The sequence below is a fragment of the Castanea sativa genome, chromosome 4 (assembly GCF_040712315.1).
Source record: "Castanea sativa cultivar Marrone di Chiusa Pesio chromosome 4, ASM4071231v1".
Classification (NCBI taxonomy): Eukaryota; Viridiplantae; Streptophyta; class Magnoliopsida; order Fagales; family Fagaceae; genus Castanea; species Castanea sativa.
Genome location: NC_134016.1, coordinates 50,200,307 through 50,272,395, shown reverse-complemented (window position 1 = coordinate 50,272,395; position 72,089 = coordinate 50,200,307). Strand labels below are relative to the sequence as shown.

At 35.1% G+C, this 72,089-nt stretch overlaps 3 protein-coding genes across 3 annotated transcripts; all 3 read left to right on the top strand.

Annotated features, from left to right (window-relative positions):
* Positions 1–22,657: 22,657 nt before the first annotated feature.
* On the top strand, positions 22,658–33,743 carry LOC142630562 (uncharacterized). The gene is made up of 3 exons (XM_075804568.1): positions 22,658–22,991; positions 25,801–26,011; positions 28,860–33,743. Exons 1-3 carry the CDS (start codon positions 22,749–22,751, stop codon positions 33,710–33,712), a joined length of 5,307 nt encoding a protein of 1,768 aa, XP_075660683.1. The 5' UTR covers positions 22,658–22,748; the 3' UTR covers positions 33,713–33,743.
* A 2,093-nt stretch (positions 33,744–35,836) lies between these two features.
* On the top strand, positions 35,837–48,249 carry LOC142632094 (uncharacterized). Its single transcript, XM_075806514.1, has 3 exons — positions 35,837–36,121; positions 37,858–38,068; positions 43,202–48,249. The coding sequence occupies exons 1-3, from the start codon at positions 35,960–35,962 to the stop codon at positions 47,953–47,955; spliced, it is 5,127 nt and encodes a 1,708-aa protein (XP_075662629.1). The 5' UTR covers positions 35,837–35,959; the 3' UTR covers positions 47,956–48,249.
* A 955-nt stretch (positions 48,250–49,204) lies between these two features.
* Positions 49,205–69,080, top strand: LOC142633079 (uncharacterized). The gene is made up of 5 exons (XM_075807353.1): positions 49,205–49,361; positions 49,413–49,480; positions 59,167–59,343; positions 62,404–62,614; positions 66,754–69,080. Exons 1-5 carry the CDS (start codon positions 49,205–49,207, stop codon positions 69,078–69,080), a joined length of 2,940 nt encoding a protein of 979 aa, XP_075663468.1.
* The last annotated feature ends 3,009 nt before the right edge of the window (positions 69,081–72,089 follow it).

Here is a 72,089-nt window from a genome sequence, read left to right as displayed (position 1 = left end):
TTATCCTGAAGCAGTTGGTATCCTGATATGTAGCATATACTTTAACATACTTTAAAAGGAATAAAAAGTAAATAAATTATATTATATACTTTAACATAAAAAATAAAATAAAAACTAATGTGTCTTAAATCATGTCAAACCCACTTAGAAAATTAGTTTTAATTTTTGTTTTTAGAAATAGTTTCAACTTATAACGCCCACTTTTGATAATAATTTTTTATCATCAAACTAAAATACTAATTAGTTTTTTTTTTTTTTTTGTATAGGCTAGAATCGAACCTCAAATCTCTTATTTGATGAGAAAAAAACTTTACTAGAATCTAGATTCATAAGAAAATAGATACTTAATGGACCTATCACGTAATAAAATTTTTGTTTTAAAAAATAAGTCCAAATTCGAACTAAGAAATTAGAGGATAATTAAAATCAAATTGATCCCAAAAAAATTTAATTACACTAGGTTTGTTTCAACGTTAAAGTTTTCTAAAAAATTGATTGTTTCAACATTAAAGTTTTCTATAAATAAGTTATTTTTCAAATAATATTTTTTATAAAACTATTTCATTTTTTTATATTTGATAGTCATCTTAAATGTATTAAAAAAGATTTCTTAACTTTCCTTATTTAACTTGCCATGAAATAATGTTGTTTTCTTAAAAGTAAGCCATATATTTATATTAATTTTTTTTTCTATATTAACAAATACTAAAAAACATTAAAAAAATATATGAAATAATAATATTCCATCGAAACAAATGGAGTATAAAAGAAATTTCTTATCTCAGCCAAAAAAAAAAAAAATAGTGAGAAGGGAATTTTATTTATATTAAAAAGCTAGTATATCAGATTTGTCCAAGAGACACCTGTGAAAGGTGTCCGGTTACAAGAGCTAAAGAGCACTCACGTGAAGTCCCTATACACAAAAAGTCTCATACGTATTTACAAAACACAAAAGATGAACAAGTAGTAAATGTTTCCAAAAAGCTAGCTTGCATCCTCCCCCTCTTCGTAATACCATCTGCTACAAAGTTTGCCTCACAGTATATGTGATGTAGATGGACCACCCATTCCCTATTGAAGAGCATTTTGCAATCAGAAATTATGGGAAACAATTCTGAAACCAAGTTCATAGAAGAAGTTAGACATGTAAGAACAAAAGTGGAATCAACATTAATATTTAAAAACTTAATACCCATGTTCCAAGCAGTAATTAAACCCTGTCTAACAGCCCACAATTCAACCTTATTATTAGAAGCAATCCCGATGTGACAAGAAAAACCTACCACCCATTTTCCCAAGTGATTACGGATAACACCCCCCTTCTTGCAATACTGGGGTTACCTAATGAGCTGCCATCCGTGTTTAGCGATGAAAAAGGAAAAAGAGGGGGTTGCCATGCAATATATTTCACCCATGTAAATGTTTTAGTTTTTCCTGGAGATATGATGTGGAAGAATTCCAAAGCAAGATTTAAAGTTTTGTGGAGAAGATGATTAAGAGAATTCGAAGGAGGAGAGAAAATTCTCTTATTTTGAGCAAGCCATAATTGACAAAGGCCTTGTGCAAAAATAAAATGCCATGGGATTGAAGAGGGGCTATAGAGTTGGTGTTTAGTGATGTTAACCCTTAGCCATGCTTGAAGATCCAAAGAGAAAAAATCGAGAGATCTAGTTTTAGGAAGAGAACCAAAAATCTTTAGCTCATGGGCAGTCGCGAATGACATGTAAAGTTGTTTTAGGGGAGACACCGTGGACAAAAGTTAGGAAAGCCCGGAATGATGCAAGATAAAAAAAGATCTTGTAGGGAGACAGTTGAGAAAGCATTTCCATATGAAAATTCTTTGGAGGACGTGCAGTTTTCCAAATCCAATTCCAGTGAGCTGCATTAGATTCTACTCCCCCATAGAAATGAAATTTTTGTAGCCTGCTTAACAGTGCAATGTCCTGTGGGACAAGGCCAAAAAAGTTGATAAAGATTTATTGGAAAATAAGGAACTGGAGGCCCATACAAGAATTTGGGCATAGTTATAATTTGGAAAATAAGGAATTGGATGCCCTACAATAATTGGATGCCCTACAAGATTTATGCGTTCTTCTAAGTCCAAAGGTAAGTGCATAGGTATCATTTGGAAGTGCCATCTGCCAGAAAAAAAAAAAAAGAAAAAAAAAAAAGAGTGATAATAATAAATAAATGACAATATTCTGGGAAAAGTAAAAAAGGAGACCAATCAAATCAAAGTCCAAAAGTCTCTCTTTGCAAAAGAGAAAAAAAAAAAAAAAAATCCAGAAGTCTCTCAGCCGTCCACTATGATTCCAAGCTCTCTAGACTACCTTTGGAAATATGAAAAACAAAAAACAAAAAAGGACGAGACCCAGGTGGTCGAATCAGGGTGAAAAGCTCCCCTGTCCGTACATTATTAGGACCTTTTTTATTTATTTATGGGATAGGACCCTTTTCTTTTATCGCTTAAGACTTTGTTTGGAACATCTTATAGTATAGCCTATAAATAATACTTAAAAAGTGTAATAAGTAACAAAAATAAATTAAATAAAAAAAACCCGCATTTTTTTAAACTTTTCTCAAAAGCAACCTCAGCCTCTTTGTTCTACTTCGTTGAGAAGTAAGCTTCGTCAGCACCTTCCACGTAGTGTTCTATATATGTGTGTACATTTCACACACTCTGCTCTCTCTCTGTCTCTCTGTGTAAGCAAAAGCAGAAATCTCTGGTTTTTCAGTTTTGTGTGTACAGATATGGCGGATGCAGCGAGAGAACACATTGAAGAGATACGTAGAAAAAGTTCTCCATTGGAGGGGAACAGAACCCATTAACTGAGGATCTTCATCAAGCTGTCAAGAACCTCTCTGCTGAGCTTTATGCCAAGGATGTACATTTTCTCATGGAACTCATTCAGGTTACTTTCTCAAACTCATTCTTTATTTCTTAATATTATATGTTTGCTTGTGTGTTATTGTTATGGATTCTAAATGATATTGATATATACGTTGGATTTTGCTAGTGTGTGTCTTAAGGGCACACAATAATAAATCACTTTTGAAAATATTCTCTTGAGAATTGAAAAAGTATTAACAATTTTTTCAATTCTCTATAAAATATTTTCAAAAATAGAAAGCTTAATGTGTGCCCTAAGGACACACGTTAACCGGACTCATATATGTTTGTGAATTAGAATGCCCATGTCATTAATCTTTAAATATTTGAGTAATGATTATTACAATTTTAACTGAGTGTGTACGTGATTTCACAGTTTTAACTGGCTAGAAGATTTTAGCTTCGTCTTGTTCTTTTTTCTTACTTTTTTAGAGCATTCACAGCAGTGGAGCTAAATAGCTATATTGCTATTTTAGCTCCACTCAAACCCCAAAACCCTTCCTGCAGCAGTGGAGGCAAAGCTAAAAAAATTTAGCTTTGCGCTACAGTGCTCATGTATCAATACATGAGCACTGTAGCTGAGAGTTATAAAAAAAAAAGAATTTTTTATTCGGCCCCGATTAAAATAATACATGCCTCTCTCTCTCTCTCTCTCTCTCAGTCACTCTCATCTCTCAACTATCTGAAGCTTTCAACTCTCATCTCTTCTCTTTCAACTCTCTCAACTCACTCAAGCTCACCGCCGCCGGCCCGTCACCGACCCACGCCGTCCGAAGCTCTCAACTATCTCAAGCTCGCCGTCGTCGAGACCCACGCCGTCCTCTCTCAAGCTCACCGTCGCCGAGACCCACGCCGTTCTCTCTCAAGCTCACCGTCGCCGAGACCCACGCCGTCCTCTCTCAAGCTCACCGTCACCGAGACCCACGCCGTCCTCTCTCAAGCTCACCGTCGCCGAGACCCACGCCGTCCGAAGCTCTCAACTCTCTCAAGCTTACCGTCGCCGAGACCCACCAGCTGAGACCCACCGTCACCGACCCACCGCCGATCAACCCTCTCAACCTCAGACCCACTCCGTCCCAAGCTCTCAAGCCCACACCGTCACCGACCCTCCAAGCCGCCGATTAGCTCAGACCCACGCCGCCGATCCTTATGAGTTTGATCTGGGTTTTTGGTTGAGTTTGACCGCCGATCCTTCTGAGCTCACCGTCGATCCTTCTGGGTTTTGCTCCATTTTTTTTCCTTTCTTTTATCACCGTGCCTCTCTCTGTCTCTCATTCACTTTCAGAAAGAAAAGTTCAGAGGATTGAAGAAATGAAACAAACAAAGAGGAAAAAAAAATACGGGTATTTGGGTGAAACCAACAAATAAGATAAATAAGAAAAATAAAATAAAGAATAATAAGAAATTAAAATTAAGTAATGTTTTATAATATTTTTGTAATAAATTTTAAGCGGTAGATAATTACTATTTAATATTGGTGAGAAAAAAATAATTTTTTTGATGGTGGCGGTTGCAGTGGTGGTGGCAGTTGCAATGGCGGTGATGGTAGTGACAGTGGTGATGACAGTGGCTGTGATTGTTGTTTATTGTAGATAATATATTATTCTATTACGTGGCGGCGGTGGCGGCGGTGACGGTGGGCGGCGGTAGTGATTGCGGTGGCGGTGGAAGAGTCGGTGGCGGTGGTGGTGGTGGTAGTGATAGCGGTTGGTTGTGATTGTTATTTATTGTAATGAATATATTATTTTATTGTAGTAGATATATTATTTTATTGTGAAGTTTATATTATTTTATTGTGAAGTTTATATTATTTTATTGTGTTGAAAGTTAAAATAGATCCACTGCTGCAGCATGTTTTGTAAAATGTATAGGTAAAATAGATAAAGTAACTTTTTGTGAAGCTAAAAAGCTAAATTTTTAGCTCCACTGCTGTGGATGCTCTTACGGTAGAAGTAACAAGATTAGTTTTTATATATATATATATATATATATATATATATATATATATATATATATATTTAATTAACTTTTAATTTTTGGACAAAACTTAACTACAAAATCTTTTAACAGATAAACTACTAGAAATTGTGAGATGCCAAACTCACTCAGTTGACAAATTATTAACTTTACATGGGCCCACTAGGGACACCACTTTGTTGTTTATGTTCACAAATTCTCTTACAATTATGTTTGCATGGAAGAGGAGGAGAGGGATGTAAAGGGAAGGGAATGGAGACCGTTGGATTAATTTTTACTTCAAAATTAGAAAAAGTTTATTATAAGTGCACAATTGCACCTGGCCCCAAGAACAGTTATGGGCTCAGGCCCAATGAGCCTTAAACAATATGAATTTGTAGAGTATGGGTTTGAAACCCAGGTTAGAAGCGTGTGAGGATTAAATGACAAACTAAAGATTGCAAATAATTGGAAACAATAAGGAATATCGTAAATCAGCCTCCTCGAATGTAAACCGAGAGTTGTTCTTATATTATCTCTTTCTCTTTGTTCCTTTTTCTTATTAGGTTACAAAAAGTCCGTCTCCCTTTTCTGTCTTAGATTGCCCTTTAAATACTACTCTTTTGAACCCTTTGTACACGTGTTGCCCCACCTCCCCCTTAGCCTAGATATTTCCCTTCTCAGTGCCTTTGAATAGTAACCAGAAGTTTCTCTTCCACTGTTCAGGTGTCACTTCCCCATAAATGCGGCCAGGGTGGTAGGTGCAGGGTCTTTAATGTGGAGGTAGCAGCCTTTATCTTTGACATTTCTTCAACATCGGTGCTTCTGGGGCGTTCTAGGGTTCCCCCCTTTTAACCATTGGCCTTAACCGTGTCATCCCCTAATCTTTACTATGAAATCCCGAGTTCTTCGGTGTTCATCCGAGGGTAAGGTCACCCTCGGCTGGATCCTCGGATCCTCGGCGTATGGGCCGACCCATAGTACTAACAAATTCTAAACCCAGGATCAGGTCGGCCTTCTTTAACACGGCCCAAAAGGCCCACGTTCCCATCAGGATCTTTTTGCCCCCAACAATAGCCCCTCAAAACTCTAATTTTCAACGTCCGAGGAGAAAAATAGGGTTTTGATCCGACGAGAACCTACTCCACTCACTTTGTGAGTAATGGCACGTGTGGAAATCGTTTCGCGTCCCAGAAGATGCCATTTGGCGGTTTTAATTTCAACAACGCGCGTATTTATTACTGCCAGTTACACTTTGTCCCTCACGTTCAACGGTGAGATGGGCATCCAACGGCCCTCATTACTCCACGAAATTTTAGGCGGGACAAATATAATTTCGAGGCCGCCTTTTCGCACGTCGTGACGCTTCGGGAACCTGCGCCTTCATTTAATTCCTCAGGGGGTAATCCCATCAAGACATCAGCCATCATACCTTACTTGCAGAAAACCGTGGAAATTTGCACACCTTCAACCTTGTAAGTTCTTGCTCCTTCTATTCTTAACCTTTTCTCCTCGATATTTGTCCTCGGCTATCACTACAAACACTCTCCCTCTTAGAGTTTAGTCTATCGTTCCTCTGTAATGGGAAAATTCAAGTGTCTAGTTGATACCGCCGCTGGGATGGAAGGCTTTAGGGCCAAGTACCGTATTCCCAGCGACGTAGGGTTAAAATATTGCCCGGCAGAAGCCGTGGCCGGTTCTAGGAAAGAGGGAGAGGTTATCATCCCAATGATAGCCTTTATAGAAGGTGGGATAACCCTCCCAATGAGACCTGTAACGAGGGAGTACCTTCGCAACCACAGGTTGTGTCCCGATCAGTGCCTCCCCAACGTTTTTAGAGTTTTGGGTAGTGTAGATGCTCTGAACGAGCAGATGGGTTTAAACCTCACATGGCACGATGTCGTGTTTCTATATGAGTCCCATAAACTTTCCAAAGTGGGTTACTACATTAAGTCCCGTTCTAATGTTGTTAGGTTAATCTCCTGCCTGCCCAAATCCAACAAAGGCATGAAGGACGACCACCTAATCGTCTCTGGGAACTGGCACGACGGCTTCCACTGCCCAGTTGAGTGGGGGGATCCAGGTGCGATGCCGTAGGATTAATCTCCCCACAACACAACTTCCTCTAACACACATAGAAATACAGATTCATAATTACTTAAACTTGTTAAATATCTGTGTGAATCTGACCAAATTTATTTGTTTTGATGTCTTTTTTGCAGATAAACAACACGTGCGTCCTCGTCTGAGTCATTGTAACGTCGCCGATCTAAACCGAGTACTTCGCTCCGAGGTGTTCGTTAGCGAAGACTTACAACTCCGGGCTGCTCATCTCATTCTGGGGTACACTCCCATTTCCTCGGACTTCCAGGAGATAGAAAACGCCATAGTTGCGGGTGACCGGAGACGAAGGAGGATAAACGTAGCTCGGCCCCACTTTCTGGACGACCGTGACCTCCCGGACGCTCCTAACACCATTTTGTACAACCGGCCAATAGCAGCAGTCCCCCTCGCCGTGCACTCACAAGCAACCGTCGTTCCAGAAGAGCAGGTGTCTTCTTCGCATACACTTGACGACAAGATAGACCAATTTCATCTCGAAGACACCGAGGGACCTCGCGGGAATCAGTTTGTTGTACTTTTCGACGAGGAGGAAGAAGCCACCGAGGCCTCTGGAATTGTAGGTTTTGTGGTTGCGCTACCCGAGGACGAATCCGAAGAAGATATGGGAAGACTGGAGGGTCTCCTCACCAATAGAGCCGCTAAGGTTGTAGAGAAAAAGACGGGGACGTCCCAAGTTCCCCCATTTTTACCACCTCCCCCTCCTCCAGCCGAACCAAAAGTTCCAGCCGAGGACCCCAAGAAGAAGAGAAAGGGGGATACTGAAGGGACGATCAGTAAGGACCCTAAGAAACCAAGGCAACAACTCCCACCGGCTCAGCAGAAGAAGCTGGACAAAGGCAAGGATAGGGCCCGCTCGGTTGAAATCGGGAAAATCAGGGACGAGGCTGAAGTGCGCCGAGCACCGACCACCTGGTCCCCCGACCTAAGACTAGACGGCGCACCCATCTCCTGCCAGTCTAGTATAAGGGCGGTTCAACAAGGCCATGCCCACGACTTGGCCGAAGTGTTGGAACGCCCTCTCCTGCTGCCCAAGGACATGGAGACCTTGGAAAAAATGGGTCAGCCGCAATTATTCCTATCACTAAAAAGAGACTTAGCGCTGGTAAGTTTTATAAGTTCGTTTAACAATATTTATAAGTTCGTTTACTATTCCTAATTCTATCAAACTTTATTGCAGGCCATTCAGGAGGTCTTTGTAGCCGAGAAATTTATAGAAGACACTCGGAAGATAGCCAGAACTGAGCTCGAAATCAGGATGGAGACTGAGAAGTCCTTGGGCACAGCCCTTGCTGAGAATGAGAAGTTGACCTCAGAGGTGGCTGATCTGAGGAGAGAGAAAAATGGGGTCGAGTCAAACTTGAAGACCATGAAGACCCAGATAGAAGGACAGCGCAAGCTCCTTCGCGAAAGAGATGAAGAGCTCTCCCAAGCTCAAAGGGAGTGCTCGGATCTGAAGAAGGAACTTGCGTTGATGAAGGCAGAAGCCAGCTCCTTCCAACTCTCTCTTCAAGCTGCCAAGCAGGCGAGTTTCGAAGAAGGGGTAGCAACCACAGAGGAGCAGCTGACAGAGGAGTTCGCGGCTTTATGTCGCGAGTACTGTCAAAAAGTATGGGGGGAAGCTTTAAACATAGCGGGAGTTCCTCTATCTTCGGATCTGAGGAAGTCCAAAAACGTTTGGCTTCCCCTGGAAATACAGGAGATTGAAGAGGCTCCTGCTGCCACTCCTACCCCTGAGACAACTCTTCCTGCTCTACCTCAGGTGGTCCCACAGCAATTTCCTGATCCTACAGAACCTTCTGGTTCCAACAAAGAGAAGGAAGGAGGAGGGGATGCAGAGAAGGACCTGAACCAGACAGTGGAACCCAACGTCCTTCCAACGAAGACATCAGATAAGGGAAAGCCAGTTTTGACCCCCTTTGAGCTGGAGTTGAGGGGGACCGAGGGCACTAGTACCTCTCAGCAAGACCCCTCTACAAAAGCTTAGGACTTAGCTTAGGGCTTCTCTTTTTCCATTTTTGAATTATATATGTAATGTATATTTAACTGACTAATGAAGAACAATTTCGTTTGCTTTTCACTTGGGTTGTATCTGTTTTTACTTTATTTTATTTTTTTGTTTGTATTTGTTATAAAGATTGCAATTAGCACATAACTAGAATTTCTCAGAGTAAACAAATCTAACTCCAAGGATTACACAATCATAACTTCCACATAATCACATACACATTATTAAAGGTTTAACAAAAGGTGGTATGGCATGGTTGAGATATTTAAACAGTGCCTTCGATTAAAAAAGGAGAGAAGATCCTGTATAACGATTAAACCCTTGTAATGTACAGCATCCTTTCTAGTAGGATGTAAGATCTGAGGGCCATTCCTTACATAAATTTGCTTGACATTTAAGGATATAAGACTTAAGATCCAAGTTAATAAACAGCAACGCATTAACACCCAGGCATAATCAGAAGTTAACTTTAATCAAAGTCGTGGTCCGAAGATAAGTCTTAAGCAATCTTTCGTTTAATTCTTAAAAAATTGTAACTGTAAATGTTAATTTTCCCAAAGTAGGAGGTTCGAAGACCCGGCATAACTAAGGTTCTATTTAACAAATGACAAGACATCAATTTCCACAAGGTTTGTGGTCCGAGGACTGCACTTAACCAAGTTTCTGTTTGATTCTTTAGAACAGTAACCTCAAAATGTTAATTTTCCCAAAGTAGGAGGTCCGAAGACCCGGCATAACTAAGGTTCTGTTTAACAAATGATAAGACATCAATTTCCACAAGGTTTGTGGTCCGAGGACTGCACTTAACCAAGTTTCTGTTTGATTCTTTAGAACAGTAACTTCAAATGTTAATTTTTCCAAAGTAGGAGGTCCGAAGACCCGGCATAACTAAGGTTCTGTTTAACAAATGATAAGACATCAATTTCCACAAGGTTTGTGGTCCGAGGACTGCACTTAACCATGTTTCTGTTTGATTCTTTAGAACAGTAACTTCAAATGTTAATTTTCCCAAAGTAGGAGGTCCGAAGACCCGGCATAACTAAGGTTCTGTTTAACAAATGATAAGACATCAATTTCCACAAGGTTTGTGGTCCGAGGACTGCACTTAACCAAGTTTATGTTTGATTCTTTAGAACAGTAACTTCAAATGTTAATTTTCCCAAAGTAGGAGGTCCGAAGACCCGGCATAACTAAGGTTCTGTTTAACAAATGATAAGACATCAATTTCCACAAGGTTTGTGGTCCGAGGACTGCACTTAACCAAGTTTCTGTTTGATTCTTTAGAACAGTAACTTCAAATGTTAATTTTCCCAAAGTAGGAGATCCGAAGACCCGGCATAACTAAGGTTCTGTTTAACAAATGATAAGACATCAATTTCCACAAGGTTTGTGGTCCGAGGACTGCACTTAACCAAGTTTCTGTTTGATTCTTTAGAACAGTAACTTCAAATGTTAATTTTTCCAAAGTAGGAGGTCCGAAGACCCGGCATAACTAAGGTTCTGTTTAACAAATGATAAGACATCAATTTCCACAAGGTTTGTGGTCCGAGGACTGCACTTAACCAAGTTTCTATTTGATTCTTTAAAAATGATAACTGCGAGCATCAGAGCTACTCATAACTTTGAAATATTAATTGACAAAAGCTCATTTCATTAATAATAATACCTTCTAAGATTATTTACATTCCATGGACGAGGTACAATTCTTTCGTCTAGGTCAACTAACCTATACGACCCTATGCCTGCTATTGAAACAATGCGATAGGGGCCTTCCCAGTTGGGTCCCAACTTACCCCAAGCTGGGTTCTTAGAAGTGCCTACAACTTTCCTTAGTACAAGATCCCCTGGCGCGAGTGGTCTTAGTTTCACGTGGGCATCATACCCTCGTTTTAGCTTCTGTTGATAATAAGCCATTCGGACCATAGCTACTTCACGTCGTTCCTCAAGTAACTCAAGATCCTTTTCTAGGAGTCCTTTATTATTCTCCGGGCTAAAAGAACTTGTCTTTAAAGTAGGAAAACCAGATTCTAGTGGTATCACTGCCTCGGCACCATACGTCATAGAGAATGGCGTTTCTCCAGTGGACCTGCGCGGTGTGGTCTGATACGTCCACAGGACATGAGGGAGCTCTTCTACCCATCTGCCTTTCGCATCGTCCAACCTCTTCTTGAGCCCGTTAACTATGACCTTGTTAACGGCCTCGGCTTGTCCATTTCCTTGAGGATAAACTGGGGTGGAATATCTATTTATGATACCCATGTCACCATAATACTTCCTAAAAGCCTTACTATCGAACTGGACACCATTGTCAGAGATGAGTGTGTGTGGTATTCCGAATCTAGTGACGATGTTTTTCCAGACGAACTTCTTGGAGTCAACATCTCTAATATTTGCCAAGGGCTCGGCCTCAACCCACTTAGTGAAATAGTCTGTTCCCACGAGAAGCCATCTTTTGTTTCCAGCAGCCCTCGGAAATGGCCCTACAATGTCCAAGCCCCATTGTGCGAAAGGCCAAGGACTGGAGAGAGGGTTGAGAACCCCTCCAGGTTGGTGAATATTAGGGGCAAACCTCTGACATTGATCACATTTTCTGGCATAGTCCTGAGCCTCCCTCTGCATATTGGGCCACCAATAACCCTGAGTCAGGGCTCTATGGGCTAAGGACCTTCCCCCAGTGTGGCTCCCACAAATTCCCTCATGCAGTTCTTCCAGCAATGAGTCTGTCGATTCAGGATGCACACACAACAAATACGGTCCTGAAAAGGATCGTTTGTATAGCTTTTGGTCCTCGGACAACCAGAAACGCGGCGCCTTTCGACGTATTTTTTCTGCTTCAACCCTGTCCTCGGGAAAGATGTCATTCTTAAGAAAGGATATGATCGAGTCCATCCAGCTAGGTCCAGGCCTTATTAGATGGATGCGAGGTGCGTCGGCAACGACAACAGAGGGTTTTAATAAATCCTGAACGAGGATAACCCTAGGTAAACCTTGAGCCGAGGTAGTTGCCAGCGTGGCTAAGGAGTCTGCATGGGTGTTTCCGCTCCGAGAGATATGGGTTAAGGCGAAGGAACCAAATTCAATTTGCTGACGTTTGATCTGGGCCAAATATTCTTGCATTCTGGGGTCTCTAGCCTCTATGGTCCCCGTGACCTGGCCGACCACCAGTTGAGAGTCTGAGAACACGTGGATTTCCTTGCCACCCATCTTATGTACCATCTGCATACCTACTAAGACTGCTTCATACTCGGCCTCATTGTTAGTAGCCGAGAAGGCCAATCTCAAAGATTTTTCAAAGACAATTCCTTCAGGGGACATTAGAACGAGTCCAATACCAAATCCCCTCTGATTAGCAGCCCCATCGACATACACTTCCCAAACCGGAGACACCGCAGCTACAATCGCCCCAACTGATTTTTCACCCATGTGGGCCTCTTTCAGAGTTTCTTCCAGCAATGGCTCGACAAATTCCGCTACCAGGTCAGCGAGGACCTGGCCCTTCACTGAGATGCGAGGCTTGTATTTGACATCAAAAGCCCCCAGGATAGTCCCCCACTTCGCTATCCTCCCCGAGTAGTCGGTGCTACGCAGCACTGCCTTGAGGGGCAACTGAGTCAGAACAACCACTGTGTGAGACTGAAAATAGTGGGGAAGCTTTCGCGTGGCATGAACCACGGCCAATAGCGCTTTTTCTAAAGGTTGATAACGCACTTCGGCATCACCTAAAGACTTGCTAACATAATATACCGGTCTTTGCACCCCGTCATCATCTCTTATCAGGACCAGGCTGACCGCGTGGACGGCCACGGCCAGATAAGCAAACAAAATCTCATGTGCCTCCGGATGAGACAGAATAAGTGGCCGAGAAAGATATTGCTTTAGCCGTTGAAAAGCTAACTCACAGTCCTCGGTCCATTGAAACCCTTTCCACTTATTCAACAGTTGGAAGAAAGGGCGACAACGGTCAGCCGACCGAGATATGAATCTATTCAAGGCAGCAATCATTCCCGTTAACCTCTGGATTTCTTTTGGGTTCTGAGGAGACTGCAAGCCCTGAATAGCCTTGACCTGCACCGGATTTACCTCTATGCCTCTATGAGTAATCATATATCCCAAGAACTTTCCAGATCCCACGCCGAAAGAGCACTTTGAGGCATTGAGGCGTAACTTGTACTTTCTCAGTATCTGAAAGGTGTCGGCCAGATCTTTCACGTGTGAGGGTATTGCTTTGCTTTTCACCACCATATCGTCAACATATACCTCAATGGTTTTCCCCATTTGTTGTTCGAACATTCTGGTCATCATTCTTTGATAGGTAGCCCCGGCATTCTTTAAGCCGAATGGCATGACTTTGTAATGATAATTCCCCGTTGGTGTAATAAAGGCAGTTTTCTCCTGGTCCTCCAATGCTAAGGGAATCTGGTGGTAACCCTGGAAGGCGTCCAAAAAACTCATCCGAGGATGTCCGAAAGTGGCATCCACCAGTTGATCAATACGTGGCATTGGGAACGAATCTTTAGGACAGGCCTTGTTCAGATCAGTGAAGTCCACACATACCCTCCACGTTCCATTCTTCTTTTTCACAACAACCGTATGAGCCAACCACTCGGGGTAGAAAACCTCCTTGATAGCACCAGCCCTTTTAAGCTTGAGAACCTCTTGCTTCACAGCCTCGGAATGTTCCATGGAGGAACGCCGAGGTGGCTGCCTTCTTGGAACGACAGTTGGATTGACATTTAAGTGATGACAAATGAAGCTCAGATCAACGCCTGGAGCTTCATAAGGATCCCACGCAAAAACATCAACATTGTCCTTCAAAAATTCTAACAATTCCCGCTTCTCCTGAGGTGGCAAGAGTACACCGACTTGGAAGAACCTCTCTGGGTCATCGGCTACTGGAAACTTCTCCAACCCCTCACAATATGTATCCTCCCCTGTCACCGTCCCAGATGAACCAGGAGCAGTTAATTGCTATAATTCCTTAGTGACCAGGGCCGAAGATTCGGCCTCCGTCTGATGCAAGACAACAGCCGATATGCACTGCCTGGCCACCAATTGGCTGCTGAGGACCTCTTCAACACATTCCCCTGAGGGAAATTTAACCTTAACATGCAAGGTAGAGGAGACAGCTCCAAGAGCGTGCAGCCATGGCCTGGCGAGAATGGCTGTATACGGAGAGTACGCATCAACCACAATAAAATCCACCTCAACCGTTTCTGAGCCGGATTGGACGGGCAAACGTATCTGTCCCTTCGGCACAACGGCTTTCCCCTCAAAACTTATGAGCGGCGAATCATAAGGAGTAAGATCTTCCAACTTCAATCTCAACCCCTTGAATAGATCAGGGTACATGATATCTGCACCGCTGCCCTGGTCAATCATCACCCTTCTCACATCATAGTTCCCTATCCTGAGGGTGACCACAAGAGCATCGTCATGGGGCTGAATAGTCCCTATCTTATCCTCCTCGGAGAAACCTAGGACGGGCAAGGTGCCCCTCAACCTCTTCGGCCTGCTACCCACATCCTCGACCTGAGGATGGGAAACCGCCATCACTCTAGTGGGACCTGAGCCGGTCCTACCAGGTGCAGCAAAAATAACATTAATCGTTCCCAACGCGGGCCGAGATGAATGGTTCCTTTGGTTGTTTGAACCAGCTTGACTGACCTGCCCAGTGGGCTGACACAAGTGCTGCTTCAACTTTCCCTCACCGACGAGCTGCTCTAGATGGTTCCACAGGGTCCGACAGTTCTCGGTAGTGTGGCCTACATCCTGATGGTACTAACAAAAGAGATTTTGGTTTCTTTTCGCAGGATCCCCTGCCATCTTACCTGGCCATCTGAAGAAAGGCTCTTTACGAACTTTCTCTAGTAACAGATGCACTGGTTCTCGGAACACAGTATTTACAGCCTGAGGTGTTGCCGAGCCGGATTGCCCGAAGTAATCCCTTCTCGGCTTGTTGTTGTGATATCTGTCCGACCTGAAATCCCTTCTCTCCTGCGGGATAACCTTCTCCTTTCCTTTCCCCTGCTGCTGGTCTTCCTCTACCCTTTTGTACTCATCAATACGATCCATAAGGCGGCGTACACTGCTGACGGGCTTTTTCGTCAAAGACTTTCTTAGGTCGTGATCAATAGGGAGACCCACCTTAAAGGTATTAAGCGCCACCTCGTCAAAGTCGCCATCTATTTCGTTAAACATCTCCCAGTATCGGTCGGAGTATGCTTTCAGTGTCTCCCCTTCCTTCATGGCCATGGATAGCAACGAGTCCAATGGCCGAGGGACTCTGCTACACGTAATGAACCGCGAAGCAAATCCCCGAGCTAGCTCCCCAAATGAGCCTACAGACCCCGATTTGAGACCGTTAAACCATCTCATAGCCACAGGCCCCAAGCTGGAGGGGAAAACCTTACACATCAGAGTCTCATTGTGAGAGTGCACTGCCATCCTTTGGTTGAAGTGACTCACGTGCTCCACCGGATCAGTCCGGCCATTATAGATGGTAAAGGTGGGCTGGGTGAACCTCCTGGGAAGCCTCCCCCTCTCAATCCTCCGTGAAAACGGAGATTTAGAGAGTTGGTGTAACGCCCTACTCATGGTATCGTTGCCTGAGCCCCTAGAACGAAGCTTCTTACGTCTACGGGTTGGCTGGTCGTCCTCCTCACCGGAGGATGTTGCACTGGTGGGGGAACACGACCTTGAACTGTAGCCAACTCCCCTATCCTTCTCCGAAGAAGAACTAGACGAGGACGGGGAAACCTTACGTTTAGCACGGCGCAACTTTCTCTTTAAACGATTGATTTCCCTCTGCATGGATTTAGAACCCTCATCGTGGGTAGTGCTACCCCCACCATGAGTATGGCTAGCCCCTGGGTATTCTGTATGGACGCTTCCCTCATGGTCCCTACGATGTTCAAGACGTTCGAAATGATCTTCCGGTTGTGATCCTTGTGACTCTGCATGGTGAGAGCCTAAGCCTGCCATAATATTCCTACCTCTTCCAGACTAGATTTCCCACAGACGGCGCCAATTGTAAGTGCAAAATTGCACCTGGCCCCAAGAACAGTTATGGGCTCAGGCCCAATGAGCCTTAAACAATATGAATTTGTAGAGTATGGGTTTGAAACCCAGGTTAGAAGCGTGTGAGGATTAAATGACAAACTAAAGATTGCAAATAATTGGAAACAATAAGGAATATCGTAAATCAGCCTCCTCGGATGTAAACCGAGAGTTGTTCTTATATTATCTCTTTCTCTTTGTTCCTTTTTCTTATTAGGTTACAAAAAGTCCGTCCCCCTTTTCTGTCTTAGATTGCCCTTTAAATACTACTCTTTTGAACCCTTTGTACACGTGTTGCCCCACCTCCCCCTTAGCCTAGATATTTCCCTTCTCAGTGCCTTTGAATAGTAACCAGAAGTTTCTCTTCCACTGTTCAGGTGTCACTTCCCCATAAATGCGGCCAGGGTGGTAGGTGCAGGGTCTTTAATGTGGAGGTAGCAGCCTTTATCTTTGACATTTCTTCAACACCGGTGCTTCTGGGGCGTTCTAGGGTTCCCCCCTTTTAACCATTGGCCTTAACCGTGTCATCCCCTAATCTTTACTATGAAATCCCGAGTTCTTCGGTGTTCATCCGAGGGTAAGGTCACCCTCGGCTGGATCCTCGGATCCTCGGCGTATGGGCCGACCCATAGTACTAACAAATTCTAAACCCAGGATCAGGTCGGCCTTCTTTAACACGGCCCAAAAGGCCCACGTTCCCATCAGGATCTTTTTGCCCCCCACATTTATGCTTACAACATTTTCACAATAATTTTGATTTGATTTGAGCGGTTTGGATGTAATTTTATTTTATTTTGACTTATGATAGACTGATACTTCCGCTTGTGAAATTTTGTTATGGCCACAAAAGAACTCTTAAAATTAGTGAAATATGGTTATAATTATTAATTTATATGATATTATCACTTTCTCTCCTTCCAAATTAATATCCAAACAAAGTGGAGTACTCTTTTTCTGAATAAAATGCAATCATGCTCCTGGCCTTAATTTTCTCTCCTTCCCCTTTATTCTCTCCCCCTCCAAACATCCAAAGATAGTTTCTGTGAAAAAAAGTTTTGTATATAGACTTAGTGTTAGATGTATTTATGGAGTAAAAAAATATGGTTGACTTTTGTTTACTTATGTATAATGTTGAATTTTTTTTATTCGCCAGAATGTTGAAGATAATGATTACTTGGAGGGAAATGATCCATCTCTTGAGTTTGCTTGAATTAGGAATGAAATATTGTTGCCTTGGAAAGAGTGTTCAAAGCATAAAATCAATAACTAAATCTACTTGCATGATGAAATTTTGCAAAGTCAAAATACACTTTATAGAAAACATGAACAAACAAGTGAAGGTATGAGGGAATGTTAATATTTGACAATTAATTTTAATTGAAATAATGTGTATTAGTATTTGGTATTTAACTCAATGTATATACTTAGTCTCCAATAAGCTCTAGTTCAAATGACACTTTCTTTTGTAAAAAGGGGTGAAAGATAGTATCTAGGTTTAAGCTAGGAAGCACGGGTGCACTGATTTGGCTGGTGCACCCGAGTCCGATTCGCATGGACGCGCTGTGGACGCGGCTGCACGTGTGTCCATGGAGAATTTTTTTTTTTTTTTTTTATTCGACCCAATTCGGTCCGAAATAGTTTGATATGGGCCAATATTCTTGTTAGAAAAAAAAACCGTAAAATATTAGATCAAAACACACCGTTTTGTTGGCAAACTTTAAAGGAAAAACCCTAAAGTCATCTCAATTCTCTTTATTATCTACTAATACACTTAAATTTGTATATGTTTACCATTATATATAAAATGCTTGGCAATATATAGAAAATATGAACAAAAATATATTTAATAATTAATTAATAAATGTATCCCGCCGCACTAGTGTCCTACTTTTTCAAAAATTGTCGTATTGCCGCATCGCACCCGCACCTGCACCCGTGCTTCCTAGGGTTTAAGCAACCCCCCCCCCCCCTCCCCCCCAAAAAAAAACTATTCCTAAGTTAGGCTTAGGCTTTATTCGTTTTAGCACAAAATGTTTTATCTAAAAATATTTTGGCTAAATTACAAATTACATCCTTTAACTATCTAAAATTCAATTCAGTAATTTAACTTTTAACTTTGTTCAATTTAGTTATTCTGTTAGTCATTGTTAGAATTTAGCTGTTAAGGACCCCAAAACGACGTAGTTTTGTATTAAACAAAGTAAAATTTTTACAATGCAATTTTGACAGAGATTAATAGGAGGACTGAATTAAACAAAATTGAAAGTTAGAGTATTGAATTGAACAAAAGTGAAGTTAGGGGACTGGATTAAAAAAAATTCGGTGTTTGGTTGAGTTGTTAAAAACTCTTTTCTATAGTTTTATATAGATATTAAATAACTTTAAATCAACACTTTAAAATATTAATCACAACAACTAAAATCAAACTAAAAAATAAGTATGAACAAAATAAAATTACTGAAAATTACACTAATAAGCACAACCAAAATAAGTGAATATATATATATATATACACACACATATAATAACAAAACTATTATCTAAACTTATACATTTAGATCATAATTAAATAAATTTGAAACCTCCAAACTGACACTTTAAAGTTGTTTTTGTACGACTTTTAAAATTTTGGAGTGATTCACAAAATTTTGAGCCCTATCATGGTCATATTGAGGATTCATGAAATATTTTCATCATTTCAATGGTTTTGGGGTTTTTTTTTTTTTTTTTTTTTAAATTGTCATTTTGGTGGTTTTAGGGGGTAATTTGGTCGCCAAGAGCATTGTTTTGCTTAATTGGCACCTCGTGGTATTTACAATAGAGACGTCCAGGTTCAAATTCCCCCCACCTATATATATATATATAAGAGATGGTATTTTAGTCATAGTGGAGGTTTTAAAGGTATTTTTGTTATTTTGTAGGTTTATGGTTATTTTGGTTATTATGTCGGTTTTGAGGGTAATTTAGTCGTTTTGGAAATTTTAAGGTTTCTTCTATCATTTTAAAGGTTTTCCAGAGTGTATTTTTTTCATTCTATAGGTTTCCAGGTTTATTTATTTATTTTGTCTTTTTGTAGTTTCAAGGGCATATTAAAAATTTTGAGGTTGCTTTGGCCATTTTGGAGTTTATGGTTGTTTTTGTCGTTGTAGAGTCAATGACTCTAGGATATCTAGATCAATTTGGTCAATTTATAGATTTTGGGATAATTTTATCATTTTGGGGGTTTTTGTTCTTGAGACTTAAAAGCGTAGAACATTTTTAGCCCCAAAGAATGTGTTTTTCTTGATTAACAAAAAAAAGATTTTAATTTGACCAAGTTTTTCAGTTGTTCCAAACCCTCCAAAATGGGATTTTTTTTTTTTTTGAGAAATGTTTTATCTATTACGTCAGAACAAGCAAGGTGTTAGTCAAGGACATAAAGACAAAGTCGAATGATTATAGCCAAAAAAATTTATAATTAAATGCAAATTCTTAAAACTACAAATGATTCTTCGAATCTAAAACAAAACTCTAGGTCGGTTTGGTCCACCATTTATAAAATATGTTTTCAAAATGGGTAAAAATAGGTTTTGAAAATATTTTCCAAACATGTTTTAAATGTGAAAGAAGAAAAAAAAATCTTTTTGCCTTCTTTATTTCAAATTTTTTTCCTCATTGTTATATTCTTTTGTTTGAGATATACTCAATTAATGGTTTAAGTATAAGATATGCATTCCAAAACTTAGCTGTACTTAGAAAACTTGTGAAGTTCTTGTAGAGATTACAATGAAAAATTGTCGTTAAAAGTTGGAACCTTTTTTAAAAAGAAATTATAATTAAACAATGGAAATGACAGTCTCTAATCTCTCTCTTTATCATATATATATATATATATATATATATATATATATATATATATATATATATATATAGAGGTAAAGCTTAAAGAAAGTTCAATTAGAATTTAAATTTAGAATCCAATTTTGCATCATATGTCTAAATTTATGTGAAGATCACACTATAATTGTCCAATTAAGTTTGTGTCATGTGTCTATTTAAATTTTTAATCTTGTGCCAAGTGAGTTAATGAATGCAAAATACTAAGAATCTAATATTAATTAACTATAAAATAAAAAATAAAAAATAAACCAATCACATATACTCAATAAAAATCACCACACAACAAAGACAACAATACGTTCTATCTTATTAAAAATTAGAAAAAAAAATATCATAAGTAATATTAAATTTAGGTAAAAAATTTTATATGTGACTAATTACGTTTACTTAAAAAAAAAATTTTGACTAATTATTTATATTTTTATGATAGAAATTGTGTTTAATTTTAAATGTATCTATATGTATGCACGTGTTACATGTTTTTCTAAAAAAAAAAAATTGTCTAATTATTTATAATTTTAAAATAAAAATTGTGTTTAATTTTAAATGTATCCATGCGTTTGCATTGGTTACGTGCTTATATATCATAATTCTTGTGATTGACTTTTGTGCTAATCTTAAGATATCAATGCAAGTATTATGTGTTATATACTCAATTATAGTGAAAGAAAAGATTAAAACCATAATGATGTTGATAATTACCGAACAGGATAATTTAGCTGTTCTCATATTGCTCTAATTAGTCTTTCTATGGTTAATATGCAGGAATTGGATTTAAGAGTGTCTTTCTAGTTAGTTCTCAACCATACATATTCAGCAATGGATATCAGATACGATTCAATGAAGAGCCTTGCCCACATTGCAATCTTGGGTACATAGTACTTGAATGGGTCGAGGAGAAGAACCCAACTCTTTCTGACATCAAAAAAATATATGGTTCTGGGACTACTCTTCCAACAACAACAATAGTCTTACCTTTGAAGTTCAATAAGATCAAACCTGTGAAGCAGCAGCTCTCAAATGTTCATCCTGAAGTTCTATTGTTTCTATCAAAGATTAGGCGGCTTTCAGTCACCGTTGAACGTGGGAAACAAGGTATAACTTGCGGTCATAAATGCGCGAGTTTTGAAATTCGAAGCGCTAGACGGCATTTTCTGGGAAATGAAACGATTTCCACACACGTGGTGAGGTACGAAACATGTGGGGGAAGTTTTGGTCGGATCAAAACTCCAATTTTCTCCTCGGATTGGGAAAAATAAAGTTTTGAGGGACTATTGTGGGGAGTGAAAGAACTTAAGTGGGTATTTGGGCCTTGGGCTTTATCAATGGGCGCTAGTTCGTTCTTGACTAAAGGCTGTTAGGGCTGCAAGTTGGCTCACAAATCGAGGGCCCGAGGATTCATCCGAGGTAGATTCTCTCCTCGGACAGACTCGTGATTACTTGAAAATTCACTAGAAAGATCAAGACAGAGTTCTAGAAAGACTGTAGGTTAAAGAGGGGATCCAAATACTCTCTAGACATAGCGGTGTAAGAGAAATATCTCAGAAAAAGGCTGCTGCCTCCACATTAAAGGCTCTGCATCTACCTCCTTGGTCGTATTAATGGGGAAGTGACCCCTGAACAGTAGAATTCAGCCTTCTAGCTAGTATTTAAAGATTTCAAGAAGGTGGTGGAAGGGGATTTTGGGTGACACGTGGATAAAAGGAGAGGAAATGAAGTATTTAAGGAGAGAAGGGGGTAGCAGAGAGAGGATGCCTTTTTTGAGAAGAACTTGAAAAAGACTAGGAGCTGTAACCTTTATAAGGAAAAAGAGAAATAATATACAAAGGGTCCTCGGCCTACGTCCGAGGAGGTTCATTTTACCCTATTTGTCCATTGTTTATAAATACTGTAATATTCTGGCCCGTTCATCAAGTTTCGAGCACTATCGAATTAGATTGCGAACCCACACTTTACAAATTTAATTGTTTAAGGCTCATTGAGCCTGAGCCCATATATGTTTTTGGGTCCAGGTGCAGTTGTGCACTTACATGGTTAATATGTATTAAAATTGACAAGGGTCCATATTATGGCATTAAGCCATTTATTTTTTAATATATTTTTTTAAGAATTGAAAAAAATTATTAAAATTTTCTTAATTTTTAAAATAATATTTTTAAAAATAATTCATTTTTTTTGTGTGCTCTTAGCCACGAGCTGGTATATCCTGCACCCGGCATATATGCCGGGTGTCTCACACAGAGGCGGGCCCCACAGTGTGTGGGACCCGCCCCTGTGTCTCACACCCGGCATATATGCCGGGTGCAAGATATAATTTTCGCTTACCACACCTCAATAAAATCTAATTAACAAATACCCAAAAAAAGTGAAAAATTATATGTGAGACATTCCATCTAAACAGACGGAGTCACGTCAATAATTGCATCGTACGTTAGGAAACCCCAAAGAACCACAAGAGTGATAATCGTGAATAAATGACAATATTCTAGGAAAAGTAAAAAAGAGACCAATCAAATCAAAGTCCAAAAGTTTCTCTTTACAAAAGAAAAAAAAATTCCATAAGTCTCTCAGTCGTCCACTATGATTCCACACTCTCTAGTCAGTCACCTTTGGAAATATGAGAAACAAAAAACAAAAAAATGATGAGGTGGTCGAATCAGTGTGTAAAGCTCCAATGTCTGTACATTCCTAGAACCCTTTACTTTTCTTTAAATACTTTTTAGTCTCTCTCTCTCAGCTTTGTTCTACTTCGTTGAGAAGTAAAGCTTCATCAGCAACTTCTACATAAAGTTCTTTATATATGTGTGTGTACATTTCACACACTCTCACAGTCTCACCATGCTCTCTCTGTGTAAGCAAAAGCGCGAGTCTCTGGTTTCTCAGTTTTGTGAGTGTGTGCGTGTGTTGTTAGGTACAGATATGGTGGCTGCAGCTAGAGAACACGTTGAAGAGATTCGTAGAAAAAAGTTCTCCATTGGAGGGGAACAGAACCCATTAACTGAGGATCTTCATCAAGCTGTCAAGAACCTCTCTGCTGAGCTTTATGCCAAGGATGTACATTTTCTCATGGAACTCATTCAGGTTACTTTCTCAAACTCATTCTTTCTTTCTTAATAGTATATGTTTGTGTGTTTTTGTTATGAGTTCTCAATGATATATCTGTTTGCGAATTAGAATGCCCATGATATATATGTTTATGTTATGGGTTCTCAATGATATATATTTTTGAGCAATGATTATTACAATTTTAATTGAGTTTGTACACGATTTCACAATTTTAACTGGCCAGAAGATTTTAGCTTCATCTTGTGCTTTTTTCTTATTTTTTACCGTAGAAGTAAAAACTTTATTATTATTATTTTTTACCAATCTCCTTCTCCTTTCCAAAAAAAAAAAACCGATCAACTCTTTCTCTTCCTTTCATCTCCATCTCCCTCTATATCATGAGCCCATAAATCACCAAAACAAAAAATAATTTCGTCTCTGTCTTTGTCATCTTCCTCTTCATCCCATAAATTTCTCCAAACATAGTACACAACCAACACAAACCAAACCCGTAAATCACAAACACAAGCCAAATCCACAAATCACAACCACTACCATTACAACACCCTCCTTTGCCGTGAGAGGATGAAGAGAGAGATAGATGAGGTGGGAAGTCATTTTTTTTTTTACTGACTCCACCCATGATTTTTAAAAATATAGAAGAAGAAGTAGAGGAAGAAGAATGCTTGAAATAACCAGATCAAAAGTCACAGCTCCACCATAGACTTCGTTCTTCACTGTTTCAGCTTCACCGTGGACTAGGTGATACTTTACCTTGTGATTTTGGTCAGAGACAGTGAGTACTGCAGAACATGGGTCGTTTGTTTATGAGAAAGAGGTGAGGGTATGAATTTTTGGTTATATCCCAACATGGTTAGTGTACTGGCCATTGGTCTTAAAAGCCACGGTCAAAATGGTTTACTGCTAAGCTATTTAGATTTTTTTATTTTTTATTTATTTATTTGTAGTCGTACTTGTCACTTGCCAGTAATAAAGAGTTCAAATATTTTAATGGCATAAAGTCATGATCATATTCGATTTTAAAGATATTTTTATATTAACTATTGCACTGAAACATATTTCAAATGATGAATATTTATTTCGGATTTATTTAAATATTGCTTATTGTTGAGAATTTTAAAAATTTATTACTAAAAATATTATAGTAAAATAATTTTTAAATGTGTGAATAGTGCCGTAAGACTCAATTTTAAAATTACATTTGCCAGATTCCGTATTTGCGGGTCTTATAAACAATGTACAAGACCCAGGGAAACGCAAACGCAGATGCAAAAAAAGCAGTACGCAAACTTAAAGTCTATAATAAATTGCTAGAAATGTCATTTTGTTTTTAAGCCTCCTTTATACTTGAATATCTTTGGATATTTTAAATATTAAATCAAGATCATTAATTTGTATATATTTATTTTATTTATTTCATATTAATTAATTACTAAATTAATTATATATGACATTATTGCGGTTCAACCTCGGTCAAACCTAGGTCTAATTTTAAAAATCTTGAACCTCTCTTTACCAAATCTTGAACCTCCATTCCACCATGTAATATGTACATCATGTTTCTCCTTTTTTTGTCAACCTATTCTTCTTCTTTCTCATTTTTTTTTTCATTATTTTTAGGTTCATATTATATTTGTAATATTCTAGAAAATGTAGTTGTTATTATTATTATTGGGTAAAGATTTGGGTCTGGTATTGATATATTATTTAAAACATCTTAAAAAATTGTATGAATTTTGACCAATAATATATAAAGAAATATGTCTCTACATTAAATTGGACTATTTTAATTAATTTTTCTATTTTTACTAATTTAATGTATTTATTTATATTTTGAATTGGACTATTATTATTTTGAAACCTTTTAAATTGGACTATTTTGGTTAATTTTTTTTATTTATACTAATTTAATATATATTTTTTCATGTAAGGCTTTCTTTCTTTGTGAACAAATTTCAAATCCATTCCATGGGTTTGTCTTAGATTTTTAAGGTTGTTTATTGTCAACAACATTGCATATGTGATAACTTAAATTCTTCATTCATTGTTAGATTTTTTTTCATAGTCAATAATTTTCCCGTGCATCGCACAGGTTAGTGACTAGTTATTATTATTTTACTTCTAAATTAACTTATATTTTTTTGACAAAACTTAGGCACATAACCTTTTAACCAATAAACTACTAGAAATTGTAGGATGCCAAACTCACTCAGTTGACAAATTATTAGTTTTACATAGGTCCACCAGGGATACCACTTTGTTGTATAATGTTCACAAATTCACTCTTACAATTATGTTTGGATGGAAGAGGAGGAGAGGGATGTAAAGGGAAGGGAATGGAGATTGTTGAATTAATCTTTGCTTTAAAATTAGAGAAAGTCTACCATACAACATTTTCACAATAATTTTGATTTAATTAAGCAGGTTTGGATGTAATTTTATTTTATTTTGACTTATGGTAGATGGACACTTCGGCTTATGGAATTTTGTTGTGGCCATAGAAGAACTCTTAAAATTAGCAAAAGATGGTTATAATTGTTAGTTTATATGATATTATAATTTTCTCTCCTTCCAAATTTACATCCAAACAAAGTGGAATACTCTTTTACTTAATTTTTGAAACATTTAAATGAGGGAAATGTAATCATTCTCTTGGTATTTTCTCTCCTTCCCCTCTATTTACTCTCTCTCTCCAAACTTCTATACATAGTTTCTGTGGAAAAAAAACATTGTATGTAGACTTAGTGTTAGATGGTTTTATGGAGTAAAAGAATAGGGTTGAGTTTTATTGTCTTATGTATAATGTTGAATTTATATTGGTTAGAATGCTGAAGATAATGATTACTTGGAGGGAGTGGATCCATCTCTTGAGTTTGTCATAACTTCTGAGGACATTACAAACACAGGGGCCCTAGCAACATTGCTGATTTTCAACAATGAGAAAGGTTTCTCATCGAAAAACATTGACTCAATTTGCAGTGTTGGTCGGTCCACCAAGAAAGGCAATAGGAAACGTGGTTATATTGGAGAGAAAGGTACTTTACCTAGTTTCCTAGAATTACAACTTATACTAGCCATTCTAGTGTAAGTATTGTTATAAGAACTAGTAACACCAAAATTTGTTATATATGGTTTACTCAAAATGCTATTTTGTCAAGAAGACTATTAATGATTGTAGTTGGGTCGACATATTTGTTTAAGTCAAACATCAAAATTCCTTGATCCACAAAAGGAGAAACTTTCACATATATACTCTAAAGTGATAAATGCTAAGTTAAGAGTTTTGGAAGTTAGTAAGGCTCACTTAAAAGTCATGTAATTTGCTTGAATTAGGAAAGAAATATTGTTGCCTTGGAAGGAGAGTTCAAAGCATAAAATCAATAAATAAATCTTCTTGCATGATGAAATTTTGAAAAGTCAAAATACACCTGATAGAAAACATAAACAAACAAGTTAAGGTATGAGGAAATACTAATATTTGACAATTAATTTTAATAGAAATAATGTGTATTAGTCTTTGGTATTTAACCCAATGTATATGCTTAGTCACCAATAAGCTTTGGTTCAAATTGACCCCGTCCTCTAGTAAAAAGGGGTGAAAGATAGTATCTAGGTTTAAGCAACAACCCCCGTCCCCCCCCCCCCAAAAAAATGTTCTTAAGTTAGCCCTCTATTCGGTTTAGCACAAAATGTTTTATCTAAAAATATTTTAGCTAAATTACATATTAAACAATGTAATTTAGCCACCAAAACGACTTAATTTTTATTAAACAAAGTAAATAGTTAAAAATGCAACTTAACTGAGATTAACGGGAAGACTAAATTGAAAAAATTTGAAAGTTAGAGTATTAAATTGAACAAAAGTGAATTTAGAGGAATGCATTGAATTTTGTAATTTAGCCAAATTTTTTAAAGGAATATTGATTTTTTTTTTTTTTTTTTGGTGTTTTGTTTTGTTGTTGAAAACTCTTTTCTATATTAGATATTAAACAACAACTTTAAATCAACACTTTAAAATATTAATCACAACAACTAAAGTCAATCTTAAATCAAGCTAAAAAATAAGCATGAACAAAATAAAATTATTGAAAATTACACTAAGGGTCCATTTGGATACAGCTGAAAACTGAAAACTGAAAACACTGTAGCAAAATAATTTTTAAATGGGTGAATAGTGATGCGGGTCCCATTTTTAATTAAAAAATTTTAAAAAGTACATGAACAGTGCACCACTATGCGGTTACTGTTCACGCACCGTGGTGAACAGTGCACCTGTCCCCCGTTGAAACGTGTGCGCAGGGAAGAAAAAAAAAAAGAAAAAAGTCTCAAACGCAGGACGCTCGACGCAGCCTCCCAATCCAAACACACGCTAATAAGAACAATCAAAATAATTGAAATATATATATATATATATATATATATTTATATATATATAATAACAAAACTATTATCTAAACTTACACATTTAGATCATAATTAAAAAAAAATTGAAACCTCCAAAATGACACTTTAAAGTTTTTTTTTTTTGTACAACTTTTAAAATTCATTTCAATGGTTTTGGAATTTTTTGTCATTTTGGTCAATTGTTGCTCAATTGGCACCTCTTGGTATTTCCAACAGCGACATCCTAGTTTAAGTCCCCCCTCCCCCATTGTAACCATCTAATTATAGTCACAGTGGAGGTTTTAATGGGATTTTTATTATTTTGTAGGTTTAAGGGTATATTGGTTATTATGTCGGTTTTGAGGGTAATTTGGTCTTTTTGGAAATTTTAAGGTTTCTTCTATCATTTTAGAGGTTCTTGAGGGTGTATTTTTATCATTTTATAGGTTTCCAAGTTTTTTTTTTCTTTGGGTAGTTTATGGGTGTTTTTGTTGTTGTAGATGATTCTAGGATATCTAGGGCATATTATAGGTTTTCAGTGGATATTTTTATCATTTTAAAGGTTTAAAGGGTGTTATGGTCATTTTGAATGTTTTGATAGCATTTTGGAGGTTTTGAGGGCAATTTGGTCATTTCATAGATTTTGGGATGATTTTGTCATTTTGGAGGTTTTAGTTCTCGAGCTTGAAAAGGATAAAACTTTTGTAGCCCCAAAGAATGTGTTTTTCTTGATTGATAATAAAAGATTTCAATTTGACCAAGGTTTTCAGTTGTCCCAAAGTCTCCAAAACAAGGAAAACATTTTTTGAGAAATGTTTTATCTATTATCGGAACAAGCAAGGTGATAGTCAAGGACGTAAAGACAAAGTCAAATGATTATAGCCAAAATTTGTTATAATTAAATGCAAATTCTAAAACTATAAATGGTTCTTCAAATCTAAAACGAAGCTCTAGGGCTGTTTGGTCCACCATTTTTAAAATATGTTTTCAAAATGGGTAAGAGTAGGTTTTGAAAATATTTTCCAAACATGTTTTAAATGTGGAAGAAGAAAAATAAAATAAAATTTGTTTGCCAGCTTTATTTCAATTTTTTCTACTCATTATTTTATTCTTTTGTTTGAGAATTCCTCAATTAATGGCTTGAGTACAAGATATGCATTCCAAAACTTAGCTGTACTTAGAAAATCTGTGAAGTTCTTGTAGACACTACAATGAAAAATTGTGGTTAAAATTTGGAACCTTTTAAAAAAAAAATTACAAATAAACAATGGAAATGACAGTCCCTAATCTCTCTCTCTCTCTCTCTCTCTCATATATCTTAATGCTTGTGAATCGACTTCTGTGCTAATCTTAAGATATCAATGCAGAGTATTATGTGTCATATACTCAATTATAGTGAAAGAAAAGATTAAAACCATAATGATGTTGATAATTACTAGACAGGATAATTTAGTTGTTCTCTTATTGCTCTAATTGGCTTATTCTCTGGTTAATATGCAGGAATTGGATTTAAGAGTGTCTTTCTGGTTAGTTCTCAGCCATACATATTCAGCAATGGATATCAGATACGATTCAATGAAGAGCCTTGCCCACATTGCAATCTCGGGTACATAGTTCCTGAATGGGTCGAGGAGAACCCAACACTTTCTGACGTCAAAAAAATATATGGTTCTGGGACTACTCTACCAACAACAACAATAGTCTTACCTCTGAAGTTCGATAAGGTTAAACCTGTGAAGCAGCAGCTCTCAAATGTTCATCCTGAAGTTCTATTGTTCCTATCAAAGATTAAGCGGCTTTCAGTCAGGGAACATAACAACGATCCCAGACTCAATACTGTAAGTGCAATAGCAATTACAAGTGAGACTGAATTGGTGGTGAGGAAGAACATTGATGCTGAGTCCTACACAATCCATCTCTCTGCTGATGAAAAGGGTAAGGAGTTTGAGGGAGAATGCAGGTACTTTATGTGGAGGCAAAAGTTTCCTGTTAGGCAGGAAAACAAAGTGGAAAGGAGAATGGAAGTTGAAGAGTTGGTGATCACATTGGCTTTTCCTTTTGAAGAGCGCCTCCATAGGGAATCGAGCTCACCTGGTATCTATGCATTTCTTCCCACAGAGATGTTTACCAACTTTCCCTTCATAATTCAGGCAGATTTTCTTCTTGCCTCATCAAGGGAAACAATTCTCTTGGACAACAAGTGGAACCAAGGGATTCTTGATTGCGTGCCCTCAGCTTTTATCAATGCGTTTGTTTCACTAGTTAAAAATTCTGAAAATGCTCCAGTGTCTAGTTTGGCTTCCATGTTCAGGTTCATTCCCATCGACAGCTCTTCTTATCAAATGTTGAATGTTGTCAAGGAATCCATCAAATCAAAGCTTCTTGAAGAAAATATTCTTCCAAGCGAGTCTTACACACAGCAGAGGATCTTTCATAAACCTCATGAAGTTGGTAGGCTTATGCCTGCTTTCTGGACCATTCTGGAGAAGGCAAGGGAGCAAAAGGTGAATTTGTTTCATCTTTCATCACATGGAAAGTACATTTTGAGCTCCTCATTTGATAGAGCAGAATATGATTACATATTAAATTTTTTGGGTGTGGAACTAGTCAACAACGAATGGTATGCAAAGTGCATCCAAAGTTCTAAACTTGTTGAAGGAGTGTCAGAGGACGTGTACTTGGAGCTTTTGCTATTTGTTGCAGATAACTGGAAGTCCAAATTTGACTCTACCGACATGAAGTACATACAACTAATAAAATATGTTGATCTTTATGGCGATGTGTCTTTGTGTAGCATATATGAATCCGTGCATTTCAATCGTGACAGAGTGGTGTTCTTATCCCGTCATCCTAATCATATCTCATGGCTGATTGATTGGAACAAGGAATTCAAATGTTCAGCCAATTACTTTTTTTGGCCGAAAAGCACACAAGAAGCTATCCAGTTCTTCTCTAAGAGGGAGACGGTGTTGGAGTGGCTACGAGATCATGTGAACGTTGGTGCTATGAGCGTCTATGAATATGCAGTTCACCTTAACAATTATCTCAATAGTTGCCAGAAGCTTGCTATTGCCTTTGTTCACTTCTTGTACCACTCGCTTCAAAAGTCTTTTCTTTCCCATCAGGAGGTTGGTGATTTATGTGATTCTATGCCACTTGTGGATAACTATGGTAATTTACAGAGACACAGGACAAGGGTTCTTGTCCCAGCCAACGGAAGCAAATGGGTGGGATTGATTGGTTCAAATCCATGGACAAATGAAGGCTACGTTGAGTTAGCAGAAGACTACTTGTTACCAGGCTATTTTGCCGGTGAATATGCCTCTGGAGAAAGACTCTTGGAGTTCCTTAAAACTCATGTTGTAGCGTCTGATATCCCTTACATATCTCCTCCTAATGCTGCAATTCCTACGGTATCATCACCACTCACCAAGCAAAATGCATTCTTGCTGTTGGATTGGATTCGGAATCTGAAACGTAGAGAAATTTACATTCCTGAGAAGTTCTTGAAATGCATAAAGGAAGGTAGCTGGCTGAAAATTACTACTAGTGGCCGTCCTGGTTACCGGCCACCTTCACATTCATTCATGCTTTCCTCTTCGTTGGGAAAAATTTTGCAGAATGGATCCGTGCTTGTTGATATTCCATTGCTTGATCTAAGTTTTTATGGTGATGAATTAAATGAGTATAAGGAGGAGTTGAAGAAACTTGGAGTCATGTCTGAGTATGGAGAAGCATGTGAATTTATTGGAAAGCATCTTATGTCTTTCACAGAATACTCCACTTTAAGTAGTGATCAAGTGCTGTCTGTACTAAATTTCATCAGATTTTTGAGGGAAAAGTTTCTCCCTCAGGATGAGTTCATCAACAGTATCAAGGATAAGAGATGGATAAGGACATGCTGTGGTGACAGGTCTCCAGTTGAAGCTGTTTTGTTTGATGAGGAATGGAAAACTGCATCACAAATCAGTAGCATCCCCTTTATTGATCTAGATTACTTTGGGGAGGAAATCCTTTCTTTTAGAGAGGAACTCAAGTCGCTTGGTGTTGTAATTGGCTTCAGTGATTGTTATAAGCTTGTTGTAGACCACTTAAAATCTCCGTTAAGCTCAACTCTGACAGCTGAGGCGATTCTTTTGATACTGGAATGTATGCGACGTCTAGGATCATCCAACAAACTTGTTCAGGCGTTGAGAGGTGTGAAATGCTTTAAGACGAATCTTGGGTACAAACCTCCGGGAGAATGTTTCTTGTTTGACCCTCAATGGGTTTGCATTCTTCAGGTTTTTGAAGGTTTTGCATTGATTGATCATGATTTCCATGGAAGCTGTATCTTCTCTTACAGAAACGAGTTGAAGCAAACTGGGGTGAAGGTGGATTTTGAGGAGGCGGTAAAAGAATTTTCTGACAAATTCAAGCTGGAGGCATCCTTCATGACTAAAGAAATTGTTCTCTCTTTTCTTTCATGTCACAGACAGCTAAAAGATAGTCCTTTTATGTTTCCTCCAGATCTTGAGAAAAACATCCGTGACCTTAAGTGGTTGCAGACTAGGTGTGGTGATAAAAGATCTCCAAGAGACTGCATTCTTTTTGGGCCAGATTGGCATTCAGTTTTACCAATTACTATTGACCTCCCTTTCTTAGATGATAGTGACAACTACTATGGCAAGGACATTCATTTATACAAGGAAGAGCTGAAGAGCATGGGAGTTGTTGTTGAATTTAAAGATGGTGTGAAGTTTGTTGCAGCTGGTCTTCACTTTCCCTTGGATACTGCTCAGATAACTGATGAAAATGTGTTTTCATTGCTGCAATGCATACGTGTTTTAATCCAAGGAGTGAATTACTCCTTTCCAGATCCTTTCTTAAAACAAAATTCTCGGAAATGGTTGAAGACCACTAAAGGTTATAGACCTCCAGAAAAGTGCTTATTGTTCGATCCTAGGTGGGGCTCTTATTTGGAGCGGACAGATGGACCTTTTATTGATGTAGATTTTTATGGTTCTAATATTACACTGTACAAAGATGAACTCAAGGCAATAGGAGTCACCCTTGATGTTGAAGACGGATGTTCATTGATTGCCAGGCACCTCGAATTCCATGTCCAATTCCCTACTATAGTTCGTATATATACTTACTTGAGTCTATGTAATTGGGAGAATGATAGTGATCTTACAAAAGGGATATGGATCCCATATGGAAATAAGAAAGGAGAGTGGGTCAGCCCCTGTGAATGTGTTCTGCATGACAAGCATGGTCTCTTCAGTTCGCAGCTGAAAGTTCTTGACAAATATTATGAGCAAAATTTACTCAACTTCTTCTCACGTGCTTTCCATGTTAAACGCAATCCTTCAGTTTCCGATTATTGTAAGCTTTGGGAGGTTTGGGAAAGTTCAGGACGTCGATTGTCACATGATGACTGTCTTAAGTTCTGGGGGTATATTTTGAAGCACTGGGGTGAAAAAACGGAGAAAACTATCACTGAGAAGCTGGTGAAATTGCCGGTTGCTTCTGGCTCAGATGCAGTTTTTCTGTTCAACAAGCATGATGTTTTTATTGCTGATGATCTTCAGCTGAAAGATCTTTTCGAACGGTTTTCTGCTCAATCTCTATTTGTATGGTACCCTCAGCCAAGCAAGCCATCTTTACCTCAGATGAAGTTGTTTGATATTTACCGGAAGATTGGTGTTTGCACTATATCCGAGTCTGTAGAGAAGGAAGAATCACAAACAGTGGATGTTGCTCAACTCAATCAGGTGAATCCAAAGGAGAATTTGATTACAAAATATCTGGTTACACTCATCCTTGGTTTTCTAGCAAATCCTGTGATGAAAATGGAAGCTGAAAGGAGGCATGAAATTATCCGAGGGCTTCTGAATACTACTTTCCTTGAGATAGTTGAACCAATAACTGTAAACTACAGTTTATCACTTTCTTCAGGGGAGATCGTGAATGCGAGAGCAAGCCGAATGATATGCTGGGAAAGAGAGTCTTCAAAGTTTTTCACACAGAAGTTCAACAGGTCTAGTGGATATGAGAATCAAATTGAATATGCTACATATTTTTCTGAAGCAATATCTGAGGGTGTGTTATGGGAGAACTGTGATCATATTGGTGCTCTCTCTGAACTGATCAAGCTGGCCTTCGTTCTGGAATTTAATGAGAAAGCAGTTAGGTTTTTAATGAAGTCCAAGAATTTGCAAATATACTTGGAGGATGAGGAGTTCATTGCATCTGTCTTTCCTTCTTACTGGTTAGATATATACCATGGACTGTTAAATGTAAGTGTTTCTTTCATATTTCTTGTATGTTTCTTGGTGTTTTTGAGCTACAAGGCTCTTGCCAACGACTAGAGTATTGATTATGAAGTTTCAATTTACTGAATCATAAGCCTTCACCTTGGTTGAGTCAATAATTCATCATTTCTTGAGCCAATACATTCTCAACTATATCTCTATGACAGCAGATCTGAATGTGAGAACAGATTTGTTTGAATAAACGTTATTCTATTGAAAATTGTTTGAGAGCTTTTGTTTTTTATATATAGAGATATTACATCAATTTGATAATAGTATGTATAAGAGAAGGATGGCAATAATGGCATCAAGGAATTCGAATACATCAAGAGAAGGATAGCAGTTGTTATCCTGATTTGTAGCAGAGTTGGCCTTGGAATATGATTCTGCATTGGTATCCTTAACAGTGAAGAACTAATCAACTTTCTCACCCCCTAAAATCTGGTAATGAGGAAGACTGTGAGGTTGGAGGAGAGAAATGGACAGTGGAAAAAGAGAAGAAAAAAAAAAAGGAAAGAAAAACTTAAATAAATTATATTATAAACTTTCACATAAAAAAAAAAAAAAAAAAAAAAACAAATGTGAATTAAATCGTGTCACACCCAATTAGAAAATTAATTTCGAATTTTTTTAAAGATATAGTTTCAACCTATAGGTTCCATTTTTAATGATTGCTCTTTATTATTAGACCAATACACTAATTAATTTTTTTTTTGTAGGCGAAAATCGAATCTTAAATCTCTTATTTGACAATAGGATACTTTACTAAAATTCAGATCCATAAAAAAATAGATACTTAATGGATTTATCACTTAGTAAAATTTTTGTTTAAAAACTAGAGTCCAAATCCAAACTAAGAAATTAGAGGATAAAATCAAATTGATCCCAAAAGAAACTACACTCAGTTTGTTTCAATGTTAAAGTTTTCTAGAAAATGATTATTTTAGTATCAAAGTTTTCTAGAAAAATAAGGCATTTTTTAAATAAAATTATCTCATTTTCTAATATTTTTTTTATACAAGACAGAATTTTTACTCTAACTTAATCTAAGGGTGCATTTGGATATTGATTATTTTGTTGAAACTGAAAATTAAAAACATTGTAGCAAAATAATTTTAAAATGTGTGAATAGTATTGTGAGACCTATTTTAATAAAAAAATTGTTGAAAAAAAGAGGTTTGTGGGTCTCGTAAACAATGCACGGGACCAACTGATAAACACATTCCTGTTAAATATTTACTGGTCAAAGAGGTAGTGGGTCTCGTGCATTGTGCACGGGACCCACTAACAATACCATGTCTCACGTGAAACACGGGTCTCAATAAAATAAAATAAAAAAAGAAAAGAAAAAGCAAACGCAATATGGAGAAATGCAATCCAAATGCATATTAAGTGTATATGTGTGTGAAATTCCGTCTTGAAGACTGGAACTCTGACCTTTATCCACCACACTTTACAAATATTTATACTTGTGAAATGACTACCATACTAAAAGTGTACGGTGATTCATTTTCTAATATTTGATAACTATCTTAAATGTGTTGAAAAAAAAATTTCAACTTCTTTTACTTGCCATAAAATAAAATTGTTTTCAAGCCATATTTTTATATTAACTTTCTGTTTAGCTTATTTTTCCCGATATTAACAAATACTGAAAAAAAAAAAAAAAAAGTGAAAAATTATATGAAAGACATTTCATCTAAACAGACGGAGTCACATCAATAATTGCATCGTACGTTGGGAAACCCCAAAGAACCACAAGAGTGATAATCATAAATAAATGACAATATTCTATGAAAAATAAAAAAGAGACCAATCAAATCAAAGTCCAAAAGATTCTCAAAAAAAAAATCGAAGTCCAAAAGTTTCTCTTTGCAAAAGAAAAAAAAAAAAAATTCCGAAAGTCTCGGTCCACAATAAGTTGAATCTAAACGCATTCTATGATTCCTCGCTCTCTAGTCAGTCACCTTTGGAAATATGAAAAAGAAAAAAACAAAAAAGAGATGAGGTGGTCGAATCAGTGTGTAAAGCTCCACTGTCTGTACATTCCTAGCCTAGGACCCTTTACTTTTCTTTCATCACTTTTAGTCTCTCTCTCAGCTTTTGTTCTACTTCGTTGAGAAGTAAAGCTTGGTCAGCAACTTCTACATTAAGTTCTTTATACATGTGTGTGTACATTTCACACACTCTCACAGTCTCACTTTGCTCTCTCTCTCTCTCTGCTCTCTGACTCTCTCTGTGTAAGCAAAAGCATAAAAATCTCTGGTTTTTCAGTTTTGTGTGTGTGCGTTGTTAGGTACAGATATGGAGGCTGCAGCGAGAGAACACGTTGAAGAAATACGTAGAAAAAAGTTCTCCATTGGAGGGGAACAGAACCCATTAACTGAGGATCTTCATCAAGCTGTCAAGAACCTCTCTGCTGAGCTTTATGCCAAGGATGTACATTTTCTAATGGAACTCATTCAGGTTACTTTCTCAAACTCATTCTTTCTTTCTTAATAGTATATGTTTGTGTGTTTTTGTTATGGGTTCTCAATGATATATATGTTTGAGTAACGATTATTACAATTTTAACTGGGTTTGTACACGATTTCACCATTTTAATTGGCTAGAAGATTTTAGCTTCAACTTGTGCTTTTTTCTTACTTTTTCACCATATAAGTAAAAAAAAAAAATTATTATTAACTTATATCTTTTTGACAAAACTTACTAGAAATTGTACGATGCCAAACTCACTCACATGGCAAATTATTAATTTTACATGAGCCCAACAGGGACACCCAGGACAGACCCAGGTGGGGGCCAAGGGGGGGTCGGCCCCCTGTCCAAATTTTTTTATTTATTTAACAGATATTTTTTATATATATATATATATATATATATTTATTTTTTTTTTATAGCTGGCCCTCCTTTCAAAACTTTGCCCCCTTCTCTCCCATCAGCTAAGATAGCTTTATCCAAAAAAAAAAGAAAAAAAAGAGCTAAGCTAACTTCACTCGAATAATAACTATCTAATCCAAAAGCTTAGTAAAAATAATACAAACATTAACAATAGTGATTGTATTTTAGGAAAAAAAAAATTATTTTACCACCAAAAAACCAAAAAATAGTATGTTATTGGAGAAATTAAAGCTAAATTTTTTACAACTACTATAACTGGTATAAATATGAGTTGACTGTAGCAAGTTATTAAAAATAAAATATTTTATTAAAATTATATCTCTCATTTCAATTAAAAAACTCAAATTTTCACTTTTCCCTTATTATTTTAATAAATTGTTTATATTATTTTAAATGAAGTGATAAAAAATTATAACATTTAATATTGAGTGTATTATAGAGTAAAATAGATAAAGTAGCTTTTTGAAGTGCTAAAAGCTAAAATTTTTTGCATCACCACTGTAAATGCTCTAACTTCAAAAAAAAAAAAATCATAGGCAGCCTAGTATTAGAAAAAACTTTTTTTTTTTTTTTTTGCCTTTGTTGGTAGATGATTGTATCTTAATATATTTAGAAACAATGATTTTGTATATTTATAATTTTCTAATACTATATGGTGTCTATTTGGAGTTTTTTCTTTTCTTTTTATTCCAGCCCCTGCTAATTTAAAATTTTAGGTCCATCCCTGCTTTGTTGTATTATGTTCACAAATTCTCTCTTGCAATTATGTTTGGATGGAAGAGGAGAAGAGGGATGTAAAGGGAAGGGAATAGAGATTGTTGAATTAATCTTTGCTTCAAAATTGGAGAAAGTCTACCGCTCACAACAATTTCACAATAATTTTGACTTAAGCGAGTCTAGATGTAATTTTATTTTATTTTATTTTTACTTATGGTAGACGGACACTTCGGCTTAAGGAATTTTGTTGTGGCCATAGAAGAACTCTTAAAATTAGCAAAAGATGGTTATGGTTGTTAATTTATATGATATTATAATTTTCCCTCCTTCCAAATTTACATCCAAACAAAGTGGAATACTCTTTTACTTAATTTTTAAAACATTTAAATGAGGGAAAATGTAATCATTCTCTTGGTCTTTTCTCTCCTTCCCCTCTATTTTTGCTCTCTCTCCAAGCTTCTAAACATATTTTCTGTGAAAAAAAAAAAAAAGTTTTGTATATAGACTTAGTGTTAGATGTCTATATAGAGTAAAAGAATAGGGTTGAGTTTTATTGCCTTATGTGTTGAATTTATTTTGGTCAGAATGCTGAAGATAATGATTACTTGGAGGGAGTAGATCCATCTCTTGAGTTTGTCATAACTTCTGAGGACATTACTAACACATGGGCCCCCGCAACATTGCTGATTTTCAACAATGAGAAAGGTTTCTCATCGAAAAACATTGACTCTATTTGCAGTGTTGGTCGGTCCACCAAGAAAGGCAACAGGAAACGTGGTTATATTGGAGAGAAAGGTACTTTACCTAGTTTCCTAGAATTACAGCTTATACTAGCCACTCTATTGTAAGTATTGTTATAAGAACTAGTAACACCAAAATTTGTTATATATGGTTTACTCAAAATGCTATTTTGTCAAGAATACCATTAATAATTGTAATTGGGTTGACTTGGAAAGAAGTCAAAATAAGCATAACATTATTGACTTATTTGTTTAAGTCAAACATCAAAATTCCTTGATCCACAAAAGGAGAAACTTTCACATATATACTCTAAAGTGATAAATGCTAAGTTAAGAGTTTTGGAAGTTAGTAATGCTCACTAAAAGTCATATGTAAGTTATTTGAATTAGGAATGAATATTGTTGCCTTGGAAAGAGAGTTCAAAGCACAAATTCAATAAATAAATCTTCTTGCATGATGAAATTTGGCAAAGTCAAAATACACCTTATAGAAAGCATAAACAAACAAGTTAAGGTATGAGGGAATGTTGATATTTGACAATTAATTTTAATAGAAATAATGTGTATTAGTCTTTGGTATTTAACCCAATGCATAGTCTTAGTCACCAATAAATTCTGGTTCAAACTGACCCTTACTCTAGTAAAAAGGGCTGAAAGATAGTATCTAGGTTTAACCAACACCCCCCCCCCCCCCCCCCCTTTAAAAAAAAAGTTCTTAAGTTAGCCCTCTATTCATTTTAGCACAAAATGTTTTATCTAAAAATATTTTGGCTAAATTACATATTGCACCCTCTAACCATCTAAAATTCAATTTAGTAATATAACTTTTAACTTTGTTCAATTCAGTCCTTCCGTTAGTCATTGTTAGAATTTAGCTGCCAAAAAATAGTTTGTTTTAAACAAAGTAAATAGTTAAAAATGCAATTTAATTGAGATTAATAGGAAGACTAAAGGTCTGTTTAGATACAACTTATTTTGCTGAAAACTGAAAACAATAAAATAATAATAAAAAAATTAGGGTATGTTTGGTAACTGTTTTTTCCCCTTATTTTCTGTTTTCAAAAATAATTTTCTATTTTGAGACTAAAAAACTTGTTTGGCAACTCAAAATGGGCAAAAAACAAAAACTGTTTTCAAAACTCAATTTGTGAAAGAAATTGAAAACATGCAAAATGCTATTTTCAGCTTTTAATTTTTAAAAGTCAATGAAAATATGTATTTAATTTAATGAATTTATCTCATTTAATGAGATAACATTAAAGTTCAAATCCTAATAACAACATATTTTAGTATTTTCTATTTTTTTCTTCAAAAAACTATCTTTTTAATTTCAACTAACCAAACATGTTTTTGATTTCAAAAATACAAGAAAATTGTTTTTTCTTTATATTCCTAAAAACAAATTTTCGAAAATAAAAAACAAAAACTGTTACCAAGCATAACCTTACTGTTCATAAAATTTTTATTGTTTATAAGCTTAAATGCACTATTCATGGACAATGAACAGTGTAAGAGGCGCTGGATTAAAAAAAAACAAAAAAGGCAAACGCAGGAGACTTCATCCGTATCCAAACCAACACTAAATTGAACAAATTTGAAAGTTAGAGTATTAAATTGAACAAAAGTGAATTTAGAGGACTACCTTTAATTTTGTAATTTAGCCAAATATTTTCAAGGGAAATTGATTTTTTTTTTTTTTGGTGTTTGGTTGTGTTGTTGAAAACTCTTTTCTATATTAGATATTAAAAACTTTAAATCAACGCATTAAAATATTAATCACAACAACTAAAGTCAATCTAAAATCAAACTAAAAAATAAGCATGAACAAAATAAAATTATTGAAAATTACACTAATAAGCACAATCGAAGTAAGTGAATATATATATATATATATATATATAAAATAACAAAACTATTATCTAAACTTACACATTCAGATCATAATTAAAAAAAAAAATTTTGAAACCTCCAAAATGAAACTTTAAAGATATTTTTGTACAACTTTAAAAATTTTGGAGCAATTCCCAAAATTTTGAGCCCTATTGTGGTCATTTTGAGGATTCATGAGAGATATATATTTCCCATTTTAATGGTTTTGGGATTTTTTTGTCATTTTGGTGGTTTTAGGGGGTAGAATGGTTGCTAAGAGCATTGTTGCTCAATTGGCACCTCCTAGTATTTCCAACAGAAGCATCTAGGATTAAATCCCTCCTTCCCCATTGTAATTATCTAATTATAGTCATAGTGGAGGCTTTAAAAATGTTTTTGCTATTTTGTAGGTTTAGGGGTATTTTGGTTATTATGTCGGTTTTGAGGGTAATTTGGTCTTTTTGGAAATATAAGGTTTCTTCTATCATTTTAGAGGTTCTTGTGGGTGAATTTTTATCATTTTATAGGTTTCCAAGTTTTTTTTTTGGGGGGGGGAGGGGGGGGGGGTAGTTACAAGGGCATTTTAAAATTTTTGAGGTTGCTTTGGCCATTTTGGAGTTTATGGGTGTTTTAGTTGTAGATTCTAGGATATCTAGGGCATATTATAGGTTTTCGGAGGATATTTTTATCATTTTAAAGGTTTAAAAGGTGTTATGGTCATTTTGAATGTTTTGATAGAATTTTGGAGGTTTTGAGAGCGATTTGGTCATTTTATAGATTTTGGGATAATTTTGTCATTTTGGAGGTTTTGGTTCTTGAGCCAAAAAAAGGTAAAACTTTTTTAGCCCCAAAGAATGTGTTTTTCTTGATTAATAAAAGAAGATTTCAGTTTGACCAAGTTTTTCAATTGTCCCAAACTCTCCAAATCAAGGAAAACATTATTTGAGAAATGTTTTATCTATTATCGGAAAAAGTAAGGTGACAGTCAAGGACATAAAGACAAAGTCAAATGATTATAGCCAAAATTTGTTATAATTAAATGCAAATTCTAAAACTATAAATGGTTCCTCAAATCTAAAACGAAACTCTAGGGCTGTTTGGTCCACCATTTTTAAAATATGTTTTCAAAATGGGTGAGAGTAGGTTTTGAAAGTATTTTCCAAAAATGTTTTAAATGTGGAAGAAGAAAAATAAAATCAAATCTGTTTGCCAGCTTTATTTCAATTTTTTTACTCATTATTTTATTCTTTTGTTTGAGAATTCCTCAATTAATGGCTTAAGTACAAGATATGCATTCCAAAACTTAGCTGTACTTAGAGCATCCACAGCAGTGGAGCTAAATAGGTATATTGGTATTTTTTTGCTCCTCCAACACCAAAAAGCATGCTCCAGCAGTGGAGCTAAAGCTTTTTTTTTAGCTGATTGCTACAGTGCACATGTATCCATACATGTACACTGTTCATAAGAGCTAAACAAAAAAAACAATATTTTATTCTCGGCCGGAGTAAAATAATAAAAATGGTGCCTCTCTCTCTCTCTCTCTCTCTCTTAGTCCCTCCCACCCCTCTGTCTCAAAGTCTCCGACCCACACTTCCACCGGCCTCAACGTCACCGGCCAAAGCCGACCCAAGCCCCAAGCCCCAAGCCGTCGGCCTCAACGTCACTGACCCAAGCCCCAAGCTGCCTCCGCCTAGACGCCGATCAGACCCATCCGCCTCAGACCCATGCCGACAGTCTCTTCCACCACCTCACCACCACACACACCTCAAAAAAAAAAAAAAAAAAAAACAGCAACCTCTCCAACACCATACACACACCTCCACCACCTCCAACACACAAAAACCCATAAATCCACCACCACTAAACCCATAAAATCCACCATGAACCACCACCAACAACAACCAAAATAACCCCAAAACCCATTAAATCCACACCACTATCAACACAACCAAAACCAAAACCAACACCATCAACCTACTACCACCAATCACCAAACCCATCTCAAAAATAGAAGGAAAAAAAAAAAAAAAAAAAAAAAAAAAAACCATTGATGAGCAAACTCACCACCACTACCGATCTACACGGACCTAGACCCATTCCATGGACCCAAACACACGAACCCAAACCACAAAAAGAGCTAGAGAATTTATGGAATCAAGTAGAAAATGAAAAAAAAAAAAAAAAAAAAAAAAAAGAGAGGAGAAAACGAGAGCTGGAGGCAGAAAGAAAGATTGAGGGAGGAATGGGAGAAAGGGGAAAGTAAAGAGAAAAAAAAAAAAGAAGGGATGGAATCCTATGCTACGTGTGTGGTGGACAAATGCAAGAGGAAAAAAAAAGAAAAAAAAGAAGAAAGAAACGTGTGGATGAAAAAAAGGCAAAGAATAAGAAATGACAATTTAAAAATATTTTCACAATATTTTTACAATAAATTTTAAGTAATTAGCTAATATTGGTGAATAAAAATATAATTTCAGTGGCGGGATCAAATTAGAATTAGTAACAATTTTTCATATAAGATTTTGTTATGATTCTCGTGAAAGTATTGCAAAAAATATTGTGGATGTAACATTGTTTTTTTAAATATAATTCTTGAGAATGAATAGAATTTGAAGAAAAAATAAAGATTGTTGTGGCAGTGGCGGCAGCGGCAGTGGTAGTGGCGGTAGCAGCAACTGCGGTGGCGGCAGCGGTAGTGGCAGCGGTTGCGGTTGCGGGTGGTTGTGATTGTTGTTTATTGTAGTAAATATATTATTTTATTGTATTTGATATATTATTTTATTGTAGTAGATATATTATTTTATTGTGATGTTTATATTATTTTATTGTGTTGAAAGCTAAAATAGATCCACTGCTGCAGCATGTTTTGTAAAGTGAGTAGGTAAAATAGATAAAGTAACTTTTTGTAGAGCTAAAAAGCTAAATTTTTAGCTCCACGGCTGTGGATGCTCTTACTGGTAAAAAAAACAAAAAAAAACTTAATTGTACTTAGAAAATATGTGAAGTTATTGTAGACACTACAATGAAAAATTGTCGTTAAAAGTTGGAACCTTTTGGAAAAAAACATTACAAATAAACAATGGAAATGACCGTCCCTAATCTCTCTCTCTCTCTCTCTCTCTCTCTCTCTCTCTCATATCTTAATGCTTGTGAATCGACTTCTATGCTAATCTTAAGATATCAATGCAGAGTATTATGTATTATATACTCAATTATAGTGAAAGAAAAGATTAAAACCATAATGATGTTGATAATTACCGGAGAGGATAATTTAACCGTTCTCTTATTGCTCTAATTAGCTTATTCTCTGGTTAATATGCAGGAATTGGATTTAAGAGTGTCTTTCTGGTTAGTTCTCAGCCATACATATTCAGCAATGGATATCAGATACGATTCAATGAAGAGCCTTGCCCACATTGCAATCTTGGGTACATAGTTCCTGAATGGGTCGAGGAGAACCCAACACTTTCTGACATCAAAAAAATATATGGTTCTGGGACTACTCTTCCAACAACAACAATAGTCTTACCTCTGAAGTACGATAAGGTCAAACCTGTGAAGCAACAGCTCTCAAATGTTCATCCTGAAGTTCTATTGTTCCTATCAAAGATTAGGCGGCTTTCAGTAAGGGAACATAACAACGATCCCAGGCTCAATACTGTAAGTGCAATCGCAATTACCAGTGAAACTGAATTGGAGGTGAGGAAGAACATTGATGCTGTGTCCTACACAATCCATCTCTCTGCTGATGAAAAGGGTAAGGAGTCTGAGGGAGAATGCAGGTACTTTATGTGGAGGCAAAAGTTTCCTGTCAGGCAGGAAAACAAAGTGGAAAGGAGAATGGAAGTTGAAGAGTTGGTGATCACATTGGCTTTTCCTTTTGAAGAGCGCCTCCATAGGGGAATGAGCTCACCTGGGATCTATGCATTTCTTCCCACAGAGATGTTTACCAACTTTCCTTTCATAATTCAGGCAGATTTTCTTCTTGCCTCATCAAGGGAAACAATTCTCTTAGACAACAAGTGGAACCAAGGGATTCTTGACTGCGTGCCCTCTGCTTTTATCAATGCGTTTGTTTCACTGGTTAAAAATTCTGAAAATGCTCCAATGTCTAGTTTAGCTTCCATGTTCAGGTTCATTCCCATCGACAACTCTTCTTATCAAACGTTGAATGTTGTCAGAGAGTCCATCAAATCAAAGCTTCTTGAAGAAAGTATTCTTCCAAGTGAGTCTTACACACCGCAAAAGATCTTTCATAAACCTCAAGAAGTTGGTAGGCTTATGCCTGCTTTCTGGACCATTTTGGAGAAGGCAAGGGAGCAAAAGGTGAGTTTGTTTCATCTTTCATCACATGGAAAGTACATTTTGAGCTCCTCATTTGATAGAGCAGAATATGATTACATATTGAATTTCTTGGGTGTGGAACTAGTCAACAACGAATGGTACGCAAAGTGCATCCAAAGTTCTAAACTTGTTGAAGGAGTGTCAGAGGACGTGTACTTGGAGCTTTTGCTATTTGTTGCGGATAACTGGAGTTCCAAATTTGACTCTACCGACATGAAGTACATACAACTAATAAAATATGTGGGTCTTTATGGCGATGTGTCTTTGTGTAGCATAAATGAATCCATGCATTTCAATCGTGACAGAGTGGTGTCCTTATCCCGTCATCCTGATCATATCTCATGGCTGATTGATTGGAACAAGGAATTCAAATGTCCAGCCAATTACTTTTTTTGGCCGAAAAGCACACAAGAAGCTATCCAATTCTTCTCTAAGAGGGAGACGGTGTTGGAGTGGCTACGAGATCATGTGAAGGTTGGTGCTATGAGCGTCTATGAATATGCAGTTCACCTTAACAATTATCTCAATAGTTGCCAGAAGCGTGCTATTACCTTTGTTCACTTCTTGTACCACTCGCTTCAAAAGTCTTTTCTTTCCCATCATGAGGTTGGTATTTTATGTAATTCTATGCCACTTGTGGATAATTATGGAAATTTACAGAGACACAGGACAGGGGTTCTTGTCCCTGCCAATGGAAGCAAATGGGTGGGATTGATTGGTTCAAATCCATGGACAAATGAAGGCTATGTTGAGTTAGCAGAAGACTACTTGCGACCAGGCCATTTTGCAGGTGAATATGCCTCTGGAGAAAGACTCTTGGAGTTCCTTAAAACTCATATTGTAGCAGCTGATATCCCTTACATATCTCCTCCTAACGCTGCAATTCCTACGGTATCATCGCCACTCACCAAGCAAAATGCATTCTTGCTGTTGGATTGGATTCGGAATCTGAAACTTAGAGAAATTTACATTCCCGAGAATTTCTTGAAATGCATAAAGGAAGGTAGCTGGCTGAAAATTACTACCAGTGGCTGTCCTGGTTACCGGCCACCTTCAGAGTCATTCATGCTTTCCTCTTCATTGGGAAATATTTTGCAGAACGGATCTGTGCTTGTTGATATTCCCTTGATTGATCTAAGTTTTTATGGTGATGAAATAAGTGAGTATAAGGAGGAGCTGAAGAAAATTGGTGTCATGTCTGAGTATGGAGAAGCATGTGAATTTATTGGAAAGCGTCTTATGTCTTTCACAGAATACTCCACTTTAAGTAGAGACCAAGTGCTGTCTATACTAAATTTCATCAGATTTTTGAGGGAAAAGTTTCTTCCTCAGGATAAGTTCATCAACAGTATCAAGAATAAGAGATGGCTAAGGACATGCTGTGGTGACAGGTCTCCAGTTGAAGCTGTTTTGTTTGATGAGGAATGGAAAACTGCATCACAAATCAGTAGCATCCCCTTCATCGATCGAGATTACTTTGGAGAGGAAATTCTTTCTTTTAGAGAGGAACTCAAGTCACTTGGTGTGGTAATTGGCTTCAGTGATCGTTATAATCTTGTTGTAGACAACTTAAAGTCACCTCCATGCTCATCTCTGACGGCTGAGGCTGTTCTTTTGATACTGGAATGTATGCGATGTCTAGGATCATCTAACAAACTTGTTCAGGCATTGAGTGGTGTGAAATGCTTCATGACGAATCTTGGGTACAAGCGTCCGGGTGAATGTTTCTTGTTTGACCCTCAATGGGTTTGTATTCTAGAGGTTTTTGAAGGCTTTGCATTGATTGATCATGATTTCCATGGAACCAAAATCTTCTCTTACAGAAACGAGTTGAAGCAAACTGGGGTGAAGGTGGATTTTGAGGAGGCGGTAAAAGAATTTGCTGACAGATTCAAGCAGGAGGCGTCTTCCATGACTAACGAATTTGTTCTCTCTTTTCTTTCGTGTCATAGGGAGCTAAAAGATAATGCATGTGTGTTTCCTCCAGATCTTAGGAAAAATATCCGTGACCTTAAGTGGTTGCAGACTAGGCGTGGTGATAAGAGTTCTCCAAGAGATTGCATTCTGTTTGGAGCAGATTGGCAGTCAATTTTACCAATTACTGTCGACCTCCCTTTCTTAGATGATAGGGACAACTATTATGGCAAGGACATTCATAATTACAAGGAAGAGCTGAAGAGCATGGGAGTTGTTGTTGAATTTAAAGATGGTGCGAAGTTTGTTGCAGCTGGTCTTCACTTTCCCATTAATCCTGCTCTGATAACTGCTGAAAATGTGTTTTCATTGCTGGAATGCATACGGATTTTAATCCAAGGAGTAAATTACTCCTTTCCAGATTCTTTCCTAAAACAAAATTCTCGGAAATGGTTGAAGACCACTAGAGGTTATAGACCTCCAGAAAAGTGCTTATTGTTCGATCCTAGGTGGGGGTCTTATTTGGAGCGGACAGATGGACCCTTTATTGATGAAGATTTCTATGGTTCTAATATTACACTGTACAAAGAAGAGCTCAAGGCAATAGGAGTCACCCTTGATGTTAAAGACGGATGTTCATTGATTGCCAGGCACCTCGAATTCCATGTCCATTTCCCTACAATAGCTCGAATATATAATTACTTGAGTCTATCTGATTGGGAGAATGACAGTGAACTTACAAAAGGGATATGGATCCCATATGGAAATAAGAAAGGAGAGTGGGTCAGCCCCTGTGAATGTGTTCTGCATGACAAGGATGGTCTCTTCAGTTCGCAGCTAAAAGTTCTTGACAAATATTATGACCAAAAGTTACTTAACTTCTTCTCACATGCTTTCCACGTTAAATTCAATCCTTCGGTTGCTGATTACTGTAAGCTTTGGGAGGTTTGGGAAAGTTCAGGACGTCGATTGTCACATGATGACTGTCTTAAGTTCTGGGGGTATCTTTTGACGCACTGGGGTGAAAAGACTGAGAAAACTATCACTGAGAAGCTGGTGAAATTGCCGGTTGCTTCTGGCTCAGATGAAATTTTGCTGTTCAACAAGCATGATGTCTTTATTGCCGATGATCTTCAGCTGAAAGATCTTTTCAAACAGTTTTCTGCTCAATCTCTATTTGTCTGGTACCCTCAGCCAAGCAAGCCTTCTTTACCTCAGATGAAGTTGTTTGATATTTACCGGAAGATTGGTGTTCGCACCATATCCGAGTCTGTAGAGAAGGAAGAATCATACACAGTGGATGTTGCTCAACTCAATCAGGTGAATCCAAAGGAGAATTTGATTACAAAAGATCTGGTTACACTCATCCTTGGTTTTCTAGCAAATCCTGTGATGAAAATGGATGCTGAAAGAAGGCATCAAATGATCCGTGGGCTTCTGAATATTACTTTCCTTGAGATAGTTGAACCGATAACCGTGAAGTACTGTTTATCACTTTCTTCAGGGGAGATCGTGAATGCAAGAGCAAGCCGAATGATATGCTGGGATAGACAGTCTTCAAAGTTTTTCACACAGAAGTTGGACAGGTCTAGAGGATATAAGAATCAAATTGAATATGCAACTGATTTTTCTGAAGCAATATCTGAGGGTGTGCTATGGGAGAACTGTGATCATATTGGTGCGCTCTCTGAACTGATCAAGCTAGCCTTCGTGCTGGAATTTGATGAGGAAGCAGTTAGGTTTTTAATGAAGTCCAAGAATTTGCAAATATACTTGGAGGATGAGGAGTTCATTGCATCTGTCTTTCCTTCTGACTAGTTAGATATATACCATGAACTGTTAATAATTGTAAGTGTTTCTTTCATATATTTCCTGTGTGTTTCTTACAGTGTTTTGGGCGTAAATTTAAACTCAAAAGAATGAATCAGTTGCTGCTATTCTGATTCTAATGGTCATTCATAAGGTGTTAAACTTCTATTGTCTTGTCCTAGATTTTCCTTTGTTTGTATTTCTATTTTGGGGTGATACTCTTGTAATTCTGAACTAAATGGTAATGTTTGGTATTGGCATGTATATATATTTTTGAGCCTCAAGTTTCGGCTTTTTGGATTTTGTTGAGCGGTGGACCAAAACATGGTCTTTGACATATATGGCCTTATAATAATTTTAAGTATATTAACGGACTTTTAATATTTCTAAGTTAATTATGTTCTTTATTTGACTTTTAAGCAATTAAGTGACTTTTTTGTGGCATCTCGGATTGTATGGATTGGCTGTGTGTATATTGTGTTATATACATGATGAAGAAGTGTTCTTAATTGTAATATTTTTAGTCTGTTTGGAATATGGTGTAGATATGGCTATCATTTTCCTCAAGTCATGACAAATAATATTTGGGCTAGGTCAGTAATATTGTGTGGTTTGGGGTACTGCAATGCAACACTATCCTTATCATGGACGTAAATGATATTAGTGGAGAAATTTGTGATACTTGAGATTGATTGGATCAGATTGGATTGTATGATTAATTTGTACAAGGATGTATTGAATCCTACAAAAGACGCGTATAAGGTAGATCTGAACTATGTAAGCAATCACAATAAGCCTTAATTTGACTGCATTTTGTTTAAGCCCAGATGTTGTTAATGCCTTTTTCAGGTCATGAGCCATGACATTAGTTTTGGTTTATTTCCTGTTTTTTTTTAATGTTTTTTGCTGGACTTATGTATTTAAGTTTCCATTTATTTATTTATGTTTAATATATGCTGCACATAAGTTATTAGGTTTGCTAGGTTCATATAACTTCATTGAACAAGTTCCTATGTTAGTCTTAGCGTTACCAAGTTCATTGTTTGTTCATGCTGGATCAATTGACCTCATTTTGAAAATACTTCAAATAGTCTTTCTAGAACCTTAAATGTCTAACTTAATTGTTATTATGATGACTAGTCCAAAGGCCTAAGATGTTCTTGTGTCTAGCATGTGAGGAGCCAAATGAATAGTCTTTTGTTGAGCCAAAACTATTCTTTTTCAGAACTTTCAAAACTCACTGATTTGGGTGAGAAAAATGTCCAAAGAGGAAAACAGAGAAAGAAAAAAAAAAATTGCTTGTACAGAGGCATTGAGGGAGAAACAAAGAGACAGATGGGCCAGCAGGGGGAGACTGAGAGGGGAAGAAGGAGAGGATGAGAATTATGGGAGCAGAGAGGATTTTTACCTACTCGGTATAGTGTTGTGCATGTGTGGGTTTCTAGTACGGTATATTTGATTTGCAGCCACCAAGCTGACCTGTGCAATTCAAAAGCAGATCAAGACTGATCTTTCAGATATTATCCTTACAAAGGTATGCTTTTTTCTTTCTTGGGAAAAAATGTTAAGTCTTTGATTTGTTATTACAATATCTAATTCTTGTTATTTATAAATTTGAAAACAGTTCGCGGGAGGCTTATTAGTTATATATAAGAAGTTAAGAGATGAGAAAATGAACTCCTGTCCAAATGTGCAATATGGATTTAGGCTGTGCCTAACTAGAGAAACTAAGGTATTTAATCATCATTACTCTTGCTTTATGAATAAATTAACTCTATGCATGCCAAGGTGATACTTCTTTATCATTCCAACATATTATACATGCGATATATTTTTCTCAACCATTAGCGAGGAACTGAAAGTTAAATTTAATTCTGGAAAATATTAACATATTTTTAACCGGTAGGGCCGGCTTAATAGGTGATGCAATTGATGCAATTGATGCAATCGTTTAAGGCCCCCAAATAAAAGAAGGCCCCCACTTGTAAAAAAAAAAAAATATATATATATATATATATATATCTATACTATTATTTAAAGGGTTTTTCTTGTTTAGATTCCTCATTTTTTAGTCTAAAAATGCATCTACACTCCTATGTTAAGTAGAGATAAAACTAAAGGATAATCCTGTAAAACTGCAACTCTAACTCCTACTAAAATATGACCTAAAAAATAAGATCACTCTCCTGTTAGTTTTCAAATTATTTTATCTATTTATAAATTAGATTTTTAAAATAAAAATTATATTTATAAAATAAAAACACTTTTTTTTTTTTGCTAAAAAAATAAAGTCACATGACACACGCCAAACATGTGAGATGATGCTAGTATATATAAAATAAAAACACAGATATTTTTTTGATTATACAATAGGACCACTAAAAAAATGTCACATCTCACGTTTATTTAACTAAAAAAAAAAAAAAAAAAAGACTCAGAGTCTTCTATTTATATAACTTAAATTATATATATTTTTAGTTTGTTTCACACTTTCACTCCACAAATGTTTGATGGGGTCCCATCATGGACACGTTTTTTGCTATCGTAGCTTTTCTACCCCTCTTTGGACCCTTTTCTGCTATGATAATTGATAGGACATGTTTGTTGCCTTAAAACTTAGCCATTGGATGATAGGAGTAGTGGAGTACAGGCTGGACGGTTTCTCACTTTTTTTTTGTTTTATAGGAGTACAGCCCACAGTTATAACTTATACAGTTTCTCAAAATTTTTTTTTTCTATTTTATCTGACATTTTATCTATTATTATAAATTATTATACCAATTAATAATTTAATGTGTATCATATTAACTCATTTGTATTATAGTGACATTAATTTATTAAACCATGCATTAAATTAATTTTTATTTGTGCAGGTTTAGACTTTAAAATGGTCACGACTTTAAAAAAATTGCAATAACCAGGTTCTATTATTCTATACTTTAAATTTTATTTTTATTTAAACTTAATTAGTAATTTTGCATCTCAAAAAGCAAGAAAAATAGATTTTAAATAAAAAAATTCAATATATATTATTAGATTAATTGTCCCACTTAAAATTTTCGCCTAAGACCCTCAAAGTTGTTGAGCCGGCCTTGTTTAACCATTCATGTACAAATATAATTGATGAGATGACCTAATGTTCTTGGAAATGGAAGTTTTTTGAATGAGTAAACTGATGATTGTCACATCCAAAACTTTTATCTTTTTTTTTTTTAATCTTTTCTTGCTTGCCAAGTCACAAGAATTGTAAACAGTAAATAGGAAGCCAAAGGAATGGACAATTTTGATTTAATGGCACACCACATATTGATTATAAGGTTGCTTTTGTTTCCTTTGGCCAAATGTCAATTTTTTTCTAATTTTTAGAACACTGCCCTCTATATATCACATCTATGATAGCAAGCTAAGGTGAGAGTTCAATCATGAGAATCCCAGGAGAAAAAAACATGATGAAATGCTCAAAATTTTGCTATCTTTCCTTCTTATTTATTTATTTATTTTAAAGAAAACAGACAGAGAGATTAAAAACATTTAAATTAATAAAATTAAGTGCTTTTTTATTATAAGTAAGTAAGAATAAAACTTGGTGTATAATTAGACAATGAGACTGAAACTTGTGAATAGATAACTTGCTTGCTTGTCTCTTAGCTTGAGCATTTAGAGTGATTGGTAATGTAGTTGGAAATTCAGTAGGAAATTAAAAGTTTGTACTTGAATTGAACCAAAATTATTACATTGTTTATGCTAAATCTCCCAAGGCTGAAATGCTGAGGATAGGTGTATTAAATTCAAAATCATTTCAGCTTCATTGCACTTAGAAGCTCTAAAAAAATTGAAAAATTGCACTTAGAGAAAGCAGCCCTATCACTTGGTGTTGATTTCCGTTTCTGTGATGGAATTTAACTTTGAGAATCAAAGAAAGCTGATTGAATATAGCTTTAGTTTATCTTGGTGATACCATTGACAACCCATTTTAGGCTTTCTTTCCAAATATGTATGGAGAATTTTTATTTTTTATTTTTTATTTTTTGCTTGTATTGTATGTAGGGTGCAATAAATATAAATAAATTTCATAACCAGTGGTCACACCTTGTGTACTATGGTGGAGGTGCCTATGAAGGCTTTATCACTTCAGATATGGATACTTGAGAACCTAAACCTTTGGCAAAATAGAAAGGGTGGACCAGCAATTGAGTTTAAGAGTATAAGGAGTCAACAGGAAGATCAATGTTTATAAATTCTTTATGATGTTTTGATTTTTATGATGTTCAATGTTTCAATGGCATTGAAAAGTACTTCTTCATGAATTTTTTTTTTCCCTGAAAAAATGTACTACTCAAATTATTTTCATTGTTTACTGACATGGAACTAGTTATGTTATAGACTTATAGTGTAGCTAGAACTATCTGCGCAAGCTTGTTGGATATGCTTATCTGGGTTTTGTTGGAAGAGAGTCTAGCTGTTTCTCTTTTTTACATTTGTAATTTAGATTCTTTTTCTTTTTCTTTTTTTATGCGTTATACTTGGATCAATAATTCTTAAAGCCGTAGAGATTGAAAATGATGTGAATTATAGGATAAAAACAAGGTGGATGAAGTCGAGAAGCACATCAGGAGTATTGTGTGAGCATGAGTATGCTTATCTGGGTTTTGTTGGAAGAGGGTTTGGTTGTTTCTCTTTTTACGTTTGTAATTTAGATTTTTTTTTTTTATGGGTTATACTTGGATCAATAATTCTTAAAGCCGTAGAGATTGAAAATGATGTGAATTATAGGATAAAAACAAGGTGGATGAAGTCGAGAAGCGCATCTAGAGTATTGTGTGAGCAAGTAGAATACCTATTTAGTTAAAAGGAAAATTTTATAAAACTGCTATACAACTAGCTAGGGTGGTGCAAAAAATAAACCGACTGACCCGCCAACCTGCCCAATTCACACCGACCTGACCCGACCCATGCAGGTCCATTGAGTGAGGCGGCTCAAGTTGGGTGTATTAGATAGATAATTTAGTAAGTTGGGCCGAATAGTATATTGAAATATTTCTAACCCTCCACAACCTGACCTGACCCGCTCTATATATATATATATATATATATATATATATATATATATATATATATATATATATATATATATATATATATATATATATATATATATTATCACATACACATTCACTTTATTTCTCTCATCTCTCTTTCTTTTATTTTTTCATTTTCACATTTCTCTTCCCTAATAAACTTTAGCCATTCTCCCCAACATCTTGTTATTATTCTTACTCCATGTATAAGTCTAATTTCAGATTTTGAGATTTTTTTTCTTTTTAGTGTAATAAAATTTTAGTTAGTTTAATAAATATATAATGTCATATTTTTAATTATTATTTTTTTTATAAAAATTGTCATTTTTTAATTTTTTATTTAATTTGATGGAGCAAACAATATCCAATTTAATTGAAATAATTTAATTTATTCAATTGAATTTGCCAACTTGCCCAACTTACTGTGTTGAAACTATTCAAATTTTCATCCAACCTACCAAATTTATATATTGGTGGGTCGGCATCGAATTGGAATTTTCCAAACTCGTCATTGGCAGTTTGGTTAAAAATAATGCCCTTTACTGGCTCAACCCAACTCAAGCACACCCAATCGACTAGCTATGTTCTATCCATAAAATGAGTGTAGTGGAAATGAGAATGTTAACGTGGATAAATGGGAATACACAAAGTGATTAAGTCAATCCAAGTTGAGAAAACGAAAAAAGATAGAAACTGAAAAGACCATAAATAAAATTAGAAGTAATAAAAATTAAAAAAAAAAAAAAAAGAAGACATGTGAATTAAGTTAGTAATAGAAAGCATGACATTAGATACCAAAAATGGGGAAAGTAGTTCATGTGACCGACTCAATCTAATTTGACAAGAATCTTTCGCCACCCTAAATTTTGAGACTAAGCATCTGTTTTTCTATTTTTATAATAGCGTCTGTTTTGGTGGAAGTGAAATAGGGAGAATAGAAAATAGAAAATAAAAAATTGATTTTATGGTTATTTGGTTGGAAAGAAGAGGAGGATAGAGAATTATTAGGGCCTAGATGTTTTCTCCCCTAATGGCCTAGCCCACCAAAATTATCTCCCCAATTTAGGGAGAAAATAGAGCAGAGATGAATAGTTGCCATTAATAACTAGACTACTGCAGCACTGCTTCCTCCTTTTACGACCTGTTGATTACCTTTTTCTTTTTCTTTTTTTGATTTATTGGTTGCCTTTTTTTTCCCTCTTTCCTGGACTGTGGCTTTCTTTTGTTTTGGTTTTCTTATTTTCTTTTTTATTTATTTATTTTTATACCTGTTGGTTGCCTTCTTCTTCTTTTTTCTTTCTTTCCTGGGCTGTGGCCTTCTTTTGTTTTGGTTTTCTTCTTCTTTTTTCTTCTTTTTTTCTTTCTTCTTTTTTTTTTTTACCTTTTTTGGCATGATTTTTATTTTTTAATAAATTTAGGTGATTGCTTATAGTTTTTATATTTATTTTTGTTGTTGTTTGCCCACTTTTTTTTTTGTTTTAATTTGACATATTTTTTAACAATAGCATATGAATAAATTTATACAAACTCATTTTTTCAATCTCTCTACTTTTCCACTTTCAACCGGTACAAATGAGAGAAATTAAAATTTCTTTTATCTACTTATTTTTCCATCTCCCCAACCAAACAGACATTAAGTTTTTGTTATTGTTGTTGGTTGTTGGTGGGTTGTACTAAGCCAAAGCCCAAGACTATTGACAATTTGACATCAATGGACAATACTAAACTATAGGAAATTGGGCCTCAGTCCACTTCAATTGTTTACCTTGGTTGAGTAAAATTTCTATGATAATAAGTGAATAACTCACCAATTTCAACACATCGTCAACTATATCTCTATTTCAACTTGTGAATGTGAAAACAGATTTGTTTGAATAAAACATTATTCTCTTGGCAATTGTTTGAAGCTTTTGTAATAATCTGTATAAGAGAAGGATGACATCAAGGAATTAGAATGCATCAAGAATTCTTTAGGATGGATAACTTTTCCTTATTAGGTGTTCTATCTTTGAGTTGAAGAAGCTGTTTGAATAGAAGACTTGTTATCCAAATCTGTAGCAGAGTTGGTCTTGGAATATGATTCTACATTGATATCCTTAACAGTGAAGAACTAATCAACTTTCTCTCCCCCTAAACTCTGGTAGCTACAGAGGAGGGCTGTGAGGTTGGGGGAGAGAAGTGGAGTAGTGGACAGTGGAAAAAGAGAAGGAAAAAAAAAAAAAAAATAATAATAATAATAATACGAAATAAAGTTAAAAAAAAAAAAGAAGGAAAATAAAATATATTTTATATATGCATTAACATTAAAATAAAATAAAATAACTAATGTGACTTAAATCGAGTCAAACTCACAACTAAAGAAATTTCCGATAAAAAAATCCACGTCAAAGGTTCATTATGTGAAGTAATTGCATTCTACGTGCGTGATTTTAGGATCACGGACAGTTTTACAATTTTTTTGTCAAAATTTTGACGTAATAGACTTTGAATAATTGCTTATCACTTACATATTAACCCTCAATTTTTTCTCCACCACTCATGCTCATCACAATTATGATAAAGAAATTGTAAAATAATTCAAGTTCTATATTTTTCTTTTCTAATCATATATGACAATATTATGAGGAAAAAAGTGAAAAGAAGACCCGATCGAAGTCCAAAAGTCTTGGTCATTCACTATGTTTCCACACTCTCTTGTCAGAGTTCCCATTGGAAAAATGAAAAAGAGACCAACTGTATATAAAACAATTTCACCCAAGCGGTTAAAGCTCCACTTTTCGTACAATCCTACGCAGAAGCAGTTTGAATAGAAGACTTGTTATCCAAATCTGTAGCAGAGTTGGTCGTGGAATACGATTCCGCATTGGGTTAAAGGTTATAATTATGGTTAAATGATTAAATTTATTATTTTTAATAGTGTAAATTTTTGGGACAATTGATTATTTAACAGTAAAGAACTTATCAACTTTCTCTCTCTAAACTCTGGTAGGTAGTGGAGAGGGCTGTTAGGTTGGAGGACAGAAATAGGCAGTGGAAAAAGAGAAGGAAAATAAAAACATTAATATAAAATAAAGTAAAAAAAGAAGGAAAATAAATTATATTATATACATTAACATAAAAATTAAAATAAAATAAAATAAACTAATGTGACTTAAATCGAGTCAAACCCACAACTAAAGAAATTTCTGAGAAACTCTTTGGGATTGAAAAGAGTCACGACAAAGGTTCATTATGGGGAGTAATTGCATTCTAGGTAGTGGCAGAGCCACATGTATCCCCCTCCAAACTTTTTTATTTTTTTTACAATTTAATTATATTTTATAAATATTTAAAGGTTATATAAAAATAAAAAAAAAAAGAGTTGGCCCCCAAAAGAAAGTATTGATCAAATAATTTAGTAATTTTTCCTTAAAAAAAAGAATTTAGAGTCAGTGGCGGCTCTAGGAATTTGTTCAAAGTATTCCACAAGAAGTATAAATTACATAATCTAATAAAAAGAAAATTTTATATATTGACAACAACAATAATCAAAAGACACGCAAATACATAAAATTTTACACAACATAAAGCTTGTGGAGTTCAGTTATTGTTGTTGTTGTTGTTGTTAGTGTTGTTGAACAGGGATGGACGGCGATGGCTGGGGAGAGTAAGTGAGTTTCTTATTTCTTTTTAGCCTTTAAGTTTGATTTAGTTTTAGTTTAAATTGTTTAATGACTTGTGAATCCGCGGGGATTTGAGGCAGTGAGGATTTTCTTTTAAATATTTGTTGAATTAAAAACATAATCGTATTGGTGTTAGAGTAGTAACAGTCTTAGTCTGAGATGAGATTGATCTTGTACTGGGCTTTTCCATTGGCATTTGGCTTGAGCCTTGTTAGTAGTTTTTTTTTTTCCTAGATTTTTGTTGAAGTTTTTTTCTTTCGCGCGCGGGGGGGGGGGGGGGGGGGGGGTTTCCATGGTTTTATAAACTAGTATGGTGAAAGAACCAAAAAAGGGACTGATTACTGGTTTTTTGGTCGGACCGAAATCCGACCAATGGTCAAACCGGTGACATCATAAATAATATAATTAATAAAATTTTAAATTATATAAATAAAAATATAATAAGTGTATTACTAATAATATGATAGCAAAATGTAAAAACATAATATTCAGTGACACTTTTTGTGTAAATTTAATCAAATTTCCTTAGAATGGACAATTACATGTTTAATTATAATCATAAAAATAAAAAGTGTATTTTATATATATATATATAATTAATTAATTAATGTTATATAAAAATTAAGTAACTTTTTAAGTTTATTCACTTAATTAACTAAAACTACTATTTTTTTCTAATCAAAATTTTCGGAAAAAGAAAAAAAAAGTAGTTGTACAATGAAAAAAGCTAAATTTATGTGACTTTGACTAATTAGTTGTATAATATATATTATAATGTTTTTGAGAAAAAATAGTTGTATAATGACAGTGTGTCATGTAAGACAAAAACTACAAGTAAAGCTGTTGTATAGGCTTAAAAGAATATAAAAACATGTGATTCTTTTTGTTTGAAAGACCTTAATATATTGTTAAGTTGCTCAAATTATGGACCAAAATTTAATTATATTGGCATAAAAAAATTCAGCGTGTTCCCAACAATTTTTTTGAAGGTAGATGAATATAAAATTTATAATTATTATGTATAATTTTTTTTTTTCAGGTCAGGATGGTCCTGGGACCACCCTGGCCATAAGGTGGCGTTGCCCCTGTTTAGAGTTGATATACAATTGTAATAGAATGAAATAATTAAGTAGTAAGTTTTGTGAGTAAAAAGTGGAAGTGTGGAATCCCTAATTTTTAGCTCAATTTCAATTCCAACTAATATGTTCAAATCTAACAACATTGATAATATATGCAATTTGGTTGAAATTTCCTATTCTTAAGATTTTATCAAGAAATAAAAAAGCTCATAGGATACTTCAATTATAACATTATGATATTGATTTGTCACACACACACACACACAAAGATATATATATATATATATATATATATATATATATATATATATATATTATGTGGATTTTTTAGGGGAGTGTCTATTTTTTATTTGAGTTTATCTTGACAGAATATATAGTTCGCCCCCCCTCCCCCAACTCAAAATTCTTGGCTCCGCCACTGGTACGGAGCACTAGCATCCAAGGATGAAAAAAAAAAAACTTATTTTGTATCCTCAAACATTATTTTATCTATTTTACCAACTTATTTTAAACTCACCTTATATTCCTGTTTTTATTTTTACATATAACCCAATAAAATAATATAAACTACCTAATAAAATAATAAAAAGTATTTTTATCTCTCTCTTTCCTCCCACTATCTTTTTTTTCTTCTCACACAACCACAAGATTAAAATTTTGTTTTTATTTACAACCTATGAATAGTCCTTACTATTCATAGGTTTCAAATTTGTTAGACATACAAACCCGAATGGAGTGGGTTTTTGCTCTCTTGGGTTGTAAAATAGCAATTAAAGAGTGTTTACACCCCAATGCTAGTGCTTTTAGGAAGCTCAAAAGAACCAAAAAACCGATAATCAATTGTGGTTTTAGGATCACAAATAATTTCACAATTTTTTTTGTTATAATTTTTACGTGATAGACGATGAGTAATTGCTTGCCACCCACATGTTAATCCTCAATATTTTCTCCACCACTTGTAATAAGAAATTGTAAAATAATGCAGGTTCTATGTATTTTTTTCTAATCATAAATGACATTATTATGGGAAAAAAAATGAAAAGAAGACCGATCGGAAGTCCAAAAGTCTTGGCCGTCCAGTATGACTCCACACTCTCTAGTCAGACTATCAGAGTTCCCATTGGAAAAATGAAAAAGAGACCAAAGGTCGTTAAAACAATTTGACCCAAGCAATCAGTGTGGAAAGCTCCACTTTTCGTACAATCCTACGACGCTCTACTATTCTCTCTCATCAACCTTGTTCTACTTCCTCGAGAAGTAAGCTAAGCTAGCTTCGTCACCACCTTCTATATAGAGTTCTATATATATGTGTGTAAATTTCATACTCTCTCACTCTGCTCTCTCTCTCTCTGTAAGCAAAAGCAGAAATCTCTGGTTTTTCAGTTTTTTGTGTTTGTGTAGTCTTTACGTACAGATATGGAGGCTGCAGCAAGAGAACACATTGAAGAGATACGTAGAACAAAGTTCTCCATTGGAGGGGAACAGAACCCATTAATAGAGGATCTTCACCAGGCTGTCAAGAACCTCTCTGCTGAGCTTTATGCCAAGGATGCACATTTTCTCATGGAACTCATTCAGGTTACTTTCTCAACTTCATTCATTCTTTCTTAATAGTATATGCTTGTGTTTTTATTTTTGTTATTGGCTCTCAATGATGTATATGTTTGTGAATATCAGAATGCCCATGTTATTGTTCTTCAAATTAAATGTTTAAACGGTTGTGGTCTTTCAAGCAAAAACGAAAAGCTCAAAAATTAAAATCTGAAAAAAAAAAAATTATAATAAGAATACTACAAGCTGAGTAGTGGCTTGATTCCTTCGACTAAGCACACTGCCTAATATAACACAATTTTCAACATTTTATTATTTTTTATTACTGTATTATTTTTTTCTCACCAGACATATATTACTTCTCATTTTTAATTATTTTTTCTTGTTTATTCTTAACCACACACATCTTTTATCTTTTCGATTTTTATATTTCATACTTTTAAATTTTATCACATCTTCATCTATACTTTTACATCTATGTTTTGCCTTCCTCTTTGTTTGTAACTTCTGTGTCTTCTACCAGTACCAGTGCGGCAGTGTCTTTTCTCAAGTTTTGAGTCTCAAATTTCTCAATATGATTTTTTTTTTTTTTTTAGTTGTACAGGTACCTTTGTTTTTTTTTTTTTTTTTTTTTTTTTTTTCCTTTTGAGGTTTTTTGGTTTATAGAATGCAAATTTGTTTTGGTTTTAAGAATATTTTTTTTTAAGCACAAATTTCATGCCGGCCTAATCTTGAATTTCGGCAAGTATTTACCGAAACACTCGAAATAGACCGGAATGACCCGAAATTTTTTTCGAAGTGGAATAGGGTGGGTTACTGTTCTAGTTTGTTTACCAACGTGATATTTTCTGGCCATTACGGTCAGAAGGAAATGGAATTAATAACATTGAATCAAACCTAATTACCTAAAAGCTAAAAAAAATAAGATTGTGTAATTTATACTTTCTAAGGAACACCCTAAACAAAATTCCTAGAGCCACTTGCACACAATCGTGTTTTCAAAAACACAATTTTTTAAGGAGTGTGTGCATGCAACATTAAATATGTAACAAGATTTAACCTAAATGTTCGTTAATACTTTCCACCACTTTTTTGTTTTAATGATTTTTTCACAGACGTCTACGACTAGAAGATTTTAGCTTCTGATTGTGCTTTTTTTTTCTTACTTTTTTTATCAAGAAGTAATAAAATTATTTTTTTAATTAAATTTTATATTTTGGATAAAACATATGTAGAGAACCTTAGGGTGTTTGGTTTCACTTATAATTTTGTTTCCATAACTCAAATCTTATAACTCAAACTTAATTTTCATAACTCATATTTCTAACTCTGCTTTTTCACTCACTCCAGAAAATATTTGTTTGGTTTCATATCTTTGATGCATATCTTGTATCTAAAACTTAAATTTGTGCATAAAGTAATGGGACCCATTAAAACTCTTTCCTCAAAATTTAGAAATATCTGAATTTTGTTTTCAGTTTCCGTAACTCAAACTCAAAATTTTGAGTTATGAAACTCAACTAAAAAATCAATCCAAATAACTTTGTTTTTAGTGGGGCTCATGTTTTTTTGAGTTTTTAGTTTTTATCAATTCAAACACCCTTAATTACATCTCATCTTTTAGAAGATAAATTACTAGAAAATGTGGGATGCCAAACTCACTCAAAAGACAAATTATTAATTTTACATGGGCCTACCAGGGGACACCACTTTGTTGTATGTTATTTACATATTCTATCTAAGAACTGTGTTTAGATGGAAGGGGTTTAGGATGTATTACATGTATCTGATGGGGTGTGCTATGGCTCCGGCATCCGCTCTAATTGCTGCTTAGCTTCTGAGGATTTTTTTTTTTTTTGATGGGTTAGATAAAGACAAAAATATATCCTTTAAATTTTTTTTTCAAAAAAACTGGTTTTTTTTTTTGGTATTCGTAATTTTTGTAGTTGGGCTATTTTTTTTGGATTTTTATACTTTGTTTAAGATTTTAGATCTATAGTTTTTTTTTTTTTTAAATAGTCTTTAAAGGAGAAAAATGTTAGTCATAAACTTTTTTACAAATTGCTGATGTGATGAGTGGTTATTGGTAAGTAAAAAATTAGTGTAAGTGGTAGGTCTAAATTTGAACTAATTAAAATTTGCTGCATCAATAAATTGTAAAAAAGTTTGTGGTTATTGCATTACTCTTAAAAGAATTAATGATATTGTTAAAGAGGGGGTAAAGTGTAATTTTATAGTATTGCCCCCAAGTCAAACTGTGCCCCCGTCCCTGTGTACCCCATGTGAGATGGTGGATACATGTATCAGATACATGATAGACTTTCTCGGAGAAGAGAGGGAAATAAAGGGAGAAGGTTAAATTAATCTTTACTTCAAATTAGAGAAAGTCTATGCTTACAATGATTTCACAATAACCATGATTTAAGTTGTGGTGAGTTTGGATGTAATCTTATTTATATTATTTTATTTCGACTTAAGGCCGACAGACACTTTAGCGTGTGAAATTTTGTTGGGGCATAGAAGAACTCTTAAAATTAGCAAAAGATAGTTATAATTATTAATTTATATGATATTATCGTTTTCTCTCCTTCCAAATTAACATCCAAACAAAGTGGAGTACTCTTTTACTTAATTTTAAATTAAATGGGGGAAAATGCAATCATTCTCTTAGCCTTTTCTCTCCTTCCCCTCTGTTCTCTCTCCCTCCAAAACTTCTAAACGTAGTTTCTGTGAAAAAAGGTTTCGTATATAGACTTAGAGGGCATTTGGATTTAGATTATATTTCCTGCGTTCAAGTTTTGCTTTTTTTTTTTTTTTTTTTTTTTTTTGGTTTCTACTGCAGCTATGGGGGACATTTGCGCAGTGCGCGCACTGTGCGCGTACTTTTTTATCAATTTTTTTATTAAAAATGGGTCTTGCATCACTATTCACACATTTAAAAATTATTTTGCTACAGTGTTTTCAGTTTTCAGTTTTCAGCAATAAGTTCTATCCAAACGGACCCTTAGTGTTAAATGTATTTATGGAGCAAAATAATAGAGTTGACTTTTATTGACTTATGTATAATGTTGAATTATTTTTTGTCAGAATGCTGAAGATAATAATTACTTGGAGGGAGTGGATCCATCCCTTGAGTTTGTCATAACTTCTGAGGACATAACAAACACAAGGGCTCCAGCAACATTGCTAATTTTCAATAATGAGAAAGGTTTCTCATCAAAAAACATTGACTCTATTTGCAGTGTTGGTCGGTCCACGAAGAAAGGCAATAGGAAACGTGGTTATATTGGAGAGAAAGGTACTTTACCTAGTTTCCTAAAATTACAGCTTACACTAGCCAATCTAGTCTAAGTATTGTTATGAGAACTAGTAACACCAAACATTGTTATACATGGTTTATTCAAAATGCTATTTTGTCAAGAAAACTATTAATAATATTAATGGGGTTGACTGGGAAAGAAGCCAGAACAAGCATGACAGTTTTGATTTATTTGTTTAAGTCAAATATCAAAATTCCTTGATCCACAATAGGAAGAAATTATTAGGTCAACCTCTATGTCCCATTTGCATAAATAACAACATTTTATTAGTTGGGAGGTCAGGGAGGCAGTCCTCCTGGTGGGCCTAATAATTTCTCCACAAAAGGAGCAACTTTCGTACATTATTCTCCAGTGATAAATGCTAACTTAAGAGTCATATGAAATATGAGTTACAATAATTGCTTGAATCAGGAATGAAATGTTGTTGCCTTGGAAAGAGAGTTCAAAGCATAAAATCTATAAATAAATCTTCTTGCATGATGAAATTTTGCAGAGTCAAAATACTGCTTATAGAAAACTTGAACAAACAAGTCAAGGTAAGAAGGAATGTAAATATTTAACAATTGATTTTAAGCCAATATATATTCTTAGTCACCAATAAGCTTTAGTTAAAATGATACTTCCTCTTGTAAAAATAGCTTTGTTCAATTTAGTCTTTCCATTTGTCTTTGTTAGATTTTAGCTGTTATTAAATGAATTTTTTTATTTTATTAAAGTTAATAGAGATTAACTAGAGGACTGAATTGAAAAAAATTGAAAGTTAGGGTATCGAATAAGGTGAAGTTAGAGGATTGAATTTTAGGCAAAGTTAAAAGGTGTAATCTATGATTTAGCCAAATATTTTCGAAGACAGTTGTTTTTTGGTTTGTTTTTGGTGTATGGTTGTGTTTTTGAAAAATCTTTTCTATATTTTTATACAGATATTAAATAAAAAGTTTAAATCATAACTTTTAAAATATTAATCAGAAAAACTAAAATCAAACTTATAAACAACGATGAACAAAATAAAATTATTGAAAATTACACTAATAAGCCCAACTATTATCTAAACTTGCACGTTGAAATCATATATAATTAAAAACATTTGAAACCTCCAAACTGGCACTTTGAATTTATTTTTGTACGACTTTTAAAATTTTGGGGCGATTCCCAAAATTTTGAGGCCTATCGTGGTTATTTTGCGGATTCATGAGATATTTTTGTCATTTCAATGTTTTAGGGATTTTTTCTTTTGTTTCATTTTGGAGGTTTTGGGGGGTATTTTAGTCGCCAAGAGCATTGTAGGTCAATTGACACCTCCTAGTGTTTCCAACGGAGACAGTTCAAATCCCTTCTCACCCATTGTAACCATCTACTATAGAAAAGAAAAAAAATAGAGAGGGTTTTCTAGTCATAGTGTGTTTTAAAGGGATTTCGTAAGTTTAGGGGGTTTTGTTATTATGTTCGTTTTGAGAGGGTAATTTTGTCTTTTGGAAATTTTAAGGTTTCTTCTATCATTTTAGAGGTTTTCAAGAGTGTATTTTTATCATTTTATAGGTTTCCAGGTTATTTTTGTCATGTTGTAGTTTCAAGGGCATTTTAAAATTTTTGAGGTTACTCTGGCCATTTGTGGAGTTTATGGGTATTTTTGTCGTTCTAGATGATTCTAGGATATTTAAGTCATATTAGAGGTTTCTGAGGGATATTTTTATTATTTTAAAGGTTTAAAGGGTATTATGGTCATTTTGAATGTTTCAATAGCATTTTGGAGGTTCTGATGGAAATTTTGTCATTTTATAGATTTCGGGATACTTTTGTCGTTTTGGAGGTTTTCGTCCTTTTGAGCCTGAAAAGTGTAAAACATTTTTAGACCCTAAGAATGTGTTTTTCCTAATTAACAGAAAATGATTTTAGTTTGACCCAGTTTTTTAATTGTCCCAAACCCTCAAAAACGAGGAAAACATTTTTTGAGAAATGTTTAACATTGGAACAAACAAGTTGTTAGTCAAGAACATGAAGACAAAGTCAAATGATTAGAGCCAAAACTTGTTATAATTAAATGCAAATCCTTAAAACCATAAATGGTTCTTTGAATCTAAAACGAAACTCTAGAGCTGTTTGGTCCACCATTTTTAAAATATGTTTTCAAAATAGGTAAAAACAGGTTTGAATATATTTTCCAAACATGTTTTTGTATATGTTTTTATTCTTTTGTTTGAAAAATCCTCACTTAATGGCTTAAATATAAGATATGCATTCTAACAGTTTGTTGTACTTATAAAACCTGTGATGTTCTTGTGAAACTACAATGAAAAAATTTATATCTATATATTACTAAAAGCTGAAGCGTGACGTTTAATGTTACTGTGCTCATGTTGAGCCACATCAGCATTTACATCATTATCCTTTTTCTTTCTAATTTCCTACAATTGTTTTTTAACATTTACTTTTTTTTTTTAATAATTGCATTTTCTCCAACCTTTCTCATGCCTTTACCTTTTCATCTCCCTACTACCCTCAACTTTAATATCACTTTTCATCTCTCTTTATTTTGTCTCTTCATCTTTCCCTCACTTACCTTTTCACCTCCCCACTATCCTTAAGCTTAATATCACTATTCATCTTTCCATTCATCTTCCTTATTTTGTCTCTTCATATTCACATCATCTTCTATAAATTTGTTATTCTCTTCCAATCTTTGCATAGTTTTCCATCATAGAAATGTTGTTTCTCCCTCCCTCCCTCTCTCTCTCTCACACACACACAATAATTTTTGGAGTTTTTTTTTTTTTTAATTTCCTGCATCTCTACTTAAGTTGATAAATATTTGTGTTTGTTATAACTCTACGTTGGGTTGGTACGATTTAGTTTTGTGTTTTAAGTTTTTTTTTGTTCTCATTGATTGTTAAATATTATACTATTGCGTTATAAAAAAATTAAAAAAAATAATATATAAGAATATAATATATATTATTCTATTACATAACATGATTTGGGTAATTTGGAGTTTATTGTTATATATATATATATATATATATATATATATATATATATTATTTTATTTACTTTTTTAATCTTTTCATCTTATTTTATTCAATATTTAAACTCAGTTACATCCTCCATATAATTAAATTATTTATATTTTCTTTTTTTAATTAAACATATAATATTTTTTAAAAATTTAAATAAATTAAATTGTACTCACTTTTTTTAACATTTATACTTTCTCCAACCTTTCACTTTCCCTTTACATTTTCATCTCCCCACTACCCTCTCTCTCAATATCACTCTTCACCTTTCCCTTTATTTTGGTTCTTCTTATTGTTATCCTTTTAGTATAAATTTGGCATTCTCTTTTCCATTATATGCATAATTTTTCTTCACAAAAAAATTTATTTCTCTCTCTTTCTCTCTCAATTTTTGGTGATATATATATATATATATATATATATATATATATTTTTTTTTTTTTTGCATATCTGCTTTAGGTTGAGAAATTTTAGTGTTTTTTAGAACTCTACTTTAGGTTGGTGCAATTTAATTGTGTTTTAAGTTTTTTTTTTTTTTTTTTTCACATTGGTTGTTAAATTTTATCATATTGCATTGTAAAGAATTAAAGATAGTATATAAGAATGTAATATTATAATATTACATAATACGATTTAAATAATTTGGTGTTTATTGTTATATCTTTTATTTTTACTTTTTTTTCTTCTCATATTATTTTATTCAACATTATTATTGTTGTTGTTGTTGAATTAATATATTAGATTGTACATTTTTCAAAAATCAATATATTAACTTGAAAGAAAATGAAAAACCAACTATTAAGCAATAATAACTAAAACAATAATATTATCACGCGCAAAGCGCGGGTCCGACTAGTGTCATTGAAAGTTGGAACCTTTTTTTTAAATAAATTACAATTACAATGGAATTGACAGCCCCCAAGCTCTCTCTCTCTCCCTCTCTCCCTCTCAATGCTTGTGAATTGACTTCTATTCTAATCTCAAGATGTCGATGTAGAGTATTATGTGTTATATACTCAATTATAGTGAAAGAAAAGGATAATTACTGGACAGGATAATTTAGCTGTTCTCTTATGCTCTAATTAGCTTATTCTATTGTTAATATGCAGGAATTGGATTTAAGAGCGTCTTTTTGGTTAGTTCTCAGCCGTGCATTTTCAGCAATGGATATCAGATACGGTTCAATGAAGAGCCTTGCCCACATTGCAATCTTGGGTACATAGTTCCAGAATGGATCGAGGAGAGTCCAACTCTTTCGGACATCAAAAAAATATATGGTTCTGGAACTACTCTTCCAACAACAACAATAGTCTTACCACTAAAGTTTGATAAGGTCAAACCTGTGAAGCAGCAGCTCTCAAATGTTCATCCTGAAATTCTATTGTTCCTATCAAAGATTAGGCAACTTTCAGTCAGGGAACATAACAAGGATCCTAGGCTGAATACAATAAGTGCAATAGCAATCACAAGTGAGACTGAATTGGTGGAGAGGAAAAACATTGATGCTGTGTCCTACACACTCCATCTCTCTGCGGATGAAAAGGATAAGGAGTATGAGGGAGAATGCTGCTACTTTATGTGGAAGCAAAAGTTTCCTGTTAGACAAGAAAACAAAGTGGAAAGGAGAATGGAAGTTGAAGAGTTGGTGATCACATTGGCTTTTCCTTTTGATGAGCGCCTCCACAGGGGAATGAGCTCACCTGGGATCTATGCATTTCTTCCCACAGAGATGGTTACTAACTTTCCCTTCATAATTCAGGCAGATTTTCTTCTTGCCTCATCAAGGGAAACAATTCTCTTGGACAGTAAGTGGAACCAAGGGATTCTTGACTGCGTGCCCTCTGCTTTTATCGATGCTTTTCATTCGCTAGTTATAAATTCTGTGAATGCGCCAGTGTCTAGTTTGGCTCCCATCTATAGGTTCATTCCCATCAGCAGCTCTTCTTATCAAGAGTTAAATGTTGTCAGGGAGTCCATCAAATCAAAGCTTCTTGAAAAAAGTATTCTTCCAAGTGAGTCATACACGGAGCAGCAGTCCTTTCATCAACCTCGTGAAGTTAGTAGGCTTATGCCTGCTTTCTGGACCATTCTGGAGAAGGCAAGGGAGCAAAAGGTGAGCTTGTTTCATCTTTCATCACATGGAAAGTACATTTTGAGCTCCTCATTTGATAGAGCAGAATATGATAACATATTGAATTTCTTGGGTGTGGAACTAGTCGACAACGAATGGTACGCAAAGTGCATCCAAAGTTCTAAACTTGTTAAAGGAGTGTCAGATGACGTGTACTTGGAGCTTTTGCTATTTGTTGCAGATAACTGGCAGTCCAAATTTGACTCTACCGACATCAAGTACATACAACTAATAAAATATGTGGGTCTTTATGGCGATGTGTCTTTGTGTAGCATAAATGAATCCATGCATTTCAATGACAGAGTGCTGTCCTTATCCCATCATCCTGATCATATCTCATGGCTGATTGATTGGAACAAGGAATTCAAATGTCCAGCCAATTACTTTTTTTGGCCGAAAAGCACACAAGAAGCTATCCAATTCTTCTCTAAGAGGGAGACGGTGTTGGAGTGGCTACGAGATCATGTGAAGGTTTGTGCTATGAGCGTCTATGAATATGCAGTTCACCTTAACAATTATCTCAATAGTTGCCAGAAGCGTGCTATTGCCTTTGTTCACTTCTTGTACCACTCGCTTGAAAAGTCTTTTCTTTCTGATAAGGAGGTTCGTGTTTTATGTGATTCTATGCCACTTGTGGATAACTATGGAAATTTACAGAGACACAGGACAGGGGTTCTTGTCCCTGCCAACGGAAGCAAATGGGTGGGATTGATTGGTTCAAATCCATGGACAAATGAAGGCTACGTTGAGTTAGCAGAAGACTACTTGCAACCAGGCGACTTTGCAGGTCAATATGCCTCCGGAGAAAGACTCTTGGAGTTCCTTAAAACTCATGTTGTAGCAGCCGATATCCCTTACATATCTCCCCCTAATGCTGCAATTCCTACATTATCATCACCACTCACCAAGCAAAATGCATTCTTGCTGTTGGATTGGATTCGGAATTTGAAACTTAGAGAAATTTACATTTCCGAGAATTTCTTGAAATGCATAAAGGAAGGTAGCTGGCTGAAAACTACTACCAGTGGCTGTCCTGGTTACCGGCCACCTTCAGAGTCATTCATGCTTTCCTCTTCATTGGGAAACATTTTGCAGAACGGATCCGTGCTTGTTGATATTCCGTTGATTGATCTAAGTTTTTATGGTGATGAAATAAGTCAGTATAAGGAGGAGCTGAAGAAAATTGGTGTCATTTCTGAGTATGGAGAAGCATGTGAATTTATTGGAAAGCGTCTTATGTCTTTCACGGAATACTCCACTTTAAGTGGAGACCAGGTGCTGTCCATACTAAATTGTGATACTTGAGGTTGAGTGGATCAGATTGGATTGTATGATTAATTTGTACAAGGATGTATTGAATCCTACAAAAGACGCGTATAAGGTAGATCTGAACTATGTAAGCAATCACAGTAAGCCTTAAGTTGACTGCATTTTGTTTTAAGCTCGGATGTGTTAATGCCTTTTCCAGTCATGAGTCATGACATTAGTTTTGGTTTATTTCCTTTTTTTTAATGTTTTTTTGCTGGACTTATATATTTAAGTTTCCGTTTATTTATTTATGTTTAATATTTGCTGCACATAAGTTGTTAGGTTTGCTAGGTTCATATAACTTCATTGAACAAGTTCCTATGTTAGTCTTGGCGTTACCAAGTTCATTGTTTGTTCATGCTGGATCAATTGACCTCATTTTGCAAATACTTCAAATAGTCTTTCTAGAACCTTAAATGTCTTAACTGTTATTATGATGACTAGTCCAAAGGCCTATGATGTTCTTGTGTATAGCATGTGAGGAGCCAAATGAATAGTCTTTTGTTGAGCCAAAACGATTCTTTTTCAGAACTTTCAAAACTCACTGATTTGGGTGAGAAAAATGTCCAAGAGGAAACAGAGAAAGAAAAAAAAATTGCTTGTACAGAGGCATTGAGTGAGAAACAAAGAGACAGATGGGACAGCAGGGGGAGGCTGAGAGGGGAAGAGGGAGAGGATGAGAATTAGTATCATGTTCATTGCAATTACAATATCTAATTCTTGTTATTTATACATTTGAAAACAGTTCGCAGGAGGCTTATATTAGTTATGTATAAGAAGTTACAGATGAGAAAATGAACTCTTGTCCGATGTGCTATATGGATTTAGGCAGTGCCGCTAACTTGAGAAACTAAGGTATTTAATCATCATTACTCTTGCTTTATGAATAAATTAACTCTATGTGCCAAGGTGATACTTCTTTATCATTCCAACATATTATACATGCGATGCATTTTTCTCAACCACTAGTGAGGAACTAAAAGTTAAATTTAACTCTAGAAAATATTGATGTATTTTTAACCATTCATGTACACATATAATTGATGAGATGACCTAATGTTCTGGGAAATGGAAGTTTCTAGAATGAGCAAACTAACGATTGTCACATCTAGAACTTTTATCCTTATTTTTTATCTTTTCTTGCTTGCCAAGCCACAAGAATTGTAAACAGTAAATAGGAAGCCAAAGGAAGACAATTTTGATTTAATGGCACACGACATATTGATTATAAGGTTGCTTTTGTTTCCTTTGGTCAATGTCATTTTTTTCTAATTTTTAGAACACTGCCCTCTATATATAACATCTATGATAGCAAGCTAAGGTGAGAATTCAATCATGAGAACCCAGGAGAAAAAAACATGATGAGATGCTCAAAATTTTGCTATCTTTCCTTCTTTTTTATTTATTTATTTTAAAGAAAACAAACAGAGAGATTAAAAACTTTTAAATTAATAAAATTAAGTGCATTTTTTTTATATAAGTAAGTAAGAATAAAACTTGATGTATAATTAGACAATGCGACTGAAACTTGTGAATAGGTAACTTGCTTGCTTGTCTCTTAGCTTGAGCATTTAGAGTGATTGGTAACGTAGTTGGAAATTCAGTAGGAAATTAAAAGTTTGTACTTGAATTGAACCAAAATTATTACATTGTTTATGCTAAATCTCCCAAGGCTGAAATTCTGAGAATAGGTGTATTAAATTCAAAATCATTTCAGCCTCACTGCAATTAGAAGCTCTAAGAAAATTGAAAAAATTGCGCTTAGAGAAAGCAGCCCTATCACTTGCTGTTGATTTCCGTTTCTGTGATGGAATTTAACTTTTAGAATCAAAGAAAGTTGATTGAATATAACTTTAGTTTATCTTGGTGATAGCATTGGCAACCCATATTAGGCTTTCTTTCCAAATATGTATGGAGAATTTTGTTTTGTTTTTGTTTTTGTTTTTTTTTTTTTTGCTTGTATTGTATGTAGGGTGCAATAAATATAAGTAAATTTCATAACCAGTGGTCACACCTTGTGTACTATGGTGGAGGTGCCTATGAAGGCTTTATCACTTCCGAGATGGATACTTGGGAGCCTAAACCTTTGGCAAAATAGAAAGGGTGGACCAGCAATTGAGTTTAAGAGTATAAGGAGTCAACAGGAAGATCAATGTTTATAAATTCTTTATGATGTTCAATGTTTCAATGGCATTGAAAAGTACTCTTCATGAATTTTTTTTTTCCCTGAAAAAATGTACTTCTCAAATTTTTTTCTTTGTTTACTAACATATAACTAGTTATGTTATAGACTTATAGTGTAGCTAGAACTATCTGCGCAAGCTTGTTGGATATGCTTATCTAGGTTTTGTTGAAAGAGGGTCTGGCTATTTCTCTTTTTACATTTGTAATATAGATTTTTTTTTCTTTTTTTATGGGTTATACTTGGATCAATAATTCTTAAAGCCATAGAGATTGAAAATGATGTGAATCATAGGATAAAAATAAGGTGGATGAAGTCGAGAAGCACATCAGGAGTATTGTGTGAGCAGGTAGAATACCTATTTAGTTCAAAAGGAAAATTTTATAAAACTACTATACAACTAGCTAAGGCAATGCAAAAAATAAACCGCCTGACCCGCCAACCCACCCAATTCACACCGACCCGACCCGATCCAACCCATGCAGGTCCATTAAGAGAGGCGGGTCAAGTTAGGTGAATTAGATAGATAATTTAGTAAGTTGGGCCGAATAGTGTGTTGAGATATTCCTAACTCGCCACAACCTAACTTGACCCGCTCTATCTATATATATAATCACATACACATTCACCTTATTTCTCTCATCTCTCTTTCTTTTATTTTTTCATTTTCGCATTTCTCTTCCCTAATAAACTTTAGCCATTCTCTCCAACATTTTGTTATTATTCTTACTCTATGTATAAGTCTAATTTCAGATTTTGAGATTTTTTCTTTTTAGTGTAATAAAATTTTAGTTAGTTTAATAAATAAATAATGTAGTATTTTT

Bases quoted from the DNA above. Each gene is read 5' to 3' on its own strand.
- LOC142630562 (XM_075804568.1), top strand. From the start codon at position 22,749: ATGCTCTCTCTGTGTAAGCAAAAGCGCGAGTCTCTGGTTTCTCAGTTT. The intron at 22,992-25,800 runs GTTACTTTCTCA...TATATTGGTTAG, and splicing joins TTCTCATGGAACTCATTCAG to AATGCTGAAGATAATGATTA. The intron at 26,012-28,859 runs GTACTTTACCTA...GTTAATATGCAG, and splicing joins TGGTTATATTGGAGAGAAAG to GAATTGGATTTAAGAGTGTC.
- LOC142632094 (XM_075806514.1), top strand. From the start codon at position 35,960: ATGGAGGCTGCAGCGAGAGAACACGTTGAAGAAATACGTAGAAAAAAG. The intron at 36,122-37,857 runs GTTACTTTCTCA...TATTTTGGTCAG, and splicing joins TTCTAATGGAACTCATTCAG to AATGCTGAAGATAATGATTA. The intron at 38,069-43,201 runs GTACTTTACCTA...GTTAATATGCAG, and splicing joins TGGTTATATTGGAGAGAAAG to GAATTGGATTTAAGAGTGTC.
- LOC142633079 (XM_075807353.1), top strand. From the start codon at position 49,205: ATGTCCAAAGAGGAAAACAGAGAAAGAAAAAAAAAAATTGCTTGTACA. The intron at 59,344-62,403 runs GTTACTTTCTCA...ATTTTTTGTCAG, and splicing joins TTCTCATGGAACTCATTCAG to AATGCTGAAGATAATAATTA. The intron at 62,615-66,753 runs GTACTTTACCTA...GTTAATATGCAG, and splicing joins TGGTTATATTGGAGAGAAAG to GAATTGGATTTAAGAGCGTC.